Source organism: Lepeophtheirus salmonis, unplaced genomic scaffold (assembly GCF_016086655.4).
Source record: "Lepeophtheirus salmonis unplaced genomic scaffold, UVic_Lsal_1.4 unplaced_contig_650_pilon, whole genome shotgun sequence".
Taxonomy (NCBI): Eukaryota; Metazoa; Arthropoda; class Copepoda; order Siphonostomatoida; family Caligidae; genus Lepeophtheirus; species Lepeophtheirus salmonis.
The window spans coordinates 12,569-75,913 of record NW_027295378.1 but is presented as its reverse complement, the minus strand read 5'-3'; the positions used below and the strand labels follow the sequence as shown (position 1 = coordinate 75,913).

Here is a 63,345-nt window from a genome sequence, read left to right as displayed (position 1 = left end):
GATGATGTCGCTCGAAGTAGGGACTCCTCACTGGATACATATGTTATACACTTTGATTTCAGCAAGGCGTTTGACAACGTGCTGCATGGTGGGCTCAAACACAAACTATATTGCATTGGGATTGGGGGTGAACTATTGCAGTAAGTTTTCATCTTGGCTCAGAAATCAAGAACAAGGAGTTCTGATAAACGGCATTGGATCAGCGGCAATAGTTGTTCCATCCTCTGTACCTCAGGGTAGTGTCCTTGGACCTACCCTCTTCTCTGTTTATACTAATGACCTGTGTGACAACCTCAGATCCAAAATATATCAGTATGCTGACAACACAAAGCTTGTTTGTCACTCCGAAGTGGAGGCCAAACATGACCTCAGAGAATTTCTGAGGTGGAACAACCGATGCAGAATTCCTATAAATCTTGAGAAGAGCTCTTTTTATGACTTTTCAGAGTGGTGCTATTGATCTTGGAGCGATGAAGAATATGAGAGTCTTTAAGGATCTTGGAGTGCTGACATCTTCTAATATGAAATTCAGCACTCATATTAACAATATTGTTAGAAAAGAAAGTGAGCGCTTGGGTTTATTAAAAGGAGTTTTAAAACCAGAAATATGAAGCTGATGAAAAAGCTTTATGAAGCATAGTTTATGCCTATTTTGAACTACACTTCTCAGTTGTGGAATCCAATGTATAGAAAGGAAATCAGAACTCTTGAAAATGTACACAAACGCTTTATTAAGATGGTATGTGACGATTTATCCCATGAGGTTGGTTTTTCATCTAGTCGGTCTGTTGTCGTTTGAAACTTCAGGATGTGGTTATGATGTTTAAAGTTATGAACGGTATCATTCATTGTAATATCAAGCCCCTAAGTATGTAGTAAGGTGTACACCACTAGGTTGTTTTCCGATTTTTACTTAGTTCAGCCATCGGCATATACTAATTACCTCCAACATGGCTTTTTCCATCGAACTATACGGACATGCAACAACCTCCCCGAAGAGGTGAGAAGAACGTCTTCACTTTGCGGTTTTAAGAGACTTCTAAAAAATAATCCACATCTACTTTAATTCCACACCACATTGCATAATTTCATTTTACCATATTAATTCAATAGATTTTATCATATTGTTTTATTATACTTTATCATAATGTTTTATTATATTTTATCATGAGTCGACAATATTGGGCTTTTTTTTAGCCACTAGTCGAAACCAACCAAATAAATAAATAAATACCAAATTTCAATCAAATCCGTTTCCTCTTTAAAATGTATCCACGAGTGACCCTTATATGTTTATATAACAAATCTCATATCAGGGAGCCTGGCTCCTCTGCCGCTCTCCCTATGACAAAAGGGTAATAGATTTGAAGACATCTAACATCAAATTAACTTATATGTATCATGTAAATTAAGTTTTATGTGTCAAATATAAAGTTTTATACTATAGTTGGCATTCTTCAATATCACACTTAGTCCCAAAAATTTAAATACATAATCTATATGTGATCGAAATAAGTAAATGAAATATTTGGCTTCGTGTATATATTGTGTAACAAAATATTTTCTTTTTCAATATAAACAAAATTATTTTTGTGCTTACTTACAACATATTTGCTTTGACAAAATTTTCCAACTCTCCTTATTATATTTGACGTGTAATATAAATCATTTTGGTATGTAATTGCAAATACTTTTCAAATTTATTATTTGTACTATGTTAAAGAATAATTAATAAATTGTAAATACATACGGAAAAAACAACAAATAAAAAACACACATTGGTATTATGTTTTTTTCTTCTCCGGAATACAATGATATAAATTTTATCATTACAGATTATGAGTCTATTTGAATAAGTCACATAATTACTTGAATAAAGTCTAAGGAATATTTTAGAAATACGTTTATATGTATATGTACAGGAAGAGACTGTTGTTTATCAAAAAACTTAGAGAACGTGTTACAGATACATATACACAGATAAGACGTTTTTTATTTTTTTGGCGGCTAGCCAAAAGTGTTAGGGGTCAGTTAAAAAAAGTGGTATCGATTAATGAAGTATTTGTGGAACAGGCAGAGTGTTTTTGTATGCCAGTCGAGACAATGTGGAGATTGCAAAATTCTTAACACTGTCAATCCTTTTTCTAGATTGTCAGGAAGGAACTGGAGTGTCTGGAGGTGATTATGAATCAATAGTTAAGCGTGTTCATCACAAGATGAGGTTAGAATTGTCATTTTTTTTGTACTTTACTTTGTTACACCCAGTGTTTTGCCTCAAAGAGTAAAGAACCTCAACCTCAGCTTCTTTATGTGGGACACAGTTGAGACACACACCAAGAGATCCTCTTAATCCACAAATTATGAGCTGATTTCTAGGATCTAGGAGGAGTTCTGGAATCTAATAAAAGATATTGTCATCACGACTTGCTCCTGTTTCCAAGTAGGAGTCGATGCCGTTATTGACACAAAAGGCGACTATATAGAATTGTAATAAAATACTTTATTCAGGTTTGATTTAGCATTGGTTTTTATTACAATCGGATGATTAGTATAGTGGGGAAAAAAGGGCAGTTGTTCTGCAATGAAGGTCTCACCCTGTAAAGTCAAACACAGAGATTCAAATAACATGAAATGACGATATGTTAAAAAAAAGAAGCAGAAAATTAACGTGGTCACCCTGACAATTTGTAGAATATTCGCCAGAAATACAGCTCAGCTGTCATGACGTTTCATTAAATTAGCTACGAGGAGCCATAAAGCTTTAAACTTATACTTCACTTTATTTCTAGGGATGAGATGGTGTTAGGTTATTTTATTCCCAGTACATTTATTCATTCTTTTCATTCCTATTAATTTCATTCACTTTGAAGGGCGATATTTAGTAGCGTCATATGGTTTATATTTCCTAAAGCTTTACACCAAGTAGTGAAACGAGTACGAAAACAATAAACAAGTGAAAAATGTCTTGGTCAGAATTTACTTTTTTATCCACCAGGGACATTATTTGACTATTATTTCTATAATAACAACTCTAGCTATAAACTAAAATTTATTCGTGTATTAATAAAAATAGCTAGATTTGTTTCACAAATGTAGAAAGTAGAATACTGAATATATTCTAATTCTATTATTAACTATAGTTTGGTTATTTTAGTAATAAATTATGTGAGGTGATAAGATGAATGTATGAGAGTATTCCTAGAATGACCGACTTTAACAGCTCTGCAACATGCCCTTCAAGGGAGCATAGAAGCTTTAAACAATATCAAAAGTAATTTTAGGGAATAACTCTGAAAGTCAATTGAGGAAGGCTGGGCAGCCGGATCTGGAGATGAGTGATGAGACATCGATGACTAGTGATGGATGGGAGACGCATATGAACTATGTATGATAATTACACTTTGGAAAATAGAAGAAGATTCTGGTTAATGCCACGATTTACTTGTATTTCCCAAATTATGAATTTTATCCACATATCGGAATTCCATTCTTACTCACTATTATAATTTTATGATATAGTTTCTAATCCATAAACACCATATATCATTCTATCCGTGTCCCATCTATCACTAGTTATCACTCATCTCCAGTACATGCTGCCGAGTGCCAAGGCCTGCCTCTAGTTAATTTTAATATATATTTTATATTTCTTATTTGGCTCAACAAGCCATCAATACATGAAAAATTCCAGTTACTAACAGTCCTAAGGAACTGTCCCAAGGACGGATGGTCTTAAGGACTGGTCCCAAAGACTGAAGGTCCTAAATGTCGATAGGGCCTGTCCTAAGACTGGAATGGACCGAATAAATAAGGACCCACACGACACTAGCCAGGTTAGTTATTTTATGGGTCCAATTAAAAAATGTTTTTGTGTTCACAACTTAGTGGGGAACAAAATAATGATGTGTTTTTTCATTAGTGGTATATTTGATTGCATTAATATCGTTTGATTTTGTTTGATATCCTAATTATTTGAAGAATGACTAAAACATGCAAAGATTTTCAGCCTAAAACTTTTTATATTAAAATTATAAGGTTCGTGGGGTTAGGATGATTAAATTTTCTAAATGTCGGTGAACATGAAAAATATGATAACTTTGAGAAACAACATATCTGCTGACCAAGATGACAATAATATAAAGAGTTTCTCTGATAAAATACAAATTCTGATTACAAGAAAGTTCACCAAGCTCTTTTCACAGCTGGAAAGTTAACTTCCCTCTTTTCGCCTAGAGGAAAGTGCATCCCAAGACAAGGAACTAACATGGTATTTATATAATATTAAAAATATAGTTATTAGGAAAGGGAAAATGAGTGAGTTATAGGGACTGTTTGAAGTACAATAATTGATACTAGTGCGATGGTCGTATTACAACCAACCATCTTTTTAATTTTTTAGAAGTGCGAATATAAACAATAAACCTTAGATCATGATCCAGACTTTGAAATTTTGGAAGATATATCTTGTCACTTTATGATCAATTTTGAAATCTGCGTACAAAGTATACAGGGAGCGGGGATCAAATTGTTGCCTACTTTAAACCTTGATAACTTGAAGACGACATTATCAAATAAAAAACCGGTTACCAAATAGGAAAGCTATTCTCGTCAGCTGACGATACGTAGTTCAGTTAGGATCATGCCGTCATCATATGAGGAGAGCTATAAGTGGAACGAGGAGCTTTCGAGATCTGCCGTAGTCATGGCATTGGTTAATTCAACGATTGCTTCAACCTTAGGAGTGAATTTACGGACTGTTCAGCGTATCTATAAGAAGCTAGAGGACACCTGGGATGTTGATGCCACCATAAAGGGGGCACCCAAGGAGGAGGGCACTGACAGGAAGGTCAGGGACACCGACTTTGTCGAGAAGGTGAGGAAGATGGTTGAGGATGACCCTACCAGATCCTTGAAGGCCATGGCGAGGGATCTGGGCTGCCATGAGAAAACAATAAGGGACTGTGTATCTGAGGATTTAAGTTGCAGGAGCTACAAGATGCAGGTTGGCCAGATCTTGACCCAGAAGGCAAAGGACAACATGCTGATGAAGTCAACAAAATTGCTCAACAAGCTCAAGCACCCAAAGCAGCCTGGGATGCTGTGGTTTTTCTCTTATGAAAAGAATTTCTGTCAAGATCAGAAGGTCAACAAGCAGAAAAACAGGTGGATAGACACATGCACCAGCCATGTGAGGAAGGTAATGAAGACCAAGTTCCCTGCAACTATCATGGGGTTCGGGGTGGTCAGCAGTGAAGGTCATGTTACGCCTCCCCACATGTTTGAAACGGGTCTAAAGGTTAATACAGAGGTCTACCTGGATGTTATGGAGAAGGTGGTTCTGCCCTGGATCCAAGGGGGCCGGAGACAGGCCCTGGGTGTGGCAACAGGACTCAGCACCCTGCCATGTGTCCAAAATCTCCATGTAATGGTTAACCGAGAACTGTTATGACGTCGTAACCAAGGATTTGTGGCCTCCTAACTCTCCCGACCTTAATCCTTTGGACTATTTTGTCTGGGGCTATGTCGAGAGACATACCAACAGACATCCCCATAGCACCAAGGGCAGCCTGATGGACTCCATCAAGGAGGTATTCGGCAACATGGACAATGAGATGGTCAGAAGAGCCTGCGGCCGGTTCAGAGGCCTATTGATGCCAACGGTGATTATATCGAATGAACAGCTACTCTATACCTATATGCTCATCATAGTTTTTGATTTTCAATAAAAAAGTTAAAAAATGTATATTTTGTGTTGTTTTTTGTAGAAAAATATTTTGGCGACAATTTGATCCCCGCTCCTTGTATTATATTTTTGGCTTCATTACATTGGTAGAAGTTTTGACCTGATAATTTTTCCTCAGTATAATTTACAACATGAACAACACTCATAATATTTTTATCAAATTTGTCGATCTATGAGTTCTCTAATTATTTCAATATTCCAAAAAAAAATTCAATCTTACAATAGCTTTTTCCAGATTCTGAGAAGTTATTTTTTAGAAAATATTATTTTCTTGTGATGTAACCTGACGACCTCCTTTTTTGAATGGATGCATTACTAGAAAATTTCTACCATTCACTATGTATTTTTCAATGTAAGGGATATCTTTATCAAGCTTTTATCTTCGAATTGTCCTTCGAATTGTTCTTCAAAACTGTCATTTCTTTTTAATTTAAAATACATAAAATTTTATGCAATTAAACTAATAACTATACATGTGAAATAAGTAAGGTAAAAAGATAGTTTGATTATATTTTAATAAAATCAAATTTTTAGATATAAAAATATATGACAATTATACTGTAGCCCTTTAGATTTATCTCAAAAAGAGACTTGATTTAACTTATGTCTTTGCTTTTTTGTGAGAAGTTGGGAATATAGTAAGTATATATTCTGAATGATACTGATTTTTACTGTGTTTGCTAGATATTAATTGGAAGCCACACATGAAGACATAATGTCCAGGATACCAGTCAGTTTATCCTATTGACATTTTTTGTCATAATTCAGTCTGTTCTGGATTGCAGTTAGGAAAGGATGGGAAGCTAACACTTTTCTAAACTTTTATCCACCGAATGTACTCATTTAGGAAAATAAAAATAACATAAAGCTATGTTGCAAATTATGTTTCCATCAGTAGTTAAGGGTTAAATAAAGTTTATGGTTAAGCTTAAGAAATATCAGTTTTTATTTCATTTAGGAATTTCTTTATTAAGATAATTATTACATATATTATGGAATTATCAAGTTCTTGTATTGAAGTTTTTTGTTTGTATTTGTATTTTTGTATTATAGAATAAAGTACTACATCGTAGAGGATTTTTTTCATTAAGATATATTCCCCAAATATTGTATTCCCTGGGATGAACTTTCCTTGGGGTGAACTTGCTTCAAAGAACTTGTTTTGGGATGAACTATCCTCGCGAAGAACTAGCTTCGGAATGAACTTGACTTGGGGTGAAAAGAGGGAGGTGAACCTTTACACAGGGTGTGGATAAGAGCTTGGTAAACTTGCCTTTGCTGTAGAGTCTTACAATTGTAGGGCACAAATTTTGTGAACCCTTCCTTCCAAAAGATTATCAGTTTCTTACTTTATATGCATTGTCACTATTATTATCTTTGAAATTATCATAAAAGTGGAGATTTCGAAGTATTATTTATAACGACGTGAATGTTGGTTTCAGGAAGTATCTTATACATGCGTTTCGGTGGTAATATCTTTATCAACTATAAATTAAGTATCAGAGTCATTTAATAAATTGTCAATGTCCTCTTTGGCAGGAATGTTTACTTCGTCTAAAATGCTATAAATTTGGTCAGTGGTCGCTAATAGTGCTACTAAAAAGGTTAAACTATCTTTTCATTGTTTTCTTTCAATTATCTAGTTTATGCACCCCTCCAAATTCAATGATGAAGTTGTCATAAAAAATATATGTTTGTCCATTGTACAAGTTTTGCTTGCTAATCTGTCCACAATTGAGGTGTACTTTAATATGAATTTACTCAAAAGAAACAAAAAACAAAAGCCATTTGTCAAAGTCTAAACTTTATGACGAATAAAATGTTTTTCTTGCTTAACCATACTTAAAAAACAAAACAAAAACAAAAAAATAGTAAAAGTATACTTTATAAAATAATTTCTCACATTTACGGGTTTTAGTACTAAAAGTTCCGTTCGATGTAAATTTATTCTTGTTCCCAAACCGCGATAAGCGGGTAGCCCCTGTATTTTTACCAAACTTGAAGAAAGGAATACATAATATGTTACTTTTCTACAGGTTTCTAGAAGCCATATGAATTGTTCATACCATTAATATTAACATGACTTTAATCTAGAACTTGGGTCTCCACAGGATTATATTTTGGGGAGTGCTTGGTTTTTTGATTTTTTTTTTTTTTTAATTGAAAATTAATTTTTTTGGGTAAAAATTTCAAATATTTAATTTTTGGGAAAACATATTCAAGAATCAAATTAAAATTATTAAATTTTTTGAGAAAAAAAACCAAAAATTGAAAGATATTCTCAAAAAATTAAAATTTTAAATATTCATTTTTTGGCGAAAAATTTCATAAATTCATAGCTATGCACAGAAACTTAAACTTTTTGGACATCCATTTGAAAAATTAAATTTTCTAGTAAAAGGTAAACATTCTTTCATTTTTTTTATTTGGGAGGGGGATACAGGCCATCCACCCTGTGGACACACATGTAGAACCAATTTTTTCTGGGGAAAACTATAGTTAAGCTAGGATGATATGAAAACTAGAGTGATTAAGCAAGATTTCGTAGTTGTAAAGGCAATTTAATAGAGATCACTTGCTCTAAAGATACATCTTTAAAATCTTAAGTTGTCATTATCCATATTAGTTTTCAACCGCTGGGAGAATCATATAATATTTCCCTTACTTGTCATAGCAACATTTTCGCTGCAACACTCACGCTGATAATAGGATACGAACAAAACAATCACAAACCAACTCAAATTCCTAAAAACTCTTCAAAAGAAATTTATATGAACGCGTATTAACACCGATCAGATGAACTTTTACTTTTTGATATGTTTTCAATGGTCCTTTTAATTTTATGATAAAGAATAAGAAAATACAAATTTTGCCATGTTTGAAAGTTATGCCCCCTCCAGCCCTTCCCCCGTGTAGCATGGGACCTTATAGAAAAGTGGTTCTCAAATGTGGCTAACGCGTACCCGTTGGGTACTTGGAGGCACTCCAAGGGTTGCTTGAGACTTCGAAAAGAATATTTTACAGGTAGTATATTACTCAAGGCTGTCTACAAGTGGTGGGCTGTAGCCTCCCCAAATCCAAGAATTTTTGTTTTTTACTGGAAAATTTAATATTAGAATTTTTTTATTAAAAATTTTATATTTGAAATTTAATTTAGTTCTTGGTAAATAGATATGGATTTGTGCATTTTTCTCCAAACAATTTAATACTTGAAAATTTAAAAAAAAAATCACATTTATATTTTTTTTTGAGTAAAATTTAATTTTAGGTAAACAGCTGTGGATTATGAATTTGTATTTCAATAACCCTAATTTTTTAATAATAGATATTGATGTTATAATTTTTTCAAGAGTAGTTAGAGACTTCTGAAATAAATTTCCAAAAAAATTATTTTTTTGTGAATTGCTGTAGAATTTTGAAATTAAAAAAAAATATATAACTTAAAAAAAAATCCAAAAAATTGAATTTTTCAATTTTTTTGCTGCAAAATATAATTTTTGGATTTCTTTTCAAAAAAAATTTTTTTTTCAAATTCCAAAAGTCCAAGCCAAAAAATAAAATCATGTGCACTCCACTGAAGCTAAAAATGCTTTGTGATGGTTAGGGGGCTATTGGGTTAAATAAATATTTTGGAAATTATGATCCGCATATTTCGTTCATAAGAACACTAAGCTATTAAATTCTTTGTTAAACAATATTTATGGTAGTGATAAGTTTTGTTATTTCAATTATGAATAACGATATAAACCGAAAAAACAAAAATCAAGTTTAGGGAACACTGTAATAATAAATATACTTTAAGGAATAAATAACGTTTTTTAAACGTACATATCTTATAGAAGTTATTATTATAATTTTTTTTTTTGCAAAACCAAAGATAAATTTTTCCTTACATAATAATAATGCTTATATTATGAATCTGTAGACATATTCATAGAAAAAAAAAGGGTGAGGCCTGCGCTAAAGCAACAAATACCCGAATATTTTTGAGCATATGTATATAAGGAGGAAGTATTTCCTATAAAAAATCACAGTTTCAGTTCAAACTCCAATCAACAAAAATGTTCCGCTTCGTCGTTGCTTGTACCCTCCTCGCCTCCGTTTTTGGAGATCATTCCGCTCCTCATCCAGCTCCCTATCATCCAGCTCCTGCTCCTTACCACCCAGCACCTGCATACAAACCCACTCCTTATGATGAGTCACCCAAGCCCTATGCTTTCCAATACGGTGTTGCTGATGACTACTCCGGAACCAAGTTCTCTGCTGAGGAAAACTCTGATGCCAAGACTGTCGCTGGATCCTACCAAGTTGCTCTTCCCGATGGTCGTGTCCAAACAGTCACCTACACCGCTGATGACTATGCTGGATTCGTCGCTGATGTTAAATATGAAGGTGTCCCAACTTACCCCAAGTATGAACCTAAGCCTGCTTCCTACAAGCCAGCTCCTTACAAGCCTGCTCCCGTTTACCATCCTGCCCCTGCCCCATACCACGCCTAAGAAGGAACTTTTTGTTTGTGATATATTTATTTATTCATAATTTTTCAATTTTATGATTGAAATATATTTATTTTTGTAAAAAAATTGAAATTTGTTATTGTCTTACTAAGTGTTTTAATATAGTAATAACAACACGCTTTACAATGTTATTTTATCTTTGACACTTTGATATGTCTGGTACTATTTTTGAAATACAGAATTATGAAGATACTATTATATACATATATTTCTGGCCTAGGCTACACTAAGTTTCGACAGGTGCAATTTGACATTTCCTTTGGTAAGTTTCACATTGTTGTAGCATAATCGTGCTCTGAATGTTTTGACGTACGACCATTATTTGTGTTGTTTACAGTGACTTGAAACAATTAATTTTACAACAAATTAAATTAAGTCGTGAACATTTTCGTGCAATCATTTTTCAAAATTTTCGACGTGAATTATCACGACAAGAGTGCAATGATGAACTTAAATCTTTTTTTGGCAATGAAGCACCATCCTATAGTACTGTGAAAAACTGGTATAATGAATTCAATTGTGGCCAACGCTCGCTCAAAGACAAATTCCGTGAAAGTTGTCCAAAAATGGCCGTTGACAGAACATTGATGCCGTGAATGAACTGATAATGAAAGATCGTCATGTGACATACCGTGAGACAGATGCATCCTTGGGCATTTCTTCCACCAGCATTCATTCGATGTTACATGTACACCTTGACGTAAACAAGGTTAGTTATTGTTGGATCCTACACAATTTTACAATTGATCAAAAAAAGGGTCGTGTCGGTTGGTGCAAAGAAATGTTGAAAAAATACGCTGGCAGACCTCAAAAGACGTATATTAGATCCTCACAGGTGAAGAATCGTGGATCTATGCATATGAGCCCGAAACAAAACAACAATCGAGCGTGTGGGTCTTCGAAGACGCGCCAAATCCAACGAAAGTTGTTCGTGGAAGAAACACTTCTAAGCAAATGGTCGTCTGTTTCTTTGGCAAAACTGGCCATGTTGCGACTTTTCCACTTGTTTATCGTAGAATGGTCCATCTGGAGGGGAACATCACAATTTGTTGGCCCGAAGTCTTCGGAGAAATTTGAAAAACTAACAAGAGAAGACAAATAATTGCTATCATGACAATGCAAGCTCTCACACATCCACTCAAACCAGCGCCTTTTTGACCGACCATAACGTCCAATTGATGGGGCATTCGCTGTACAGCCATGACTTGGCACCCAATCACTTCTTTTTATTCCTGCACATAAAGAAAAAAAATGAGTGGTCAACGAATTTCGTCGCCAGAAGATGCTGTTGAAGCATTTAAAAACCATGTTTTGGAGATGTCTCAATCGGAGTGGAAAAAAAGCTTCGACAATTGGTGTGAACGCATGCAAAATTGTATAAATCATGCTGTAGAATACTTTGAAAACAATAAAATCATTTTTCATGATAAATATTCGCATTTTCATTATTAGGCCAGAAATATATATTGCAGTCTACGTATCAGGTATAAAAAAGTCATTTTTACTATCTATACATGATGTCAGGTGCTATAGTTAAACATTAAAATATTGTTCAATTAACCATGCTATCTTTTAAAAATTTACCAAAAGCAAAAAGTGAATAAATGAGAAATTTAGACATAAAAGTGATTTTTTATTGATCCCATTTTCTTTCTTTTTTAAGATAGATATACTCCAAAATAGACTTAAAAATTTGAATTACGTTTTTTGAAGCCAATATTATTAATTTATATCATAAATATGGTTACATTAAAAAACATAAAGTCAGTTTTAATGCGTCAAGTCTTTGTTTATAGTTATATCACATGTCTCCGAGTTAATTTTGTTAAACAGGACTAGATTCTTTTATTACTTATATACCGAAACGTTAAATATAAAATGGTGATGTGTGAGGGGAGTGGAAGGTCTCTTATTCAGCTTATAAAATGTCTAAATTGTGAATAAATTAGTCTTTTGTTAAGCAACTGGGATATTAAACATATCAAGATTAAGATAAATCCTTCTTATTCATTTAAATCTGCATTTTATGACCTATACTTTTCAGTATACACCTGAAACAATACCATTTTTTATAAAATATATTTAAAGCACTGAAGGTGTTATATGCTAACTTTTTTCTTACACAAAAGAAATAGTAGCCCCAGTACACCCAACCAGTGATAGCGATTGTGTTTGTGATGCGTTAGAAAATATAAGTATAATATTTTTATGTGAAACAAGGTGTACATATTCAATTAGATAAATTTGGACAATTTTAAACCTTATCAAAAACATAACCAAGAGCATGGTTACTCAACCTGGGTTATATGAACTGCTGAGAGCATATTTGTCCATTTCAGAAGGTATATTTAAGGTTTTAATAAAAAAATATATACAAATCAGTTTATAATCTGTAATTCATATAAATGTATTTTAAATACATAAAATTTAGTTAAATATAAATCTTAAGAGTAATATTTTAAATATTTCTAAACAACTTAAAGTACTCGTTATATGGATTCTTTTGACAAATTAGAAGAACTTTGGATTAAATAGTTACAATAGTAGCAATTGCAGGACTTTATGTTCTAGTATTGCTCCTTTCTACCTTTTCGATACACTTGCGTATTTAAAACAAGTACAGGTCAAATCTAAAATTAACTGAACACGATGTTCGATGTCCTGTCATAAAAGTAACTCCTGGAATAGATTAACTTGCAAATCAAGAACAAAATCAGGGATCTCATTAAAACGATTAAAATATCTACTATTTGAGTTCAGTTTGTTTCATTTTTCGTATAGATGGCTAATTAATTTGGAGGTGTAAGAATAGATTGTATAGTTATAATACAGAAAAGTAACAAATTCAATAGAATTTTGTTACTTACTTGACTTTTTTAGTTTAAAAAAATAGGAAAACGCAATTATTTATCGTAATGAAGAAGAGGTACATGGTAATAGACAAACTGGCGAACCCTGTTCTAGGGAATGGGTTTTCAACAGTTTTTGAAATTAGCCAAAATGAGATGGAACATTATTTTCCTGAATTTTAATTTTACAGTAAATAATTTAAACATAATAAAATGTATTTACGTTTAAATATTTTTATTTATACATTTAATAATTGTAATCACTGTAGTTTTGTATTAAATTCTGAGTAATTTTTTTCAAAGTTTGCGTCCAGACTGGTTGTGGCCATCCTCATTATTCTGATCGAAGCCTTAATAAATATATGCTTATCAAGGGAACAGTAAACACTGAAATCAGCCATTCCAACCATTTTACTAGTGAATAATATAGCGTGTAGGTAATGTTATTTGTTGTAAAGGGGAGCAATTATCTAAAAAAAATTTAAAATGCGAAATTACATGTTACAATATATATTTGTTTTTGCATATCAAATAAGGTAAAGGTAAAAAAAGGCAAAATAAAACATGGTAGAATTAGGTGACACTAGTTTATGTTCTAGTACAATCAAGATCTTGCCTGGTTAAAGACTTTCACGCTTTTTGCTTAAATAAAACGGTCCATCAGGACAATTGTAGGAGTCATATAACTAATTATTTATAATACAAATTTAATTTTATTATTTCTAATCCAGCAAAAATTAGCTAGTTGATCATTTAATATCATATTATTTTTTTTTTTAAATCGGATCGGGTTACCAAATTTTAAGAAACCCTGTACTTGTGGCCTCTAAAAACATCTCGTGTACTATTATGGATAATGATTAATTGCATAGGTCAAATTATCTATGAATGATTAAACATCTAGATAGACAATAGGTATGCAACCTTCATCTCACCACTATGTAAATAAATTAATAATTATACAACGTTTAATTGGGTAGAAGTAAGTGGTGGTGGTTTTTGACACATGTTTTTTAGCAACAGCTCATTTGCACGAACCATAGGATGATTTGTATAATGGAATATTATAAGGGTCCTTAATGCTGAAGAAAATGGTGGTGGTGGGTAATGATTTAACCTTGGGAGAAGCGATTTACTGTTATAACCCGGGGGCGGGGGTGCATTATATGGTATTATGTTATAAGGGGCCCTTCATACTGAAGATAGTGTTGGTGATAGTTTTTATCCCACTTAAAAACCAGCTGTCCACCTGCACAACCTGTTGGATGAGGTAGATTTTGCATAATATAATTGGGTCTCTCGTTACAATGTCTTATAATACAATAGTTTTATTGTCCGAATACAATATGAATATCAATGGAAGTGCACACTATTATCAAATAGCTGCAAAAAAATTGAATTATAATCAAATTCTTTATGATAAAATTGTTTGCAATGAATTGTTTGACAATCAAATTCACTACATTCATTTTACGTGGCCATGTAAATGAACGTAAAATGACAACTCTGGTTGAAATTTAATTGATTACCCTTGTGTTTCGCACATTGCCTGTAACATATAAATATATATAATGTGAATGTCTGTGTGTGTCAGTCTGGGAACCACGGATAAACCAATAAATGGATTTTTTGCAGAAACTTTTCATGTCGCTTGTTAAGACTAAAGAGACAGGTAAGGTAATAATTTTTTTGGCTCTTAAACTAGCATTTTCTAAAAACTATTTTTTCCTAACAAAGGACTACTTGATATAAAACAAAAAAATAATTTCTTTAAAATTCTAAGAATAATTTTTGTTGCATGTTGGTATATATCTTTACACATTTCTTTAAAAGAGATTATAAAGTTTTGAGAAAAAAAGAACAAGAAATTATTCTAAGACAAAGGATTTTTGTAGGTATGTTACAAAATGCCAATATCAGATACGAAAAAAACTTAAAGGAGATTAGGTGCTAATCTATATTACTGCTCAATATGTAAGGACATTGTCTTATTCTTTAATTATTTTTTTTCAATTACAGGTATTTCAAAGTAACATCTTAGCACAATACTGTATTTTGTCATTTCTGAAAATTCTATTCAATTCTCTTTATGTTTGAGAAAGTTCTGCTTCTTTATTGAAATATAACATTAGAATACCGACTTTGGTGTAGGCTAAAGCAAAAACAATAGGAAAATTCCAATGATAAATTCATTTAGAAAAACAGTTCTTAATTAATTTTGATTTCTTAATGTCCAGGGCAACGCTGGGCAAACCTATTTTAGTATTCCATGAATCAAGTAGTAGTTTGTACTACAGAATCCATGCGACCGTTGGGGCCATGGGATGTATGGCTCCATTTCTTTGCAATTTATATAACTCTGACAATTCTTGGTAATATTACTATATATTAATTCTATTTTGTCACAGAATAGGTTGAAAAAACAGCCAATAGCCAACACTTTAGTAACATAATACTGATCAACTATTGTATCAACAATATTTAAGTCTTTATTTCAACTATAAATCATGGAATCAATTTATATGAATTTGAACATAACTTGGTGTGGAGCTTACCGTTGAGCAATGAATATGTACTTATAAATTTATATTAAATCATTTCTCTCAAATCATGGTTCAACATTTTTGCTAGCATTTTCGATGGTGGAAATTAATTTTCTAATTTATTTTATTTTATTTTATTTTTTTTTGGGCAAGAACGTCTATTTATTATAATCTTACTTAACATTAACAAATTCCATAAATGTTTTATCAACTTAATCAATATTTTTAATGAAAGAACTTTATTTTGATTTGAGAAACATAAATCCTATAAATATTTCCCAGCCAGCCTTTCAATTAATTCAAACATAATTGTAAATGTCATTATCCTTAACCTTCCCAAATTAACCGAATGATTGTATGGATAGAGGGCAGATTTTTTTATTCCCAACTAAAGGAATTTAGAGATGTATTAAATTATTCTATAGACAAAAAAATGAGGCATAAATAAATACAATTTCAATAAAACTCAAGATCATTATAATGTTTTAGACTGTTTGAGTATCCAAAGTAGTTGGTTGGGTTACAATTTGGTTGACTTCATAATGATAAGAAGGATTATATTCTTCAATACTATCTGAGTAAAGGAACTCTGATAAAAAGTTTTAAAATTTAGTAAAGTAATGTTGAAATTCAAACTTTTGCATTCCTTCAAAAGTAGATAATTTTGTTTAAAAATGTCTATAAATATCACAAACCAGTTTTAGAAAACTGAAAATTTTCAAACATAAGTTATTAAAATACAAAACAAAATCAAATAAACAAATTATCCTTCAAATAGAGAACCCGAGTACAAACGAAAAAATAAAACATTGAAGAAGTGTATGTATTTTGTGACCTTACACCTTAAACATTACATTTAAACTAGACTATGTTTTTATTTATAAATTATAAAACTTTTGCTTTTAAATATAAAAAAAGCTTGAATGATTACGAGATAAACCAACTTTTCCATTAAAATTTGAAAATTGGGTGAAAAACTGCACATACTGGGTCGAAGAAATAATATTCGGAGTTAGAATAGAAGGTACTAAATTAGTTTTAATAAATTTTAATATATATCTTATGTCTTACATGATGAAAATGTACATAATTTAAAAAAGAAAAAAATCCATAAAGGCCGGCGTTAAAGCAACACTTACCCGGATATTTTTGAGCATATGTATATAAGAAGGAAGTATTTCCTATAAAACTCACAGTTTCAGTTCAAACTCCAATCAACAAAAATGTTCCGCTTCGTCGTTGCTTGTACCCTCCTCGCCTCTGTTTTTGGAGATCATCCCGCTCCTCATCCAGCCCCCTATCATCCAGCTCCTGCTCCTTACCACCCAGCACCTGCATACAAACCCGCTCCTTATGATGAGTCACCCAAGCCCTATGCTTTCCAATACGGTGTTGCTGATGACTACTCTGGAACCAAATTCTCTGCTGAGGAAAACTCTGATGCCAAGACTGTCGCTGGATCCTACCAAGTTGCTCTTCCCGATGGTCGTGTCCAAACTGTGACTTATACCGCTGATGACTATGCTGGATTCGTCGCTGATGTTAAATACGAGGGTGTCCCAACTTACCCCAAGTATGAACCTAAGCCTGCTCCCTACAAGCCAGCTCCTTACAAGCCTGCTCCCGTTTACCATCCTGCCCCTGCCCCATACCACGCCTAAGAAGGAACTTTTTGTTTGTGATATATTTATTTATTCATAATTTTTCAATTTTATGATTGAAATATATTTATTTTTCTAAAAAAATTGAAATTTGTTATTTTTTTACTAAGTGTTTTGAAATAGCAATAACAACACGCTTTACAAAGTTATTTTATCTTTAAGACTTTGATACGTTTTTTACTATTTTTGAAATATGGAAATATGAAGATATAAAACATCATACCTACTATCTACACATGATGTTAGGGACTATAATTGAACATTAATATATGGTTCAATTACACATGCTAAATTTTAAAAATGGAAAAAGTTAATAAATGATAAATTTAGACATAAAAGATTTTTTTATCTTTTTTTTCTTTTATAAGAATATAAATATGTTCAGAAATAACCAGTAAAAATGTAATTAGCATTTTTTATAAATCCAAATATATGAATTTTTATAATAAATAAAGTTCATTTTTAAAGAAACACGATGTCAAATATCTGTTTATAGTTGTATCATATAACTCCAAGTTAATTTTGTTAGACGGGACTACATAAAATGTATTAATAAATCCTTCGTTAATGGGTGTTTATTTAACACAAAAGACTAAAATATCCTTGTACTAACTATTTTGTGAGTATCATATATTTCCCCCACTTTCTATGTCAATAATGTTTAATCTATAGTTTCTGTCTCATTTTTAAGGGATGCTACTGTATTATTACAACTTACCCAAAGTTTAAACCTTAGTTTACTCCCCCCAAGCCCGCTCCCGTCTACCACCCTGCCCCTCCCCCATACCACGCCTAAGGAGGAACTTTTTTTTGATATATATTTATTTATTCATAATTTTTCAATTTTATGATTGAAATATATTTATTTAACAAGAAAAATTTGAAATTTGTTATTTTTTTCATAAGTGTTTTAAAATAGTAATAACAACACGCTTTAAAATGTTATTTTATCTTTAATACTTTGATATGTCCGGTAATATTTTTGAAATACAGAATTATGAAGATACTTGGCCTGTTATATATATTTTTGGCCTAGGCTACAAAAAGTTTCGCCTGGTGCAGTTTGACATTTCCTTTCGTAAGTTTTGACATTGTTGAAGAAACATAAAGTTAGTTTTAATCTGTCAAGTATCTGTTTATAGTTAAATCACATATCTCCGAGTTAATTTTGTTAAACAGGACTAATTTTTTTTATAACTCATATACCGAAACGTTAAATATAAAATAGTGATATGTAAGGGAGTGGAAGGTCTCTTATTCAGCTTATAAAATATCTAAATTGTGAATAAATTAGTCCTTTGTTAAGCAATTTGGATATTAAAAATATCAAGATTAAGATAAATCTTTCTTATTCATTTAAATCTGCATTTTATGACCTATACTTTTCAGTATACACCTGAAATAATACCATTTTTTATCAAATATATTTAAAGCACTGAAGTGTTATATAATAACTTTTCTCTTACACAAAAGAAATATAAACCCCAGTGCACCCAACCAGTGATAGCAATTGTGTTTGTGATGCGTTTGTAAATATAATATTTTCAAGCGAAACAAGGTGTACATATTCAATTAGATAAATTTGGACAATTTAAAACCTTATATAAAGGTAAATATAAGGTTTTAGTAAAAAAATATATACAAATCAGTTTATAATCTGTAATTCATATAAATGTACTTTAAATAAATACAATTTAGTTAAATATAAATCTTAAGAGTAATATTTTAAATATTTCTAAACAACTTACACTATTCGTTATATGGACTATTTTGACAAATTAGAAGCACTTTGGATTAAATAGTTACAATAGTAGCAATTGCAGGACTTTTTATTCTAGTATTGCGCCTTTCTACCTTTTTGATACTCTTGCGTATTAAAAACAAGCACAGGTCAAATCTAAAAACAACGGGACACGATGTTGGATGTCCTGTCATAAAAGTAACTCCTGGAATAGTTTAGCTTGCAAATCAATAACAAAATCAGGGATCTCATTAAAACAATTAAAATATCTATTATTTAAGGTGAGTTTGTTTGATTTTTCGTCTGGATAGCTAATTAATTTGGAGGTGTAAGAACAGATTGTATAGTTATAATAAAGAAAAGTCACAAATTCAATGGAATTTTGTTACTTACTTGACTTTTTTAGTTAAAAAAAATAGGAATACGCAATTATTTATCGTAATGAAGAAGATGTACATGGTATGAGACAAGCTGGCGAACCCTGTTCTAGGGCATGGGGTTTCAACAGCTTTTGAAACTAGCCAAAATGAGATGAAACATTATTTGCCTAAATTTTAATTGTACAGTAAATAATTTAAACATAATCAAAGTCATTGACGTTTGAATATTTTTATTTATACATATAATAATTGTAATCACTGTAGTTTGGTATTTATATACTGAGCAATTTTTTTCAAAGGTTGCGTCCAGACTGGTTGTGGTCATCCTCTTTATTCTGATCGAAGCGATCATGAGTGAATTTAGTATTAACTTTATTTTCATCAAATTCATTCAGAGTGAACAAACTTTCCTTCTTAATAAATATATGATTATCAAGGGAACAGTAAACACTGAAATCAGCCATTTCAACAATTTTACTAGTAAATAATATAGCGTGGATGTAATTTTAGTTGTTGTAAAGGGGTTCGATGAATAAAGTAACGGTCAAAACAGTTGGTGGAAATTGATTCCCTCACTCCCAAAGTTATTGTGTAGTGGTTGTCAGTCTTGCCCTAATACTACAATTTAGTCTAACTACTCCAATATCAAATGCATTTAATTGTTTTATCATATCGTTACAAAATTGGTCGCTGACTGGACTTGGCCCCCGCCTTGCCTACTGTTAATTACTGATTTTGAGCAATTATCTAAAAAAAATTTAAAATGCAAAATTACGTGTTACAATATATATTTGTTTTCGCATATCAAATAAGGTAAAGGTAAAAAAAGGCAAAATAAAACATGGTAGAATTAGCTGACACTAGTTTATGTTCTAGTACAATCAAGAACTTGCCAGGTTAAATACTTTCACCCTTTTTGCTTACATAAAACGTTCCTTCGGGACAAATCTAAGAGTCTTATATATAATTATTTATTATACAAATTTGATTTCCTTATATTTAATCCAGCAAAAATTAGCTAGTTGATCTATTAATATTATACTTTTTTTTAAAGTAGGATCGGGTTTCCGAATTATAAAAAACCCTGTACCTGTGGTTACAAAATGTCAATATAAGGTGCAAAAAACTTAAAGGAGATTAGATGCTAATCGATATTATTGCTCAATACGTAAGGACTTTGTCTTTTTTCTTAATTTTTTTTTTTTTTTTTCAATTACAGGTATTTAAAAGTAACATCTTTGTACAGTACTATATTTTGTAATTCCTGAAAATTCCATTCAATTCTCTTTATGTTTGAGAAAGTTGTGCTTTTTTATTGAAATATAACATTAGAATACCGACTTTGGTGTAGACTAAAGCAAAAACAATGGGAAAATACCAATGATAAATTTGTCATAACTTCAATAATATTAAAGCAACAGGTTTAAAATAAAAATATGGAATTTTGATTTATTTTGTAATATACCTAATTTTTGACAATAATATGGAATTTGAAGAGAGCAATAGTTCAACAAATAGTGTTTGAATATTTTTTCTTCTCTAAATCTTATAATATCAGTTAAACATGAAGAAAGAATAATTATTAAAATTGTACAGTCTTTATTTTTTGTTCTTTATTAAGCAAAAGAGTTCTTAATTAATTACTTAATGTCCAGGGTAATGCTGGGCAAACCTATTCTAGTATTCTATGAATCAAGTAGAAGTTTGTACAAATGTACAGAATCCATGCCACCGTTGGGGCCATGGGATGTATGGCTTCATTTCTTTGCAATTTATATAGCTCTGACAATTCTTGGTAATATTACTATATATTAATTCTATTTTGTCACAGAATAGGTTGAAAAAATGGCCAATAGCCAACACTTTAGTAAATAAAACAGATCAACTATTGTATCAACAATATTTAAGTCTTTATTTCAACTATAAATCATGGAATCAATTAATATGAATTTGAACATAATTTGGCGTGGAGCTTACCGTTGAGCAATGATTATGTACTTATATATTTATATTATGTCATTTTTTTTAATCATGGCACAACATTTTTTGCTAGCATTTTCGATGTACGAAATTGATTTTCTAATTTTTATTTTATTTTTTGGCAAGAACGTCTATTTATTATAATCTTACTTACTAAATCAATACTTCAAATGAAAGAACTTTATTTTGATTTGAGAAACATAAATCCTATAAATATTTCCCAGCCAGCCTTTCAATTAATTCAAACATAATTGTAAATGTCATTATCCTTAACCTTCCCAAATTAACCGAATGATTGTATGGATACAGGGCAGATTTTTTATTCCCAACTAAAGGGAATTTAGAGATGTATTAAATTATTCTATAGACAAAAAAAATGAGGCATAAATAAATACAATTTCAATTTAAACTCAAGATCATTTTAATGTTTTAGACTGTTTGAGTATCCAAAGTAGTTGGTTGGGTTACAATTTGGTTGGCTTCATAATGATAAGAAGGATTATATTCTTCAATACTATCTGAGTAAAGGAACTCTGATAAAAAGTTTTAAAATTTAGTAAAGTAATGTTGAAATTCAAACTTTTGCATTCCTTCAAAAGTAGATAATTTTGTTTAAAAATGTCTATAAATATCACAAACCAGTTTTAGAAAACTGAAAATTTTCAAACATAAGTTATTAAAATACAAAACAAAATCAAATAAACAAATTATCCTTCAAATAGAGAACCCGAGTACAAACGAAAAAATAAAACATTGAAGAAGTGTATGTATTTTGTGACCTTACACCTTAAACATTACATTTAAACTAGACTATGTTTTTATTTATAAATTATAAAACTTTTGCTTTTAAATATAAAAAAAGCTTGAATGATTACGAGATAAACCAACTTTTCCATTAAAATTTGAAAATTGGGTGAAAAAACTGCACATACTGGGTCGAAGAAATAATATTCGGAGTTAGAATAGAAGGTACTAAATTAGTTTTAATAAATTTTAATATATATCTTATGTCTTACATGATGAAAATGTACATAATTTAAAAAAGAAAAAAATCCATAAAGGCCGGCGTTAAAGCAACACTTACCCGGATATTTTTGAGCATATGTATATAAGAAGGAAGTATTTCCTATAAAACTCACAGTTTCAGTTCAAACTCCAATCAACAAAAATGTTCCGCTTCGTCGTTGCTTGTACCCTCCTCGCCTCTGTTTTTGGAGATCATCCCGCTCCTCATCCAGCCCCCTATCATCCAGCTCCTGCTCCTTACCACCCAGCACCTGCATACAAACCCGCTCCTTATGATGAGTCACCCAAGCCCTATGCTTTCCAATACGGTGTTGCTGATGACTACTCTGGAACCAAATTCTCTGCTGAGGAAAACTCTGATGCCAAGACTGTCGCTGGATCCTACCAAGTTGCTCTTCCCGATGGTCGTGTCCAAACTGTGACTTATACCGCTGATGACTATGCTGGATTCGTCGCTGATGTTAAATACGAGGGTGTCCCAACTTACCCCAAGTATGAACCTAAGCCTGCTCCCTACAAGCCAGCTCCTTACAAGCCTGCTCCCGTTTACCATCCTGCCCCTGCCCCATACCACGCCTAAGAAGGAACTTTTTGTTTGTGATATATTTATTTATTCATAATTTTTCAATTTTATGATTGAAATATATTTATTTTTCTAAAAGAAATTGAAATTTGTTATTTTTTTACTAAGTGTTTTGAAATAGCAATAATAACACGCTTTACAAAGTTATTTTATCTTTAAGACTATGATACGTTTTTTACTATTTTTGAAATAATAATTGAATATAATAAATAAAGTTCATTTTTAAAGAAACAGAAAGTAATTTTACGATGTCAAATATCTGTTTATAGTTGTACATATAACTCCAAGTTAATTTTGTTATACGGGACTACATAAAATGTATTAATAAATCCTTTATTAATGGGTGTTTGTTTAACACAAAAGACTAAAATATCCCCTTAAGGCTTGAAAAGAAAAAACAGAGGATTCACTTGTATTTTTTTTATTGAAATTGTGAGACTAAATATAACAGTACGATTTTTTTTGTCTTGTACTGGGGAGGTTTATTCGTTATTTTTTAAAAGAGGTTTATAAAATAGGTGTATTAAAAAATACCTATTAATTTTTTTAAATCGATGGCTTTAGTAATGTGTATGTTGCGCTGTATAAGTACTATTGGTTTAAATAAATGGCACTAGAAACATAATATTTTGTACTTAAATGTCATTTAGACTATTTTGTGATTGTTTAACTTAATAATGTTTTGGATCGTATTAAAGATAGACGCCTTGAAAGGGAAACTACGACATTCTTTTTTTATTAGATAAAGGTCAAAATCCAAGTTAGCAAATTATGTACAAAAATGTGGATGAACCACGCTCTTGAAGGACAATTGTCAAAAATGTGGATAAAATAATGGAAATCATCAAGTCCGGCTTTAATAAAAACACTGTTTGAATTGTCAATGAGAAAAACATTAATAGAAAAAAAAATAGATTTTTTTTAATACACCATAACTAATTTATTTGCAATTGTATCTGGAAGTTTTTATATAATAACTTTTTTCTCACAAAAATAATTAGCACCCCGATCTTTACCAAAGCTAATACGCCCCAGCGGTAGTTAATATTTTTTCATTAAAATACATTTTACAGGAAATATATCTATAAAAATAAAAATATATTTTATTTTTAAGCGAAGTACGATGTACAGAGTCGGTTTGATAAATTTCAATAATCTTAAACCTGATCAAAAACTTAATCTATAGAAGGTTTCCCAAACCTGGGATACATGTACCCCTGAAAATATATCTACTATCTCGGGGACTACATTTAAGATAAATGAAACAAAAATAAGTTTATAATGTTGATTTTTTCAAAATAATATATATTAATGTATAAATATATATATTTCAGTAGTGATATTTTGAATGTTTCACAACAACTGAAACTACTTTTTATTTGGATTCTGGCGACAAAATATATACATGTTGGGTTTAAATGTTACAATAGTACAATATGATTGCAGAACCTGCTAATCGAGTAATTCTACCTTTTCGATACTGTTGGGTATTAAAAACAAGCAAAGGTCAAATCTCAAAATAACTGAAAACGATGTTCGATTTCCAGTCTTAAAAATTATTCCACGAATATATAAACTTACAAATCAGGGATATCACTAAAACGATTAACATATATATTGTTTAGGTTAAGTTTATTTTATTTATTGTTTTGTTTTTGTATAGAAAGCTAATTAATTTGGAGGTGAAAAAAAAGTTGAATGGAATTTTGTTATTTAAATGGTTTGTACTTTAAAAAAAAATAAGAATACGCAGTTATTTATCAAAATTATAAAGCGGTACATACTAAGAAAAAGGTTGGAAAACCCTGACCTAAAGCATGGGTGCTCAACAATTTTTGAGGTTAGCCGAATTGAGATGAAGAGATAATCATAGAGGCCACACTTATGAAATATGATTGGCCTTAATTTTTAATTATACAGTAAATAATATAATCATGATCAAAGTCATTGACACTTGAATATTTTTATTTTATTCATTATATAATTCTAATCACTGTAGTTTCGTATTAAATTCAGAGCAAATCTTTTAAAATTTCTGGTTGTGACCATCTTCATTATTCTGATTGAATTTATCATGAGTGGGTTTAGTATGATATTGGTTAATTTAAATTTATTTGATAAAAAATTGGTTAATAATACTAAGCAGCGGTAATTAGAATTGGTGGCAATTTATTATCTCACTCCCAAAGTTACTAGCTAGTGGTTGTCAGTCTTACTATACAAACACAATTTAGACTAACTATACCAATATTAAATGCACTTTTTGGAATATAAATATTGTTAATAAATAAATCACGTACCAGACTTGGCCTGAAGTGTGGCCTATTCATAATCCCTGATCCAAAATAATTATCAATATTTTTTTAGATGTGTGAGATTAGGTGTTTGAGAATATATTTGGCATCGCTATCAAATATACAACCCGTGTATAGCTGAAATAAATAAGCTAAATATGACATTCTAGAATTAAAAAACGCGGATTAATGTTCTAACTTACCTGATTACTCAAAGAGCAAGTTTATGATAGCTACAATAGCCAAAAAAGGTAACATAAGTACATAAGCCAATTTTTGTCACCCACTTAAAACGATCCATCAGGACAAATCCTGGAGTATTATACTTAATTAGTTATAATCTAAGCTTCATTTTATCCAGGAAAAACTAACTTGTTCATCAGTTAATATTTCCTACTTTTTTAATGGTCGGAAAATGGAATATGGAATAAGAAAACCCTGGACCTTACGGCTACAAAAATACAGCCCGTAAACTATCAGGGAAATTGATTAATACATGGGTAAGACTATCCATAAATTACAAAAAATAGGGATTGACAAGAGTAAAAAAAAATAATAATTATTCTTCCATTTCTTTGGAAAGTGGGAAGTAAATGATTTATCATAATCGCTGAGATAGAAACGAAACTGTCCATCATCTAATTAAGGTTTCATTATTTTTAACAAATATTGCTGCAAATTGTTTTTTTAATATAACAAAATAAACAGTATAGTTATATTAAAAAGGTTGCATAATGTGAACATTGATTAGTATATCCGGATGTAAGATGGTAGTCTCAAAAGTTTCCAATTGAAATGTGTGATTTTTTGTAGAAATGGAAAAAAATTGGGTATCAATCCGTCATTAAATATTTGTTGTCCAAAATGGATAAAACATTTAGTCACATCTATTAAGTATCCTTTGACAGTTGCTCAACAGTGTTCCAACCATTTTGGACAAAAAATATTTAATGTCACCTCGATAATCGATTTTGCCTATTGTCATAAAAACACTCCCATAAACTTACTTTCTCGATTGTTACATAACAATTTTGCATCCAAAATGGCGGAAACGTTGGTGAGCAACTGAAAACAAATCTTTGAAAGATGTTACTAGCTTTTAATAACGAATGCTGCCACCTGCACGATCAGATCGGAAACTTTTGATATACAACCCTGCTAAAATAATCCATCAACTAGCTTATGAATATTTTTTTTTATAAATATTAACATAAATACTGAAATTTCATATGATTTATTTTTTACATACATAATCCAAATAATTCTTGGGATCTCGGTCAAAAAATTTCTTAGAAAAGAGAAACTGTAGTTGACATGTGTATGCAGAAATTTCATTCAATTATTGAATTAATTCACCACTAACGAACCAATGGTAACCATTAACTTAGTGCAAATACTAATCTTATTTGATAAGGATTTTTGTTTCCCGTCACAAAAATATTTCTGCTTGAAACAATCAACAAACTGACTTTGTCAAAGTTTAGGGCCTCTTTAAATTATAAGGTGTGATCAATTTGAAAAAAAATTGAACTTTTTGGTCAAAATTGAGTTTTTTTGGACATCTACGACACTATTAGAAATAAAATCAAAAAATGTCTTGGGAATTGATTAAAACTGGATGCTTTAAAATAATCTAATCAAATGAGTGAATTGATAAGTTTCCATTTTTTTTCCTTTTTTTGGTATTAATAAAAATTTATCCTACTATTAAAAGAAGGATTGCCTTATAATTACCTTCAGAGAGTTTCGGTTGTTCAAAATATTTCAAAGGAAGGAAAATAACAAATAACTTTCAGACCATTTTTTATTTGTAACAAAATAATATTGAATCAAGAATATAATTTTCAAAGTTCCGTAGAAGAAAGTGTTTCGGGTCCTATTTGGGGTTGAGTGATATAAACTATTAAGAATTTTCATATTTTTGTTTTAAAAATATATCAAAGTGAAACATTAGGGTATTAAGTGTGCTTAAAAAAGTTTTAAAGTAGTAGGTTTAAAGAAAATTCAATTGATAAAATATCCATTTTAATAAACAATCAAGTAAAAGTTAATTTTCATAATTTAATTAACAGTCGAAAATATTTGATATTCTTCTTCAAAGAAAAAAAGATATGTATTATCATAGAAGGGGGAAAACCACTAAGGCCGGTGTTAAAGCAACACATACCCGTATGTTTTTGATCATATATAAGAAGGAAGTATTTCCTATAAAAATCACAGTTTCAGTTCAAACTCCAATCAACAAAAATGTTCCGCTTCGTCGTTGCTTGTACCCTCCTCACCTCCGTTTTTGGAGATCATCCCGCTCCTCATCCAGCCCCCTATCATCCAGCTCCTGCTCCCTACCACCCAGCACCTGCATACAAACCCACTCCTTATGATGAGTCACCCAAGCCCTATGCTTTCCAATACGGTGTTGCTGATGACTACTCTGGAACCAAATTCTCTGCTGAGGAAAACTCTGATGCCAAGACTGTCGCTGGATCCTACCAAGTTGCTCTTCCCGATGGTCGTGTCCAAACTGTGACTTATACCGCTGATGACTATGCTGGATTCGTCGCTGATGTTAAATACGAGGGTGTCCCAACTTACCCCAAGTATGAACCCAAGCCTGCTTCCTACAAGCCAGCTCCTTACAAGCCTGCTCCCGTTTACCATCCTGCCCCTGCCCCATACCACGCCTAAGAAGGAACTTTTTGTTTGTGATATATTTATTTATTTATAATTTTATGAATGAAATATATTTATTTATCTAGAAAATTTGAAGTTTGTTAGAACTCTTTATTAAATGCAGTTTCGAAATATCAATATTATTGCTCTTTACAAAATTGTATTTTATTAGCAATTTAGATATTTTAGTTCATATTTTCGTTGTTGTTTCGGGGAATTTTATATGACGCTTTTTATATATATAATTTACAAAATATAATGTTGGGACACATAGTTATCAACAAGCTAATGGTAACTATTTATTTTGTGCAAGAACTAATTAATTATTTTAAAGTAAATTTCGTTTATCAAAGTATACTAAACTGTCCAAGTTTCAGACTACGAAAGTAGTTTTGTTGGATACAATAAAAAAATTGATTCCTTCATAGTTTATAGTATATTCTTTCATTTTGGACGTGGTACATGACATTTAATTGATTCATAATTGTTTATCTTTATTGCTTTGCTACCGTCCATACATATATGATGCAATGGATAAAAATCAAAGGAATCGAATGAATTACATTAGATGTAAAAATTAAAAACATAAGGTTCTAAATAATTGACTTTTTAAACAGATGTTGTTATTTTTTTGTTTTGACACAAATTTATGGTACTCTTATATGTAATTAAATTTTACAGAGGTTCAGTAATTGAAAATATTATTGAGAAAGTTTTAAAAAATTTCTAATTTTAGACCAATTTGTTATATTTTTTAGTAAATAAAATACAATTTAAGTTACGAGTACAGTCATTAAAGTCCCGTAGGAAAAGATGCTGCGGTTGATATCTGATATAGATCAGGCCTACCCCCTCCCATCCTATTCAGAAAATTACTTATTAATGCTCATGGTATCAAATTTCAATGTATTTGTGTATACATATTAACGTAGTATATATACTGTTAATGATCAATAATAAATATTCCAAAAATCAAGAAGTAGATTTTTATACAAAGTCTATGCCGCCGGTGGTACTTGGTAGGTATTCCTTCTTTTCATTTTATATAGGCACGATAATTGTTGGTAATTGTAATATAAAAAATTTATTTTGCCTCACACATAGGTCCCGAAGAACAACCCCCAATAGCCAACACTTTTGTATTTCAAAACAGTTTAACAATTGTATTACCAGTATTTCAGTACTGATTCCAGCTATAAATATGGAATCAATTGATATGCATTCAAATATAATTTGTTGTTCGGGCTTACCGTTGCTCCTTGATTATGTTCCTATATCTTTATATTACATCTTTTCTTACAAATCGTGGTGCAAAATGTTTTGCTGGCATTTTCATTAATTTTTAGCAGGGACGTCTATTTAATATAATCTTTCATATCTTTAAAAACTTCTATAAATGTTGGATACAATAAATTAATGAAGGAATTATATTTCGATTTGAAAACAAAAAATCCTATTGATATTTATCAGCCAGCCCTTTAATTAATTGAAAAATAATTTTACAATTCATTATTCCTGCTCTTTCCAAAATTACCAAAGGATATCGTCGACAGAGAGCAGATTTATTTGAATTTGGAAATTTGGATGTGATCAGCAGATGGATCATATCCAATGAGCAGAAGTTCAGAAATTTAATAACTGATTCTGTAGACAAATAAGTTGGGGTATCAATTTCAATGGTCCTTGAAGGTAATATCAAACAAAGTGGAAGTTATCATAAAATGGGAAGATTTGTCTAATACTATCTTTATTTTGGACATTGAATGCTTAATATAATCAATAAAACATTCTGTATCATTTCCATTGTTTTAAATTTTATGAAATCAATAATATTGAGGGATTTGCCTCCAATGATAAATATGGCTTCTTTTAAAAGAGGAGTATAGCCTAAAGATCTCAAGCTTCCTTGTATTTTACTATAATGGGGGTTTTGAGCCACTGCTCTTGTATGAACATTCGTTGTATAACTTCACTCATAATTAATCTGGATATCATTTGGGAAATGAATTTATACATAGTTACATAAATCCAAAAATATCCAATATTTCCATAACGAATATTAAAAACACTCGTTATGGTATTGGAGTTTTCAAAAAAATTATTTTGTTATTTTTTCTTACTTTATGAACAGTTTCCTTTCGGATCAGTTATTCAACTATGTGCACATTTTCATTTATAAATTTATTTACCAAGTTCTGATACTTTTTGGATACAATTTTGAAGTCACTACAGTGTTTTTAATCGCTTGAGTATTCGAAATAGTTCGTTGGGCTATAACTTGTTTAATTTCAAATTGAAAAATGACTGTAGTCTCTTTAATATCATCTAAGTAAAGGAACTTGAATTAAAGGTTTGAAATTTAAAATAATAATTTTGAAAAAAAAAAAAAATTGCATCCCTTTAAAAAAAGAAAATTTTGTGAAGAATTGTCAAATCCAAATGGCCTTAAAGATCGAAAAAACAGTCTTTGCCGGCTCAAAGTTTTCAAACATAATTTTTTTATCAATACGAAACAAAATAAAATAAACAAATCACCTAAAAATGGAACACCATAGTACACACGTTAAAATAAAAATATTGACAGAGTTGACCTTTTTTGTCACATTGGGCATTAAATATGACCTTAAAACTAGAGAATTTGTGCATTTAAAAATTAAATATAACATTTTTGCTTCAAATATACAAAGGCATTAATGATTACAAAATGACATAAAAAAATTACTTAATAATGGAAAATTGGATAAAAAATACACATTCTAGGTTAAAAAAAAATGTTACAAGGAAAAAAATTAGGTATCAATCTTTGTATTTTCTGCTTATAATGAATCAGACAAGTTTTATGTTTTAAGTTTTTACGGAGCCATTTTTATTTTTGGCACAAATATTTCCAATATATGTGGAATTAAAAAAGTCGGTCTAAAAATTGAATTTGATCATTTCAACAAATTTAATCCCCCCCCGCCATTCCTACTAATATAAATGTTGTAAAATGACAAATTAGGTTAATACATGTGCCTTAAGAAGTTTTGAAATAATATATTCGGAAACATATATCCTTTTTGTAACCTATAATTATTTAATTAATCATGATAATTATATTTTTCTATTCAAAAACAGATTGATTTTAAAAAAAATTGTCTTACACGATGAAAATGTAATACGTAGAAGAAAAAAACCGACTAAGGCCGGTGTTTCTTCAACACCGGCCTTAGTTGTTTTTGATCATATATAAGAAGGAAGTATTTCCTATAAAAATCAGAGTTTCAGCTCAAACTCCATATCAACAAAAATGTTCCGCTTCATCGTTGCTTGTACTCTACTAGCCTCCATTTTTGGAGATCATCCCGTTCCTCATCCAGCATCCTACCACCCAGCTCCTGCTTACAAACCTACTCCATATGATGAGTCACCCAAGCCCTATGCTTTCCAATACGGTGTTGCTGATGACTACTCCGGAACCAAATTCTCTGCTGAGGAAAACTCTGATGCCAAGACTGTCGCTGGATCCTACCAAGTTGCTCTTCCCGATGGGCGTATCCAAACTGTCACTTACACCGCTGATGACTATGCTGGATTCGTCGCTGATGTTAAATACGAAGGTGTCCCAACTTACCCCAAGTATGAACCTAAGCCTGCTCCCTACAAGCCTGCTCCCGTTTACCATCCTGCCCCTGTCCCATACCACGCCTAAGAAGGAACTTTTTTTTTGTGATATATTTATTAATTCATAATTTGTCAGTTTTATGATTAAAATATATTTATTTATCTAGAAAATTGGAAATTTGTTAGATCTTTTTAATAAAATTACCGTATCAATATTATTGTTTTATACAATTTTTGATTTTATTGGTGACTTATATATTGGGGTTCTCATTTACATTATTGTTGCTAAAAGTTTCTAGGAAACTATATTTATCAACAAAATATGCTGTTGAAACTCATTCCTTAGAAATCTAATATTTTTTATTTTTTGTTGAAGTTTTTCTTTCCATTTTCGAATATTTTTATTATAATTACTAAAGACAGAATAATGAAATGAATATCTATTGAAAAGAAACAAAAAAAAAATGCATAAGTTTTGTCATTAATCTCATTTTTTGTGAAATTTCATATCCAAACATATTTGTTTCTTCCATTCCGCAGGGGAGTACCTTCCAGTGTGATTAACATTTTTGCAAAACGATTTCCTTGCAATTTTTCAAATTCAATCCAATTTTCTCAGAAATAGATTGAGAGGATGGGTTAGGAGGAGTATAATAAATAATTTAGGGCCTCTTAAATTATGGTTGAATACCCTCAGCCTCAGATTGCCCCAAGGGTAGTGTGGAATTACTGAACACCACCGGTTATACATCCAAGAAACCCCTTTAATACCAAAAATAGTTTTTTTGCCCCCAGTTTGTAATTTTATAACCGCATTTTTTCTGCCTTTTTACGCCATTTAATTATTTTTTCCTATGAATGCTACGGTACACGTAAATAACATTATTTGTATTTCAATAGTCATATCAATAATTGTTTTTCTATAATTTTGTAATGGGTACACTGAATTTTTAATAAATTTTATGTTGTTTTCTTTTTTGAATAGAGTATCTAACTGACTTCTTTTGGAAATAATTTATATAATCCTTTCAGTAAATGGTAAACAAAATAAAATCTAAATAATTATAATTTGGTTCAAACAAATATCTATATTTTATAAATTCCTACATAAAAGGATTCAATAATGATTTGAAGACCGAAAATAGATACAAATTATATTATAAATCTTTCAAAAATACATAAATAGTAAATAAATAATATTTAGCGAATTGATAATGTTTATTATTCATCATTAAGTTGAAACAAAATAATGGCAATTTTTCTAGCCGGCAATTTTCTACAGGGCAATCTTTCACTGGTAGTTTTCTACCCCCGAACTTTGCTCTATCATGCTTAAATAAGAGAAAATCTGATAAATATATATAATACAAATGTTGTCTTTTTCGTTTTGTTTTTTATAGTAAAAAATGGAAGAAAATATTTTTTCACGTTTAAACTTCGTTTGTTTCAATTTCGGCAAAAAGTTAGCTCTTATAATATTCTTGTTTTTATTTCTTAGCTCTTCAAAAGGTAGTTTATATTGGTAGAGAAGGATTATTACACTCCTTAACATTATACATAATAAATTTTGAAAAAGGGAAACAAAAGTTAAATATTGTAAAAAAATAGTTATAAAATATAACAGATATTTTATACAACTTTTATACGACAAAAATTTCAAAAAAACCCACGTATAATTTTTACTAGAGGGGATATAAAATAGCTTTTTTCATGCAGAAAAGATTATCACACAATCTTAGCATACGTCCCGGACGGTTATAGTAAGGATTTTGTTGGACACGAATTTCAAAAAACTATTTAATAAATAAATTCATTCATTTTCAACAATATATGTTTGTTTATTAATAATTACTATGTTATTTTTCTGACAAAATAATATAAAAATATATTAAAAGTTTGCTGACAAAATAGTATTAGTATTGTTTGCTATGTTTGTATTGCTGAGTGAACGGGATAATGCCACAACTAAAGTAGTAATTTACTAAATTGATATTGGAATATAATCTTTCAGTGACATTACCTTATAAAATACTGCCAAACTAATGCAATAACCTGCATAAACTTACTGAGCAAGAAAAATTTTCGTTAGAAAACAAAGCAAAAATGAAATTTTTCGCATACTAATTCATAAAAATTACTGAAATAACCTGATTTTAAACTAAATCCCATGAACGTTGTGTACGTAAGATGATCTTCACAAAAATTTCGTTGAAAAACTAAAAAAAATATCGAAATCGAGATTTGATTTCAGTACCATATCAAGTACAAAATATTGCCATGTTGACAACACAAAATTGAGGCTCAATTTTTAAAAATTGCAAAAATTTAATAATTTGTGTTTTGGTTATTTATCAGAAAATTCGGCACCAAGATTTAAAAAATAAAACGTCAATGTTATTACATCATTTTTTAAGTACATTTTTTTCAATTCACAGTTATATCAACAAATTTATGTAAAAGATGTATTCAATATAAATTAGTTATTGAAATGAATTATCAATAAACTAACAGTAATCTTTAACCACCTTTTTAGTCTCACAAATAAAAAATTTAAATATTTATTATTAAAAAAATGAAAAAGTAATCCATTACAAGTCGAGTTGCAAGCTTTCAAAATATTCACCAAAGTTCAATTCAAGTCGGAAGTATCTAACCCAAGTACTCATCTATTCAAATGGTGACGTATTAAAAAGACATTTAATGTATCTATAAAAATAAATCGTACTATTAGAAAAAAAATATTATTAAAATTAATTGGAAACTATCAAATAAAACTTTTAATACAGAAAAGGGACAGAAATAGATAATTTTGGAGGAGATTTTTATAAAGTAACTAGCGAACTTTGCAATAATATATAAATACTAATTGAATGACTAATATACTCTCAAAAATTTCCGTATCGAAAGCCGTTGAGGTCCAAATCTGAATCTGGGTAAGATAACTAAACAACTTCTCTATATAAATAAAATAAAATATTTCAAAAATAAAATAAGGTGATCATACATGTTAATAAAGATGCTTCACGATGGTGCTAAAAAAATAACCGATTCAGAACATATCCAGTATCATTTATTCCAATTCTTAAGTTAGTAATCATCATATTTTTATGATTTAATTACTAGTCAAAATATATTAATTTAAAGAAAAAAAATATTGTGTAATGCAATGAACATGTAATACACTGAAGAAAAAAACACTAAGGCCTGTGTTAAAGCAACACCTACCCGAATGTTTTTGAGTGTATGTATATAAGAAGGAAGTATTTCCTATAAAAATCACAGTTTCAGTTCAAACTCCAATCAACAAAAATGTTCCGCTTCGTCCTTGCTTGTACCCTCCTCGCCTCCGTTTTTGGAGATCATCCCGCTCCTCATCCAGCCCCCTATCATCCAGCTCCTGCTCCTTATCACCCAGCACCTGCATACAAAACCGCTCCATATGATGAGTCACCCAAGCCCTATGCTTTCCAATACGGTGTTGCTGATGACTACTCCGGAACCAAGTTCTCTGCTGAGGAAAACTCTGATGCCAAGACTGTCGCTGGATCCTACCAAGTTGCTCTTCCCGATGGTCGTGTCCAAACTGTCACCTACACCGCTGATGACTATGCTGGATTCGTCGCTGATGTTAAATACGAGGGTGTCCCAACTTACCCCAAGTATGAACCCAAGCCTGCTTCCTACAAGCCAGCTCCTTACAAGCCCGCTCCTGTTTACCATCCTGCCCCTGCTCCATACCATGCCTAAGAAGGAACTTTTTGTTTGTGATATATTTATTTATTCATAATTTGCCAGTCTTAAAATTGAAATATATTTATTTATCTAAAAAAATTGGAATTTATTACAATATTACTTGAATTGTTGCACCAAAATTAAACTTAATTCAATTTATGTATTTTTCACTTTAGTTACGGTGTAAAAACATACACTTTTTTTTTCTACAAATGATATTAGAACTCATACATTTAAAAAAATATTTTTCATATTGTGTTGCAGCTTTACACACTTTATGCTTTGAAAGGATTCGAATAATATACAAACGGTGATTCAAATTATATTAAATAAAAAAGTAAAATTAAAATAAAGTTCTGGATGATTTTAAAAGATATTATTTGATTTATATATATTACCCATCTTGAAACCGTTCTTGAATTGAATTTTTTTCTCATCAAGTGTTTTGCGAGAGTACTAATTTCGTTGGATATCACTAAACAATATTTATTTTATTGTACGATTGTTTTTTTATATGACGATTACAACACGAAAATACATTTTTGAATGTTCTGTCTGACTAAAAAAAGACCAGATGAAATAATATTTGTGAATCCCAATGAGCTGATTGAAACAATAAATAATCTGTATTTTTTGTCTCTTTTATTATATATGGGACTACGTAAAACTCGATTAATAGGAAATAATGAGAAAAGTATGAACTTATTACCTAAATTTTTTTTTGAATAGATTTTGTTATTGTATTATGAATATAAATGTATAAATTCAAAATATCTTTGTCAAGCAAATGCCTTTTAAAAAAAAATACTCGGATAGACTAATGATTCTTTTATCTATTTCATATTATACCAATATTAAAACATTCTATTTTCGAGGTATTATCCTCGGAACCATTGGTGAAATGTCTCATTTCCAGAATTTGACGAATATCTTTCACGTCTTTGCTACGATGTAGTGAGTGGTGCTCGTACATAACGTCGAAAGACAAAACGTCTAATGGACAAAACAATTTTTAAGAGGATATTTCGAAACAATTTCAACCCTGAAAGGTTGCAAAAATTTACTTCAAATATATATAATATAAAAAAACGTAATCACTCTAATTACATATGTATATTAAAAAATAGAAACCGAAGAGCAATATTACAATTTAAAAAATGTGTTAGAGGAGAGCAGCTTAGCTGTCATGACGCTTCATTAGATCAGCTACAATCAACAATGACCGGGGAGGAGGGAAAGAATGATATAAACAATAACATTGGCAAGAATTACTCCAATGTCGATCTTTAATTATACTCAGATTCATATAACTCTGCAACAAATCATCTTCAATGATATTCTCCATCTTGTATGAGCACGCAAAAATGTTTAATCAGGTTTGGAATATAATTGAGTTTAGTAGGAAAGGAAGTTCACTACACATGAGCATAATTATAATGACAACAGCTAAGGAAAAGAAAAATGTTTCATTGGATTATAAATTGCAAAAAAATGGGATAGCTTAAAAATACACACGATTTACATCGCTAGTTATCAAGCTAATTGATTATATTATTATGAATTTAAAAAAATAACAATACAAAATAGGTGAAGAAACTCAAAAATCATTGAAAACCCTTTTATATATTAAGAAAATTAATAGCATACATCAAGACTGATTTATTTAGTAAACTAATGATTTTGAGTCTTAATATGTATTCATAATCAATGAAATTATTTTTTGATTATATTAAGGGATACGTAAATATATATTAATTGGTTACAATATCATCCTCTACTTAGATATCTTTGTTTTTGTATTTCATTTGTTAGATATTTGTTTATTATTTCAGAATATCCTCATAAAAACAGTCCGTTCTGCAATTTTTAAGTTCGACGTTATGTACATTTTACATTTTGTAGTTCCTTTCGATGTTTTGTACTAGTACTTTAGTGGACATTAAAGAAACTGATAGTCCCAGTTTTTATGCTTAAAATGTCATAAGGAGCATTATATAATGCTTTGATCTTATTATGGTAAAATGATTATAGGATTTGCATTTTATGTAATCCGTCATAATCTGACCAATGATATATAGATATAATAATACAGTTTAAAGATTTCATCGGTGATCTTGAACATGAATCTGTTATTTTGGTACTTGTTTTCAGGGATATTTTATTCTATCCCAATCGTCTCACTATGAGCGGGTCATACTGTAAAGCAATAGTCTAGGTTATGCTATAGTACGTTTTTTCGTAGATTGACCTTCTTTTTGCATTTAGCGTTGAAGATATTAATAAACTTTGAATATTTGCCAAAATGAGATTTGGAGTATGTGGGTTTTGTTGAGTTGAGGTTTTTAGTGATGTATGAGTCCTTATCTTTTCAGACTAGTTGGCACTATCAGTCCTTCAAACCAGTCCATAAAACTGTCAGTACTAGAACTGATTAAAATAAGAAGAAATAAAGTTGAGTGAATGTCCGAACTTTATAAGTTTTAGGACTGATATGCAGGACTCAACAGGACTGGGCCAAAACTTAGATGGACAGGACTGAAGTTTTCAGTCCTCAATAAGGACTGACACTCCCTAGAGGTTCATACATTCATTTTCATTCCAAAAAGCCTCAAATCTTTTACATACAAAAGCAAATAATTGTGTGTTTTTTAATTGATACTATAACAAATTATTCTGATTAATACTTTGAATTTGCTACGAATTGCACTTCAAGTAGCGAAAATTAATCGTCTCGATTAAAGAATTAGAAATGGGTCAAATTGTACTTGAAATGCAATATCAGGGCCAAAATATGTTTTATCAATTAAAAGAAGACTATACAGTAAAGTTATATTCTGTACTTTGTCAATTATCTGGAAAAAAACAACCTATAATTGACGGAAATAAATTTATTAATTTTTTTCATGTTGACGCACACCAATTTTCTATACCTACTTATATCGGGGATTCATTAGATTGCATTTGTATATTGTACCTTAGTTGACTATTTTTGTAAAACGTTGCAACAAACCATTATGATATAACTAATTACAGATAGAGCTCAATCCCATTTTTACAAAAATCTCAAGTACAACAATTATTATAATTATCTTCATAAATGATTAGAAATATAAATAGAATATTATATAGATGGATAAACGTAAAAATGCAACATCTCAATCAAAGAAATTTGTAACATCATATTAAATAAGGGACATTTTGTTATGTTTATAATATGTGGCCCATCAACATAAAAGCAAGTTAGGGGGATTTTTCTTAAAAATGATTTAAGAATTCATTTGTTCACTTCCATGAACTATTGTAAATTTCTACCCACAAATTATTCTTATTAACACTCTGAGTGTACCACAAATTCTACTTAAAGTAGCCAAAACTGATCGTCACAATAAAAAAATAAGAATTTATTTTTATTTAAAGTAAATGTTACTTCAAAATCATCAAAGAGAGCAACAAAAGGACCACCCATGCATTTTTACATTGCATTGGAAGGCAAATATAGGAAAGAAATTTGAAGGAGGATTGCATAAATAGGAAAATAAAAATCGCCAACTGAAATTATAATTTTCTCGGTTCAATAGACTATGTCTGTAAAATAAAAATAAATAGTACGTGCCTCCATTTTTTTAAATTCAATTAACTACATCATGGTGTCTTGTTACAAAGTATGTATAGTACATCAAATTAGATGTTGAATGGTTCCAAAATTTCGGTGTCGTTTTGGTAATATTCTACATAATATAGACTCGTCCGAATTGATCTTGCAAAGGCATACATATCAGCAGATGTAGGGAATTGGATTGGAGACTCAACATTGACAAAAAGGATTGGCCCCTTTTGAATAAGGTGAATTTAAAAAAAAGGGGAAGTCTACTTTTTTTTAATATAAATTATTTTTGAAAAAATCCAATAAATAAATGGAAAAAAAAACGAAGCTTGCACATTTAAATTTGCATCAGACCCTCCTCACACAAAACATGGTGCATTATAGATATTTTTAAATATACTTCGTAAAGCTCCAATCGCAAAAATGGAAAGGTCCAAAGTTAGGAAAATTTAGATATGGTTTTTCTTTTTAATGAAAAATAATTTTTAATATTAAATACTTAGTAGTGACGCAAGAACTTTGTATTGGGGTCTGCATAAGGACCAATGTCTGATGATGGACATTTTGTATTTAGGAAATCATTCTATTTTTGAAACATCGACAAATATATAATTCAAACATCTGTCTAAATTATTTTTATTTCCGAATCTTTTTTTTTTAAAATTACAAATTCGGATTAAATTAATTTTCAAGATCTATATAATTATCATAAGACTTAATTAAAAGTGAAAAAAAATGTTATTATTATTATTTTTTAAAAGAGATATTTCTTTTACGATCAATATGTAAGCAAAGTATGCATAGAAAAAGAAAAAAAACACAAAGGCCGGCGCTAAAGCAACACCTACCCGAATAGTTTTAAGCATATGTATATAAGAAGGAAGTATTTCCTTTGAAAAATCACAGTTTCAGATCAAACTCCAATCAACAAAAATGTTCCGCTTCATCCTTGCTTGTACCCTCCTCGCCTCCGTTTTTGGAGATCATCCCGCTCCTCATCCAGCCCCCTATCATCCAGCTCCTGCTCCCTACCACCCAGCACCTGCATACAAACCCGCTCCTTATGATGAGTCACCTAAGCCCTATGCTTTCCAATATGGTGTTGCCGATGACTACTCCGGAACCAAGTTCTCTGCTGAGGAAAACTCTGATGCCAAGACTGTCGCTGGATCCTACCAAGTTGCTCTTCCCGATGGTCGTATCCAAACTGTCACCTACACCGCTGATGACTATGCTGGATTCGTCGCTGATGTTAAATACGAGGGTGTCCCAACTTACCCCAAGTATGAACCTAAGCCTGCTTCCTACAAGCCAGCTCCTTACAAGCCCGCTCCCGTCTACCATCCTGCCCCTGCCCCATACCACGCCTAAGAAGGAACTGTTTTTGTGATATTTTCATTTATTCATAATTATTAATTTTATGACTGAATTATATTTATTTATCTAGATAAATTGGTAGTTCTCTTGAGGTCACATTTATTTATTTATTACATTTATAATAACAAAGCCTGCAATCGAACAAGCTGTATGTCCAGCTATTTGAAACTAAATTATAGTTTAGCATTCAACACAAGGGGTTAGTTGTTTATCTTTTTAACTATTGCATATATTTACACTAAATGATATATATAATAGTGAAACAGGGACTTGTTGAGGGTTGCAAACATGATGTTATCTAATCTATAATAATTATCATCGATCTTAAATAGAATTATTTTAAAATATTAATCTCATAAATCAGCGTTAGATAATATGACTTAGTTTAGTTAAAAGTTACAAAGTTAGGCGTATACGAACAAACAATATTTCTTTAAAAAAATGGATATCACTCTCCAACAAACCCTTAGTGTTACTCTCAGTTTTCATGAACACATATGAATACTATTAACATCTTTAGAAAAAAATATTACTTGATGAGCCAGGGAGTACTTTAGCATGTTGCAAAACCCTTTTTTTGTCACATTCATTTTTTTTTTTTTATAAAATATTATATAAGTACTTCTTCCTTTTTTCTTTTTTAATATGAGTTTAAGTCAACACCTGTAAGATTTAATTCATTTTTACATACCAACGAATAATATTGTATACAATTCTTAACATATACTGTAAATGTTATTGAATAATGATATACATCAAGATGTGCAGACTCAATGCTACATCCAATACCCATGCGAGACTTTATTAATATGACTACATTGTTATTTCTTTGAACAAAAATATATACATATATCTCATACATCAAGGAATATCTTGTATACACACTCGATGCTATACCTGCAAAGTAAAGATACATTTTACTTGATATAACTCTTCTTTTTTCTATTCTACCACTCAATGTTATGACTAGGGCTCAGATTTGGTTGCTATGTTCAGCTCACTCTCACTGTAAAAAATCAAATTTGTCCTTTTCTCAGTGAGCAAATAAAAAATTGAGAAGAAACAGATGCCAATTTTTGAGACCGAGAAGCTCATTACAATGATGCTTTCCAAAAATTGTTAAATTTGATTCTTTTTCAAAAAAATTCTTTAAAGTTTTTTTTTCGAGGAATCCAGCTCAATGGTTTTTTTCTGGGAAATTCATAAGCACAGTACATCCTAAATATACATGTATTTTCACGATATTTTATCAAATACTTAACTAAAGTACTCTTTTTAAACCTGCATATTTAATTTCTTGATAAGGGCATTAATGGGGTAAATTACCTTATTTTAAACATCTTTATGCATATTTTTAGGGATATGGATTCGAATTCATAAAAGAATGAACGTGAGATTCTAAACTAGGAAATAGAATACAAATTTTTGTAAATGTGATTTGAAACCATTATCATGTAGCTCAATGAATGGCAAAATTATTTAATATTGTATTACATATTTAGGTTGATATTCTACAACCTACAAATAATTATTTAATATAATCTACATTTATTATAATCTATATAATTTGTACAGAATGTTTCAAATAAATCTTCACATCATACATTCATAAGTTTCGTAAAACAATTTATGTACTCGTAACCGAGGAACGAGAATACCCACAGCCTCTCACTGCAATGTTACACTTTTATCTGATGATAATGGCTATTCACATGTTTAATTAATGAACTAGCAAGGCTATTGCTTATGCTCTACACAATATAGAATTTAAACTTTAGAAGTGTTGTGGAATTTTGATTGCATGTACTAGAAAGTACATTGTAAATTTGTGAGGTAAAATTATAAATTAGTTAACTTAATAAGTTTTATAAATTAACTGTTCTTAATACCTTTAATTTATAAGGAATTACAAAATAACTTTACGAATACTCAATATAAGCTTTAGACTATAAATAAGTTGTGTTTACATAAATTATAATAATTTGGGTAGCCATAGTTGGAGTCATTAAAAATTTCCGTTTCCTGAGTCTAACTCCACCAAAAATGCTACCAACTCCAACTCTGCAGCCTTGCTCTGATCACATCGGAAAAAGTACCATCGAAGTGACTTCTATACAATAGTTTTTATAGTTTACATCTACGTGCCTCAGAATTTGTAAATAAGGTTTCTTGTTATTCTTCTAATATATAGTATAACATTGAAAAAGGTATGTCAAAAAAAAAAGTCAAAAATGATATCGTTTTATAATTTTATTTAACAAAAGATAATATAGAAAAAAATTGTGATTATTTGATGTCTTTTTGAATATTTATTGCTAGAATATCTTTGATTCATAATAAATAATTTTGGTACGCTACGGACATCCGGATATATATATCAGACAGATATCAGTAAGAACCCTAACATGAAAAAAATGGTATGGATACGGAACCCTCCAGTCTAATGGTACGGAGGTATAGCAGGGGCATCCGGAGGGGAGGTCTGGAGGGGCTGTAGTCAAAATCCTCAAATTAAGGAAGTTTAGAATTTTACTAAAAAAAAATTTTGTCATTCGGGGAAAATTATGCAGCAGAGCAAAAATTAAATTTTATCTGAATAGCTTTGAATTTTTGAAATTTTTGTAAATAATTGTACAGATTTTTGTGATTTTTTTGCAAAAATTTAATAATTGATATTTTTCGAGCAAATTTAATTTTTGTAGATAGATATGGATTTATTTTTTAAATTTAAAGTGTCTATGGATTTTGAAATTTCTTTCAAAAAAATTTAATTTTTTCTGAATTGATATAGCTATATATATATTCTTGGGGACAAAAATTATGGTATGCAGCTCAGGTATGTCCAACACAATACCATGCTTTTTTTCGATGTTTGATGTGGTTGCAGTTTTTTCCTGTTCTTCACGCAGATCATCTTTGGGACATGTTTGCCCCCGTTTAAGTTCGGCAGTCCACTTTTTAATACTTAACATGGAAGGAGCGGTGTCCCCGTACACATTTGTCAACTTCAGACGAACTTCCTTAGTGGTTAATCCATTCAAAACTGGGAATTCAATTTGAACAAAAAAAAAACACACAAGATGTTAACAGAAATAGTTTGTGAAAACAAAGTACATGAGAAAACGAGTTGAAACCACTCATAAAAAAGTTTGACCCTTGCACCAAGCGAGAAACATTTTTTTGTTTTAGATTGCAGCATCATCTGTGTCAGGCTGAGAACTTTTCACCTTGCCTTACTAGAACAATGTAACTCCATTAGCAATTACTTATAAGACAAAAGGTGCGTAAACGCTCATTACAAATTATAAATATATATACAAATAAATTAACTTCCTCAATCTTTTACTTTATAAATTTAAACAACTTATTGATAATTAAGCAAAGAATTATTAATTACTACTCCTTTTTTTATATGACCTCTCGACGCAGTGATAACTATTTCTATAAAAGGGCGGAAACAACTCAAGGTTTTTAATACTTTTCTTAAGAACATTGTTGCAAGCTGTAATGCTTAATCTATATCCAACTTGAATCACTTAATGCAGGATCCTTCAAATATTGCTGAAAAAGCTCTGCGATAAAAATGGCATTGCTTCCAAAAAAAAAAAAAATTGACAACGAATTATTCTCTTTTCAAATGCAACCACGCCTAGATATTTTACTTACGAAAATACAGTAATTTCAAGGTTTTAACATGAATTTATACAAACATTAAAAGTAGTATTTTTTAAAGTATAGGATGAAACACTAGAAACTAGAGTTGTTGTTATTTCTAAACTTTTATTGAAAAAATGAATTCAGATAACTTGATTATGTAGTAGATCCGCCATCTACTCAATGTAGCCCCTTCAGCCTCAATACTGGTCCAGAACTGGGGGCATACCTTTTCCACAAGTGACAGCTTGAGTTTGGGAGATGGCGGAGATCAGGGTAACTTTGGTGTTGTCGAAAGTCGTGTGGGCGATGTTCTTAATTTATGGCCACAGATCTAGCAGGCTCACGCCAGGACAGAGGGGAGCCAGTAAGAGAAGGTCACACACCCATAGCACTCATTCAGATGCAAGACCTGGGTCTTTTTGAACATCTCTTAATCCTGCTTCTACAATGAGGGTCTGCCAGCAGCCACCTGATTAAACCATAGGATCACCACACTCTTCAGTGCGCCCGGGTACATTTTGGTTTTAACTATTAAGCCAAATAACAAGATGTGAGGGACATGATGTGGCCCTTGATTAGCCTGAGATTATTTGTCTTCTCGGTCAAGATTTTGCTTTCTGGCGATTGTAGGACCAACAATCTAAGCCCTTCTTCATACATGCTGTTACAGTTAAGTGTGAGACGCCTAAATATCTGGCAATTGTCCTGTTGGCACATCTTGGACTGCCGGTGAACATGAATTGTACACCGCACATCTCCAAATCTCGTTAGTGAAACTTTGTTTCCCTTGAGACTTGATGGAAGGCTCCTATTGGTCGTAGGTGTCGTACCCAACTAGAACACTAGAAGTTGGTCTGCTACAAAAAAAGAAAACTTCTGCAACAGTAATTGTAATTGGCACTACACATACTCTTCGGTATTATGAATCCAGAAAGATACACGTACGGGTTAAGGATATGGAAGACTTTAACAGTAAAACCGTGTGTTATCATTTTTGATACCATTTTTACATTACAATAAAGGGTTATCTAGTATTCAAACCATAGCATTCCAAACATGCATGTTATTAAGTATATGAACAATACGTCCAAACTAGGTTTAGAGCTACAAACTAATTTTGATTATCCTTAAAACAATTTACGCTTCCGTAGCGGACAGTGTAATCGATTCTTACTTGTTTAAGCATATATTCAGACCTTTAGGACTTAACTCTTTTGATATTTTACAGCAAGTTAATACTGGTGTCATAACATGAGAATATTTCGAAACAATTTATTCACTGAAATATTTTTTAAATTTAGTTCAAATATAAAAAGAGTACAACAGGGAAATTTTGCACAACATTTAACTTGTTTGGTTTTTTTTTTTTTTTTGCACTAATTAAGGTTTCAGTACCATCACAAGCAATGCCCCAGTATATGTGCTGTTTTCCGTGTGCATTGTTTTGATTTGATCGAAATCGGACAGAAATTAGTGAACAGGAATAAAAAAGGCAAAAGGTTTTAGTTCTTCAATACTCGGATGTTGATCCAAAAATAATTGGAGAAATTGTCGGCGTGACTTTGAGGACAGTCCGAAACATCAGGGTGGCCAAGGAGAATAGGAAAGGAATCAAAAGGAAGCCAGTAAATAGACGAAATGACTTGAAGCGAGATAAAACATTTCTCAAGTCCCTGGATGCCAAGATCAAGGAACATCCAACAGCATCAATGCACCGCTTGGTTGAAGAGTTCAAGGTGGACGAGATCACCATCAGGAGGGCAGTTCATGATGACCTTGGCCTTAAGAGGTTTGTTAGGACTCAAAGGCATCTCCTCACTGACGGGAGGAAGGCCTTAAGGCTTGAGAGATGCAAAAGTCCTTAATTACTTGAAGAGTCATCTTATGACAAAGAGAGGTTTTGAACTGCAGAAATGACAGATTTATAACAACATCACCTGAAGAAGTCTAGGGAACTTTCAGGACAAAACTTCTGGTCCAAACAATGTGCTTAGGAGTCAGAAGTCTCTGTTAGGAAAAAATGGATCCCTTCTTCTTCAAGCCCAATGAGAAAATCGGGGCTGAGGCCTGCTATAAGGTTCAAAAGTGGAAAATCTTGGCCTGGATGAAGGCTAACTATCCTGAGAGCAACTATGTGTGGACCAAAGACGGTGCCTCCAGTCATAGTCAAATCTCAAGTACTAAAGCAACACCTACCCGAATAATTTTGAGCATATAAGAAGGAAGTATTGCCTTTGAAAAATTACAGTTTCAGATCAAACTCCATATCAACAAAAATGTTCCCCTTCATCCTGGCTTGTATTCTCCTCCCCTCCGTTTTTGGAGATCAAAACACCTTCAACCAAAATTATGTATATTTTATACATCATGGACCATCTTGTATTAAGACTGAATGCTACATTAAAAAAAAGTTCTAGGGGTACAGACAAACTTTGCTTTATGAATATAGATTTTACTGTGGAAAGGTCATTTAATAATATTACTTAGAATCAAGAGTGTTAATATCACTTAACTAGATATTACTTATTTTCGATATCTCCTTTTAATGATATACATTGCTAAAGTCAATTTGAAGATTATCTTACAATGTATATTGTTAAGTTGAATATTTATAAACTAAAATTCAGTCCTAAACTTCAAAAAATATTTTCAACTACATATAAAATCTCTAAGATGCTTACATACTTCATGGTCAGAGGATGAGTTACTTTGACTTTTGTTCTGCTCGTCTTCTAATTGGATTAAGAAATAATAGAAACAACTTAAGGAATGACAAATTGAATTATGTATCAGAAAATAAGTTAATACATATTATTTAGTTAAAAAGTAATTAACATTTTAGCAAAGTAATATTGTTATTAAACAAGTTACTGGAAATGTAATATAATACTAATAACGCGTTACTACCAAAATACGATTTTTTATCTACGATCCTCAACTGTATTTGACATTTGATTATATTTTACTGTATGGAAATATTTTTTTCTATTTTTTTCTTTTTACCTAAATTTATTCATGTAAAATACACATCACAAAGAAATACTTTAATCATCTAAAATGCTAATTTTAGACAATCTATTAAAAAAAAGTAGAAATAGTTTTTCTTATTTTTTTATTGCCTTAATTAACTTGTGTGCAAAGATTGTTTTAATGCATCCAGTGAGAAAAAGATTCCAAAAACAAATTACTAATGCCGATTCCGATGCGAAACTTGAAAAAATTACCGATGAAGATTCTTTAATATTTTAAATAATAGTTAAAAGAATACAAATTTGCTATTTATGGGCATCCACACGATTATATTTTTGGATGGGGGCTTGGTTGTTGGATTTTTTCTCGAAAAGAATACAAAAATTATAATATTGTTGGAAAAATTTAAAAAAAATTAAATTTTTAAATATTAAAAAAAAAAATCAAAATATTAAAAAACTTTAAATATTAAATTTAAAAAAAATACAAATTGATATTTAAAAACTTAAAAAAAAATCTACAACTATTTGCAAAAAAATTTAAATATCAAATTTAAATAATATAAAATCTTGATATTTATAAACTCTTCGAAAATTCAAAACTCTTAATTTCAAATATTAAATTTTATAGTAAAAAATAAAAATAATACAAATTTGCATTCTTTAATTTGGGAGGGGGTTTGTTTTTTAATAATTTAGAAAAGTATGAATAGTTAATTAACAGTAAAAAATAAGAATCGGAATTGCATATTAAACATTATTTTTCATTATTTATTCGGATTCCAGAAATAGGACCCGATTCTCCGATTCCGATTAATTGTCCCATCTCTACTTTTCATTTTACCTTAGTAGAACACGGTGATTTTATTAGGAATTACTTATTACATACAGTGTATGTAAACACTCTATAAAATCTATATGTATCAAATAAATTAATTTCCTGAATCTTGTACTTGATTTATTTAAAAAACTTATTGACAGTTAAGCAAAAAATGATAAATTACTACTCTTTTTTTTATATGACCTCTCCGCGTAGTTACAACTGTTTCTATCAAGGGGCGGTAACTAATCAAGGTCTTCCTGATACTTTTCTCAAGAACATTGTTGCAAGTTGTAATGCTAATTCTTAATCAACTACTGAAGGATCCTTCAAATATTGCCGATAAAGCTCTTGGATAAAAACGGAATTGCTGCAGAATAAAAAACTTAGTATTTATTTGCAACACACTTTATATTTCTACTTATTTAGTCACGATTTCAAATTGATATCTCATTACATCAAATGTTTATTTTATGTATTATGCAACTAAGAATTCATGTACCTATCAGGACCTTATGATGATTATCACAAAATATTGAATTTAGTTATGATCTTTATTAAGGAAATGTTTGTACATATATGTATAACTTTACATACTGTGCCAGACAATCAAGGTGAGTGTCTGACCCTTTAATGTGCTCTGTAAAATATTCTTTTGAAAACCACTCGTAACTTTCCTCCAAATCCTAGTTTATCGGAGCAACTCCAACATTTCAATGGATATTTTAGCAATATAAAATAGTTGCGACAAGAATAGATTAATTCTAAATTATAATTAAACAGGACATACTCTAAGGCTTATAGAAATACAAAGTTGTACAATCATGTAATCGGGCTTGCTAGAACTTTTTATTAGATGGACCGTATCGAGTGATGGGCAAGACAGAAAGATTTTGACGTCATAGAGTATAACAACGGTACTCTAATAGTAACAGTCAAGGAAAGCGATATATAGCTACTCTTGGTAACAGTTACACTTACTGATGAAAATCGAATGTAGAATGGGCAAATTAAAATAAAAGAAACCAAACATTAACATAGTAACCCTGACAATTTGAAGAATTGTTTTGCAGGAGAGAAAGAGTAATGATGTGACAAAGGAGGAAGGAGAAAAAGGATATTATCTATTATACTTACAATTAAAACTCTGCAATAAATTATTAGGTTACGCTCCCTCTTTTATTAGCACACACAAATATTCATTCAGGTTTTTGAATATAATTGAACCTATTTAGGAAAGGATGTTCACCATCAAGAATTACATAATAATGACAACTACTTAGGAAAAGAAAACTCATTCATCAAACTACCAATTCAATTTCACAACAACAAGCCATCTAAAAAATACACCAGATTTGTATTAATAGTTATACTCTTTGACCTCACTATTAAAAAGTGTTGTGGAACAAAAACATCAGTCGGATAAGCGTTATGATATAACCTCGTATTTCTATTAAGCTTGACATGTTCAATATAAAAATGTAGAAAGCTTACTACATCTAACATATGTGCACACGTTTATAACGTTGGAACAGACCAATAGTCAATTTATTTCATAGAGCTTGTTATAATAATGTTCAGCCACCAAAATGATCCCTTTCAAAATAAGGAGGTTTTTTTTTATTTAAAATGTTTCTAGATAGTAAGAGTGAAACGATGATAAATTAAATTTTGTTAGGAAGAAATTTTCTATCATGGAAATTCTCACTGCAAAAAAACAGATTTAAAATCACAAAACCTCTTAATTTTGAAGTGGAGATTTGTTGAGGTTTCAAATTGTAGTATGGAAAGTTCATAGTAATAAATTACTTGTACACACAGGCTAGATGTGATAACCCACCTTTACGCAAATACTTTACAGGGATGTTTATTGTTTAGCCAATCTACCAAAAAAATAAAGAATAAACCCTACGTTTTTTGTTTTTTTTTCATTCTTCTACTTTCACCCTTGACAACATATGGCGAATTAATTTCCTAAATAGAATCGACAATCCTGGTAGAACCCCATTTTCACTCGATAGGGCATTTTCGTTCCTCTAACATTTATACGAAATATTAGATTTCCATTCGCAGCTGCTTCAGAATGTGCGTTCCTTTAGTAATAAAGTGAACTAGCTATTTTATTTTGAATAATAAAATGGGTACACAACTCTCTTAATTCTGCAGAGTTGTATTGATGTTCTTCATCGCTTTGCAAACAATTTAGAATTCCAGATATCATCATGTGACCTTTTAAGACACCGACATTTTTTTCTGGTGAAATTGGGTCACTAAGGGTTATCTGCTGTATTGATCCACAAACCTCCTTGAAATATTGCGTCGCGTCCTATATTTTGTTTGTTTTAAATTCCTCAATAACTGTATGAGCAGGCTTTCTATTTCAAAACTGTTGAAATTATTCACAAATCTAAATTTTTTGACGAATCTTTATTGGTAATTTGATCAAAAGTATCTGCCACATTGGCGACTTTAGTTTGAAAATTCTTCAGGGGTGATTGTGGGTAATACATTGTTGAATAGCTATTGAACTATTGTTGAACTATGCAACAAAATTATATTAACAATTTCTTCAGTATTCTTATTTATTCAAAAAAAAAAAATAATAATGAGATTGACCTGAAACATATTTGTTCACCTTAAATATCCCAAAAGAAATATTATAAACTTTGGTAACAAAAAAAACCTAAACTGATGTGTAAATTATGCGACAGCAGAATTGAAAGGCAGGAAGCTGAAATAAATAAAAGATTGATGGTATCATGATACTAATAAGTTGGTATCGGTTTCAATACTTTTTCAATTAAAAATACGAAACAAAAGTGTAGTTAACACATTTTTTTAGAATTGGCTCAAAAACTTGATGACGTTATAAAAGACAACTTCCATTTTTTTTCGTTATACAATGGCGATTTTTTTTTTTTTTTTTTTTGCACATTGACAAATGACATTGTAAATACCTTTGATAATATCAATTTAGTACTGTTCTATATGTGTCAGTATCCCTATACCACCAAGTACCCCAATACGGAACAAAACGATCAAGCAGTAACTTTATTCCCCTAAAAAATGGACATTTAGACATACTTAAAAGCATAATACATCTTATAAAATAAATTTTAATACTAGGAAAGAAGCCTGAACAAAAAATGTGTCATCTAAATGTATAATTTTTAAGGTTCCCTACAAAGGTACAAAATATAAATAAAAACAAGAGAAGCGCAATAAAAAAATGTCAAGGAGAATATTATTTTTGTTAACTGAAGGACTAATCTATCCCCTTAATAACTAAGTTATACAGTGAGGATTATGTCAAAAGGTTGGTGTATTTCTTGGTCGTTTTTGCATATATTATTTATTGACTTTTGATAATCATGGCTTTAACCTCATTTTCTATCTTCCAACAACAGCGTCGTAATTTTTTTATCTCTTTCAGTCGTTGCCTCTAAATTATCGAGCAGAGCATTTGAAATCCGCTCATAAGACTCCCTGAAATGCCCATGGTCTCAGAAAATATATGGTAAGTTGTCTAGTTCGCTATATTTCAAAACAGGAAGATACATTTCTAGTTGTTTAAGAACCTGGCCCCAAATACCAACATTCCCGATAGTAGACACTATTTCAACCACTTATCAGAAGATGTCAAAAATGAGGGTGGTCAAAAAATTTCGGACCTCAAAGTGAAGATAACAGCACTCCTAAATCAAAGCTAGTCACATATTTTTAGCATATGTTGACAGTTAATCACTAAAGTTTCAGCCATTTTGGATGCACAGATGTTATGTTTGAGTCGTTTGAATGAGTTAATGTGAGCCTTGTTATGAAAACTGAAATAATCAATAATTGAGCTGTCATTAAGAATTTGTTTTTGAAAGTTTACCCTTGTAATAAATGAAACAAAAGCAGACATGCCTATAGAGCCTTATTGTCTTAAAATTTGACACGTTTAAGTCAATCCAACTCGGAGTAATTGAACCGAAAACAAACAGTGTCTGATAAATAATTATTTTCAAAGAAAAACGCAGACGACTATTTTGATGTCTTACAGAGATATGAGCGTCGCTAAGTGAAGTGTGTAAAGTTATAAGGAGACTCTGTTAAAAAAAATCAAAAATTAAAAACTGAGACCAACCTACTATTTATACTTCATCAGTTTGATACTGTTATATATTCCTCTAAAAGAACAATATTTATTTTGTCTATGACAAATCTTGTTTAATTACAGAAACTATTCATCAAAAAATGTTTTCTACGGAGAATATATGCAATAAAGTTTTAATTTGATACTCATCATTTATTCTAGATTAAAACATAATATTTAATATTACCAACTAATTGAATATTAGCTAAAAGGAATACTCCATAATTTGGCTATACCTACTTTTTGGTTTACCACATCAAACAATGGCAATAAAAAAAGCTCTATAATATTTGATCACGGAGGAACTCTTCAAATATTTCAATATCCCCAAACCCCTAGTAATAAAACATACAATCATTAACAAGAAGTTATTGAAGGGCATTTCACCGGTTATAATAATGATTTAAATTTGTTTAGTTTAAACAAAGAACAAGTTTGGAGCATTTATTTACCACGCCCATCTCATCCAAGATAAGTGTAACCATAGCAACAATATTTTCCATTGAAAAGGTACTCAAGCAACATACAATCTGTGGAACAAAAAACAAACATTCATTATAATTTTGCAGTATTTATTTACGTCCCTAACACAATCAAAATGTTTTGCCTCGTCGTTGCGTGTGCATTTCTTACCTCCATTATTTGAGAACAACCTGCTCCTCATCCACCTCTCTACCGCCCAGCACCTGCATACCGACCCAATCCCTATTATGAGCTCCTAAGCTCTATGCTTTCTAATATTATGTTGTTGGTGGCCACTCTGGGACCAACTTAACTGTTGAGGAAACTCTGATTTCAAAATAGTAGCTGGATCCTATCAAGTTGATCTGCCCAATGGTTGTCTCCAAACTGTTACTTACACCGCAGATGACTGTGATGGATTCGTTGCTGATGTCACATATGATGTTACTCTAACTTAGTCAAAGTTTGAACCCAAGCCTGATTCATTGAAATCCGCTCTCGTATATAAGCCTGCTCCTGCCCCATACCATATCTAATAAAGAACTTATTTTGTAATATATGTATTTATTATTTCACAAAGTAATAATTGAAATGAGGCAACGTAGCTCAATGGAAGCGTTCTCATGAAAAAATAATCTCATGATTTGAATCCCAGTTATTCGTAGCGAAGGAAATATCATTTCTGTATATGGACTTTCAAAGACATTCCAACGGATTCGTTGTAACACCATAATGTTATACTTATAGTTAATCAGTGTAACTCCAATTATTTACTTCTCCAGAAAATTTGTAGTAGTTAATTATTTTCATTCAATTTTACATTTATTACGCAAGTGTATTGATATCTTTACACATTACATAGACAGTGACTGCTTAAACCACATTTTCTCATTCTATCACACATGACCGACACTTTCTTTAAACAAAACTTTGGTTATTACCAGGATTTCCCATCATATCCCAATGATAAGACTAAACCTACTTAACAGCTCCTTATAAAATTTCTCTGGAAAATATTGATCAAGTGATTTTCGTTTCGCCACGTGAGTTTGGTTTTGCTGCTTACAAACTCACTCCAATCTACAATTCCGCCCCATCCTACTCCTAAAACACATATTAGTACCTACAAAGGGTAGGAAAAAGTCCGTATACTCTAATTCCCAGTTCATTTTGAAGGTTTTAGTTCACAAGTTAAAATCTTGTAATATTTTTATCAAGTCCAGTGCAAGTCCTCATAAAATATAGATTACTTTGTATCTAAAGCAAAAATGGAAATGCCTTTTGAGACCGAGTCAAGTCGTGAGTTTTAGCTTTCGAGTTCAGATCAAATTTTGAGTTTTGGATTGTGTGATCAAATCGAGTCGTAAGTTTTCCAAGGGGAGACCTGAGTTCAAGTTGAGTCGAAAGCCTCAAGTTCAAGTCTCACAATAGGTTATTTATTTTACAACCGTATGATAATTGTATATTTTTGAGAAAATTATTTAAAATTTAGGTTAAAAAGAGGATTTATTTATTTCCAAATACAAATATATTTTCGAATATTTATCAGTCAACACGAATTGTTTTTATTCCTCCTTATTATCATCTGGACTGAAGTCACTTTGTACATTGGGTTGAGGTCCTTGGTTTAAAGCCTCCTAGAAGAAGAAAATATTTATACAAAAACTATATTGAACAAAATTAAAAAAAATATGAAATATATATAGTCATTTTTTTACATATCTTATTTAAATATAGTCCGATATTTTATAGAAACTTTTATGTCAAAAATAGGTAAAGTATACAAATTTTTGGAATAGGTTTAGGTAACCAAGAAAATTAACTAAAGTTCAGATACTTCATTTGATCATGATATGGCTATTCACATAAAGTCAATCAATTTCTAATATATCCATGTAACAATGATTTTATCATATTTTAAATGCAATTTGCGACACATTCAAAAATTAATCTGAATATTTTTTGACGATAACTTATAATTCATTGAATAAGACAGATTTTAGGAAAATCATATGCGCTTCATTTTATGTCAACAAGCTAAAAATATTGCTTTTTTACATCCTTTAAATATTTAATAGGCTTTGTAGTTAAATTTGTGGGCTAAGTTTAAATACTGACGAGTTTTAATTATAATATAAAGCCTTCAATTGATTCCGAACATATGATCTATTCAAATAAACTATATCAATTTCTAGTTATCATCTTGTAAATATGACTTTCTGCTTTTTTAAATGTTCCTTTAGTTGGTCAGATGGAGTTGCACTGCTTAACTATAAATAAACATTATATAGTATTATATTTACTTCAAACTACGCTAGGAATCTTCTTTGAAGAATTTATTTATAAATTATATTTCCTGCTTTAGGAACAACCGGGGCGAGAACCTATGCACATTGAGTTCAAGATAATAATATCCCCCAAGCAAGTTGTCTATTGGGCTACATTGTTTCATATTTTACTTTCAATATTTATCATTTCAAAAGGGTTAATGAGAATATGTTTCTTGTTCAATCTAAAAAAAATTTATAACTTTGTCCGAAATATTGACTTCTATTAAATTAAATTAGATGAATCTTAGTCAAAAGACGTGAAATGAACTGTGCAAGATACAAGATTATAGACGAAGCACAGTTACAGATAAAAATTTTGGTCTTATAAAAAAGTTTGACCTGCATCGGTCGCATATAAAATAAAATGGTTTAGACCGTTCCTAAAAACTAAAACGATCATTTATCTTTCGAAAAAGAAAAATATATCCACCTTCCCCTGTTGACGGGCAGTAATTCATACTACATATTATTGCAATCACACAAGTATGTATTTCAATTGCATTTTATGTATCTTTGTTGATTATATAAACATGTCTTTGTTCCGGAACAAGGCGTGAGGGTCAATTGTTGCATATATTTCTTATGCCAAAAGATTAAAAGTTCAACTCTAACTCCTATTGTATAATCAATGGTTGGTTGTAGGTACTCGTACTCACTTCCTTGTTAATATATTAGATATAATATCATGTATTTGCAACACTTGGGGCAATAAATTATTATTTCAATTATTTGACAATGGACCATGGTAGTGATGATTTATTGTTTATCTTCTGAAGTACATTTTTTTAAAGTATAGAATTGATATGAAAATAAAATATTATTATTTGTATTAAAAAAAAATCTTATTTACAATTTTGAATTAAAGGCGTGAATACTTGAGTTTACATGTGGAAGTCTGGGATCTACCAGATTTATAAAGTCTCATTATTAGCTCAAATATAATTAGGTTTCCCATATGGTGGTTGTGTCAGTCCAGTCCAGTTAAGTCCTGTATATCAGACCTAAAAACTTATAAAGTTCAGTCCTTGGTGACATTACTCAACTTTATTATTATTTTTTTTTTAAATTAGTTCTTGGTTGTGACATACCGATGGTCCGACAGTCTTAAGGCCCGGTCCAAAAAACTATTAGAACTGGTCTGAACTAAAACAATATACCTAAAAAATTTGGGGCTATTGGGGTACCGCCAGGTCCCAAAATGAGATGCAATCTATCACTGTTAATTAAATTACTTTTAAAGGCCCTCTCTCACCCTAACCCTCCAACGGGTACATCCCGTTTCCCAAAACGAGATGAAACCAAAAACAGCCTCAAATTTTGGGGGCCCAAAATCTGGGTTAAATATAAGTAGTAACGCAGGGTTTCTCCCATTTTGGGGTCCGACGGCACACTCGGCCCTAAAATTCGGGTTGTATAGAAGGACCTTCACATGTAGTTTCAATAGGAGTTTGTGTTAGTGGGTGTATGTGTAAGGGCCCTTTATTTTATATTCTAGGGTCAACATTGTGTCGGTAGAAGTTTGTATGATCGACGTTTTGTCTCTTCGACGTTCTGTCCATTCGACATTTTGTCAGTCGACGTTTTGTCCATGCACCAAAAAGAGAAAGTATGACGTAAGGGCAAACACATACAGTGTACCCTCTAGCCCTTAGATCTTGAATTAGACCTCGTGGGTTAAATTGTATCTAATTTTAATTGTTTCTCATCTACCATTTTATGTAAATGTAAATTAATTATGAACATTTATTTCTGTCTATTTAAGAAAAATTGTCAATTTAAAACGTCATATTCATAAATATAGTAGAAATATCTATAAAAAAAATCATCCTTTTTTATATTTACTTATCTTGTATTCAATGATAACATTTAAAACCATATCTATTTTTATCAAAATTCTAAGTTAGCCTTGATTGGCAATGTCAAATTTAATACATAATTGTATAATATTTTTGACATTTACTCTTTTTTAAATAAAGGTTGCAAGATAGTATAATGACCATGGATCGAAAACAACCTAATATAATACTATAAAGTTTGTTTGTCTGTCTGAATGTTTGTTAAGTCGTCATTTCGGAGTTGCGCTTTATATCTGAAAAACTTATGACTACTTGATCTAAAAAATAACAATGTAACAATAGTTGTAGGATGTTTATACATCTATTATCATAAAAATATATATCTTCTCACGTACAATTTAAGTTTTTAAAACGGGTCTTTCTACACTTGAACTCATTGTAGTGCATTTTTGCTTTCCATTTCGATCGTATATTTATCTTTTAAGAAAGGTAAGATTCTCAACTTCGTTAATTACATGTATTGGGCTTGCGATGGAAACTTTCTAATGCTGCCCAAGCATATATTCTCAGCTTTTACAATAAGTGCCGTTATGGACAAACATGTATAGCTCATCTTACCGCGTTACTTCCATCTAAATCACCAGGCGACATACTCTCGCCTTGTCTTAGGAAGTTGGACGGACTTAATAAAAAGCTCTGGAACTTAAATCCTGAAAGATTGATTTTGAGAAGCCCTGTTGAATTCATTTGACAAAGTTGTGTATGTAAAAAAATGAATTGCGAAAGGTCTTGAAGTGAAAAAGCATGAAAATATATTTATTCTTTAATATATGTATATGGGGCGAAACTACCAGAGCAAAAATTCCCAGGCAAAATTACCAGAACTAAAATTCCTGAGGCAAATATTTCTAGTCACAGTAACAACTAATGCATTTAGTTAAATCTCAGTGCGTCATTTTGGAAAAAAAAATAGATAAAAAAAATCAGTTGTACGTTTATTGTAGATATATAAAAACTGCGAGTTATGGTGGGCACTCGCACTAGAATAGTAATATGTTTAAATTATAATATTTTTCATATATTTCTACCTTTTTGAAATATTAGTTTGTTGAAATTTAATCGGAAGGTCAAAAATTTGAAATTTTGCGTACAACACAATTTTTCCAAAATTGCATATAAATAGCTCGACAACCAATCATTAGATTAAACCAATTTTCATCAAAATGCTGACAATTAACTGAATATTACTTAGCCTATTAATTATGTATATAATTTGAATCGTTACTCACATATTCGTCTTCACTGGGCAACCTATCAGGACCATTCGTCATTATAAATGATTCTGATTTAGATATGTCATCCTTACTAAAGGGACATTATTTCTTTTCCTCGTCAAGTGAATTCAGGAATGCCTCACCTCGGCCATAATCTTCCTCGGCCAATGGATATTCTTCATCTGGTGGTGACATTGGTTCTCTGTTGTTATCAACGGAATCATCTTCCTTACCCAAAGATTTTCTTTCATCTAGAGGTACTATTGACTCCTTGTGATCATCAACCTGCATTGTTAAATGAATCGTTCGGTACCATTGACTCTGTGGCATCATCAACTACTTCATCGTTAAATGAATCGTTTGGTGGCATTGATTCTGCATCATCCTCTACTGGGCCATCTCCCTTAACCAATGGATGTTCTTCATCTAGTGGTACCATTGGTTCTGTGTTATCATCAACTTCTGCATTGTTCAATGAATCGTTTGGTAACATTGACTCAGTAGCATCTTCAACTTCTTCATCGTTAAATGAATCGTTTGGTGGCATTGATTCTGCATCATCCTCTGCCGGGCCATCTCCCTTAACCAATGGATGTTCTTCATCTAGTGGTACCATTGGTTCTGTGTTATCATCAACTTCTGCATTGTTAAATGAATCCTTTGGTACCATTGACTCTGTTTTATCATCAACTTCTTCATCGTTAAATGCATCGTTCGATGGCATTGATTCTGGTTCATCCTCTACAGGTCCATCTTCCTCAGCCAGTGGATGTTCTTCATCTAGGGGTAGCATTGGTTCTGTGTTATCATCAACTTTTGCATTGTTAAATGAATCCTTTGGTACCATTGACTCTGTTTTATCATCAACTTCTTCATCGTTAAATGCATCGTTCGATGGCATTGATTCTGGTTCATCCTCTACAGGTCCATCTTCCTCAGCCAATGGATGTTCTTCATCTATTGGTACCATTGGTTCTGTGTAATCATCAACTTCTACATTGTTAAATGAATCCTTTGGTACCATTGACTTTGTTTCATCATCAACTACTTCATCGTTAAATGCATCGTTTGGTGGCATGGATTCTGGTTCATCCTCTACTGGTCCATCTTCCTCAACCAATGGATGTTCTTCGTCTAGTGGTACCATTGGTTCTGTGTTATCATCAACTTTTGCATTGTTAAATGAATCTTTTGGTACCATTGACTCTTTACCATCCTTTACTGGGCCATCTCCCTCAGCCAAAGGATATTCTTCATCTGGTGGTATCATTGATTCTGTATAATCACCATCAACATCTGCATCCTTAAATGAATCGTTTGGTAATATTGTTTCTGTGTCATCATCATAAAGTTCTGCAATTTTAAATGCATCCTTTGGCACCATTGATTCCGTATAATCATCATTAACTTCTGCATCTTTTATTGAATTTTTTCCATATTGAAGCTCATGTTACCATTGTTATTTTCTTTTGTCCTTGGTGTGCTTGAATCTGTATCATTATTCTCTATAGTAAAGTTGATTTTAGATTTGGATACTTTGTCCATCAACTGTTCTTTAATATCCAGAGCAAAATCGTCGTTTCACTTGTATAACAGACATGGCGATACTTTCTTTCACTTCCCCAAGACTATCTTCCTCAACCAATTGTTTTCTTCATTTGGGAACAAATGATCCGGTTCATCATCTAGATTGACTCTCTTATCAAATTCACTTTCTGTCCCCTTGGCGTTTGCTTGCTTCATTCTCACTTGACTGTTCTTTTAGCAGATCAACATTCTTTGTTTGTACTTTTGATTCTCCATTTTGGTACTTGTTATGATTTTATTCCAATAGACTGTTCTTTAATATCAGGTAAAATCGTCGTTTCACTTGAATTAACAGACATGGCGATACTTTCTTTCACTTCTCAAGACTATCTTCCTCAACCAATTGTTTTCTTTCATTTGGGAACAAATGATCCGGTTCATCATCTAGATTGACGCTCTTACCAAATTCATTTCTGTCCCTTGGCGTTTGCTTGCTTCATTCTCATTTGATTGTTCTTTTAGCAAATCAACATTCTTTGTTTGTACTTTTGATTCTCTATTTTGTGCCTTGTTATGATTTATTCCAATTTTGAAATCCTCAGTGGAGCTTTGATAATTCCACTCTAATGAATAAAAATAATTATTACTATAGCCTTGAGCAGTTAAAAATAATGTGGTGTCGAATTGAATCATATATTGAACCAAGTACATGAGTTGAAATGGGAAAAAGGGAGAAAAAAAAAAACTTAGATGTGGGGATAATGTTTAGGCCGTGGGACTTGCAGTCGCTCGTAAGTTGAGTTTATCATCTTCCTACAAAAATCAGCTTGTTTATCACTTAGAAGTTAATATTGTTAACCCTCTAACAGTAATATTTATTGCTACACAAGTGCGGCTATATCAAAGCTCTCAGGTCTGACACAATAGCTTATAAACTCAAAACAATTTCACTTTGTCTTAGGCTTCTATGTCACAAATTTATATTTATATATATATTGTAAAAACCCTCATAAGTTTTGGAAACTTATATTGAACGTAAGGGTCAGAGAGAGTTTTATATTATTGGTATAAAGGAAGTTATTTTTTAAAGTTAAGCAATACTAAAAAAATCCTAAAGTAAAAGCATAATGGGTAAAAGTTTTTGCACAATTTCGTCAATAAATTTATAAATATTCTGTAAATAATAATGAAGTATTATGCGTTTTTGTCACTATTTTTATGGTCAAATCTGCAGGATCAAAAAAGCCAAACTACGCATCACTAGTAGCTATGAATTCACACTACTTATTTAATCATTTATATTCAATAGAATACTTTCTGTGTAAGTATAATTTTAAAAATTTCGATATAACACCGTGGTGTATGTCTAATTTGTCATTAGAAGAATCACATAACTCATTAGATATTATGATTAATGTACAAATCACTTTATGACGGATGCAACACTATGAAACTCAAAATATTTCATGAGATTTGGTGATATTCAATAAAATATGAAGTCGATTCGGGGTTTTTTCGAATTGGAGTTGAGTCAATAATTCTTCAAATCGACACAACACAATTTAAAAACAAAAATTGTATTATTCATGACATAAATATGGTTCTATAAAATAAGCGTTGCTATATATTTTTAACAACACATGGAACCGTTCACTCTTTTTGCGATCATCCGCTCATACCTTAGTCTTCTTAAATGAAATGACAACATAGTGATCAACTTTTGTCTTAATATAATTAGCTACGAAAAATAACTTTTTCCCTCTTTGCAACATACCCCTTTAAAGATACCTCAGATGATGTCACTTTTCTTCGGGACATTTTAATTCCTCTTTTTTCGCTGTGAATGCAATTAAAAATATAGCTCATGTTGGTGGAAAGATGGGCAAAAGTTGTTTACTCTGTCGCCAATGTGTCACGTGGTTTTAGCATTTATCCTTAGGTAAAAAATCATGTCTATGGGTAACAATGTAAAAGAAGCAAAGAAATGAACGGAGTTCAGAGATTTTTTCCGCTAGTCTCTGCTAATTTAGCTGTGTTAATATTAGCTTCTTTTTTTTTTCTCGTGATATCAAAAATGAAACGAATCTAAAGCCCTCTCATTTTATGCTTAATCTCCAACCCTTATTAATAAATAAAAGTAATTAAAAAATGCTTGTTTACCTTCTTCTTTATAATTGGTCCACTTGAATAGTACGGATGAGGAAGGGGCTTCTAAAAATAAAAATTGAAATGAAAAATAGAATCTGCTAAAAAAAAATATAGGGGGCATATATTTATTGTCACATTTTTCCAATTTAACTTTAACACTCAGAAATACAGAATCCTTAAAGTCATTCCTACAACTGAAAATTGGAATCACTGCGTACACAACGGATAATTGATTATATATTAGAGCAACGTTCAAATAAGAAAATTGCCTGCATCCTAAAAGAAGATATTCAGACCGTTTAGCCGAACAAAAAACGTATTAGAGGTGGGAAAGAGCATGAAGGGTTTTTTAAGCCAATTGAGAGGGGATGATACTCCTTATACGGATGCAGAGGATTCCTCAGCGAGGATATAACAATGTCCATTATAAAGATGAACAGAAACATGGAAGTTTTGAGAGCAACAGTTAACCTAATAATGAAGATGCTTAGTTAGAGTAGCTTATTTTTAAATTTGAGAAATGTTGAGCTCTGAGGGTCGTAAGTTTTTCCTTTCAGACTAAAGATACCGTGTATAAGTTTTTAATGTTTCTGAAAAATAATTAAAAGGTAGCTCAACGGCTCTAAAGTTTTGAAATTATAAGATTTTTGTCAAATACAGTGTTTTGACCTGAATATAAAATAAGCTCTTGGTGTTACAACAAATCTTGAGCATCAAGAAATTTAGTTTAATCAATTTGCAATCAAAAATATTTCATTATTTTTTTACTAGGGGTTGGTGCTGATTGATCCATAACTTAGATTTTTGGTATATCTCCATCTGTCTGATCGTAAAAGAAATTATATCCATATTTACTATTTATGTGTTCCAAACTATTAGAAATGGTGAAATCATTACTTGAAGTAGATAGAACAGGTTATGTTAGGATAAATTTGACCTTTTTTCGACCTTTTGAAAGACCTTTTTCGAGTAAAGATAATTTATAAGCTAAATCCATCAAATAAATTTTGAAGTCATTGACCTGTTTCTGGTCTTTACTTAATACAAAAAGTCTTCATATTCAAATTTTAATCAATAAATAAAGTAATTGAACCATATTGTATTTTAGACTCAGATAAAGTTTCTGAGCATTGCTGTTTAGTTTAAATTTTTCATGACGTTTGTCGAACCATTTAACATAAGAAAGATTGTTATTTTGCACTATTAAAGGATGACCATTTTCTTGACATCATTTGAAAATTTGAACATGATGGGAAGACGTTGGTACAAAACATGCCTGTAATGCTGTTCCAATTATGTCTACATGCGAGAAGTAAAATGTTTTTTTCTAGTTTTTTTTTAAAGGAGAACACAAGCTGCAGCAGTCCAACCTGTATTCGAACTTGTTGTATCAAAGCACCTGCCTTGAATTTGATTAAGTATTTTCCAGTCTGGAATGGTCTCGAATGTAGAACTAGCTTGAGCATCACCTGTTCCGGACGAAAACTTTGGTGCATCTTGTAATTCTAAATTTATCTCACTGAAATCAAAAATGGGGAGTCGGGCGACCTTCTCATCTCCTATGAGATCGGGAATCATTTTCCCATCCCAATGAATAATGAGAAAGGGATTTACTTTGGAAGTAATTCTTTATTTATTCAGCTTTGACTTGCGGAACTCAGCTTGTTTTCTTCGTATTGTGTCTCTGTTCGGAGAAAGTACATTAATATTTTGTCCCATCACTTTGGCTGTTTTGGTTAATATGAATACTGCTTTTGTATCGAATACTTTTGTGCAATCAAGAGTAACCGCAAGTGTAGGAGTCATTATTGTTTTTCTGCATCTCTGTTTTTCTTTTTTTTCATCAACACATAATTTTCCTTTATATAGTTGACTGATTAAGAGTTGTTCAAGGGGCTACTTGATGATAGATATTGCCTTA

The 63,345-nt window shown here is 31.0% G+C and overlaps 8 protein-coding genes across 8 annotated transcripts; 7 read left to right on the top strand and 1 right to left on the bottom strand.

Moving 5' to 3' along the window:
* Window positions 1–9,764: 9,764 nt before the first annotated feature.
* Window positions 9,765–10,314, top strand: LOC121117009 (uncharacterized). Its single transcript, XM_040711333.2, has one exon. It carries the CDS (start codon window positions 9,805–9,807, stop codon window positions 10,240–10,242), a length of 438 nt encoding a protein of 145 aa, XP_040567267.1. The 5' UTR covers window positions 9,765–9,804; the 3' UTR covers window positions 10,243–10,314.
* Window positions 10,315–16,849: 6,535 nt separating this feature from the next.
* Window positions 16,850–18,319, top strand: LOC121117010 (cuticle protein 19.8-like). The gene has a single exon (XM_040711334.2). The coding sequence runs from the start codon at window positions 16,876–16,878 to the stop codon at window positions 17,311–17,313; it is 438 nt and encodes a 145-aa protein (XP_040567268.1). The 5' UTR covers window positions 16,850–16,875; the 3' UTR covers window positions 17,314–18,319.
* A 4,237-nt stretch (window positions 18,320–22,556) lies between these two features.
* Window positions 22,557–23,105, top strand: LOC121117011 (cuticle protein 19.8-like). The gene has a single exon (XM_040711336.2). The coding sequence runs from the start codon at window positions 22,583–22,585 to the stop codon at window positions 23,018–23,020; it is 438 nt and encodes a 145-aa protein (XP_040567270.1). The 5' UTR covers window positions 22,557–22,582; the 3' UTR covers window positions 23,021–23,105.
* A 4,432-nt stretch (window positions 23,106–27,537) lies between these two features.
* Window positions 27,538–28,030, top strand: LOC121117012 (uncharacterized). Its single transcript, XM_040711337.2, has one exon. The coding sequence runs from the start codon at window positions 27,565–27,567 to the stop codon at window positions 28,000–28,002; it is 438 nt and encodes a 145-aa protein (XP_040567271.1). The 5' UTR covers window positions 27,538–27,564; the 3' UTR covers window positions 28,003–28,030.
* A 3,230-nt stretch (window positions 28,031–31,260) lies between these two features.
* LOC121116296 (cuticle protein 19.8-like) lies at window positions 31,261–31,768 on the top strand. Its single transcript, XM_040710536.2, has one exon. It carries the CDS (start codon window positions 31,277–31,279, stop codon window positions 31,676–31,678), a length of 402 nt encoding a protein of 133 aa, XP_040566470.1. The 5' UTR covers window positions 31,261–31,276; the 3' UTR covers window positions 31,679–31,768.
* A 3,092-nt stretch (window positions 31,769–34,860) lies between these two features.
* On the top strand, window positions 34,861–35,874 carry LOC121117013 (uncharacterized). Its single transcript, XM_040711338.2, has one exon. It carries the CDS (start codon window positions 34,900–34,902, stop codon window positions 35,335–35,337), a length of 438 nt encoding a protein of 145 aa, XP_040567272.1. The 5' UTR covers window positions 34,861–34,899; the 3' UTR covers window positions 35,338–35,874.
* Window positions 35,875–39,821: 3,947 nt separating this feature from the next.
* On the top strand, window positions 39,822–40,378 carry LOC121117014 (uncharacterized). The gene has a single exon (XM_040711339.2). The coding sequence runs from the start codon at window positions 39,860–39,862 to the stop codon at window positions 40,295–40,297; it is 438 nt and encodes a 145-aa protein (XP_040567273.1). The 5' UTR covers window positions 39,822–39,859; the 3' UTR covers window positions 40,298–40,378.
* A 13,485-nt stretch (window positions 40,379–53,863) lies between these two features.
* On the bottom strand, window positions 53,864–59,306 carry LOC121116578 (uncharacterized). The gene is made up of 3 exons (XM_071893952.1): window positions 58,387–59,306; window positions 57,765–58,034; window positions 53,864–53,986 (listed from the first exon to the last, which is right to left on the bottom strand). Exons 1-2 carry the CDS (start codon window positions 59,131–59,133, stop codon window positions 57,852–57,854), a joined length of 930 nt encoding a protein of 309 aa, XP_071750053.1. The 5' UTR covers window positions 59,134–59,306; the 3' UTR covers window positions 53,864–53,986; window positions 57,765–57,851.
* Window positions 59,307–63,345: the final 4,039 nt, after the last annotated feature.

Coding starts and splice junctions, on each gene's coding strand:
- LOC121117009 (XM_040711333.2), top strand. CDS start 9,805: ATGTTCCGCTTCGTCGTTGCTTGTACCCTCCTCGCCTCCGTTTTTGGA.
- LOC121116578 (XM_071893952.1), bottom strand. CDS start 59,133: ATGGTGCCAAAGGATGCATTTAAAATTGCAGAACTTTATGATGATGAC. Junction 58,035..58,386: donor ATTCATTTAACAATGCAGAA/GTTGATGATAAC, acceptor TTAACAATGCAG/GTTGATGATCACAAGGAGTC.
- LOC121116296 (XM_040710536.2), top strand. CDS start 31,277: ATGTTCCGCTTCATCGTTGCTTGTACTCTACTAGCCTCCATTTTTGGA.
- LOC121117013 (XM_040711338.2), top strand. CDS start 34,900: ATGTTCCGCTTCGTCCTTGCTTGTACCCTCCTCGCCTCCGTTTTTGGA.
- LOC121117010 (XM_040711334.2), top strand. CDS start 16,876: ATGTTCCGCTTCGTCGTTGCTTGTACCCTCCTCGCCTCTGTTTTTGGA.
- LOC121117011 (XM_040711336.2), top strand. CDS start 22,583: ATGTTCCGCTTCGTCGTTGCTTGTACCCTCCTCGCCTCTGTTTTTGGA.
- LOC121117014 (XM_040711339.2), top strand. CDS start 39,860: ATGTTCCGCTTCATCCTTGCTTGTACCCTCCTCGCCTCCGTTTTTGGA.
- LOC121117012 (XM_040711337.2), top strand. CDS start 27,565: ATGTTCCGCTTCGTCGTTGCTTGTACCCTCCTCACCTCCGTTTTTGGA.